The sequence below is a fragment of the Oryctolagus cuniculus genome, chromosome 14, assembly GCF_051225735.1.
Source record: "Oryctolagus cuniculus isolate XC-2025 breed Fujian yellow rabbit chromosome 14, ASM5122573v1, whole genome shotgun sequence".
In the NCBI taxonomy this organism is placed as follows: Eukaryota; Metazoa; Chordata; class Mammalia; order Lagomorpha; family Leporidae; genus Oryctolagus; species Oryctolagus cuniculus.
Window position 1 is genome coordinate 52,988,275 of NC_142880.1, and position 72,089 is coordinate 53,060,363.

Consider the following 72,089-nt stretch of genomic DNA (forward strand, 5'->3'; position numbering starts at 1 on the left):
CTTTTTGAGGTATGTGAGAATGGGAGTAGTTAAAAGAAATAGACAGGGCTCAACTTTCCATTGCACAGTAGTCTAACAGAATTGCCCTGGTTCCATGATGATATCCACATAATTTCAATACACTGCAGTGGATATGGTAGACTTAATTCAGATGGTTTGGTCTGTTGATCTGAGACACTGTAATATATTAACTATCATTTTCACAACTGTCAGGAGCTGGAACGAATATTAAGATCTCAGTCACATAAATTGTTGTTAGGGCACAAATCCAGTTCTGGTGTGAAAGCAGAACTCTGAATAAGGAATTTGACTGGAAGAAGATTTGCATGAGCCATAATCCATGAGGCCAAGCAGGGGTAGATTCCATGGCTATAACTGAGTAATTGACTGGAATGGCTTGTCTGAATAGATGTAAGCTGATTTGAAAAAAGGATGAAGAATTAAGTCCTGCTGGGAACCTATAGTAGGACCTGAATGAATGCAGGATTGATGCCAGAAATCAAGAATTAAACTTCCTGAAAACCAGGGATGTGTGACCATGTACTAGGAGTGAATCCAGAAGCAGAAGCCAAAACAAGTACAACGAGGAACAGCTGTCACTATGGTAAATGCAGGTAGAGGGAAAAAAAGGAGGAAGAAAACATAGTAAGGTTTGAGCTCAGAAACTCTAGAGGTCATATCGGGGACACACAAATATGTTCCATAAAATACTCAGGGATACTTGATAGACTTCTTTATTGATGTCCTTTCATTCAACCTGTGTGTGTGTGTGTGTGTGTGTGTGTGTGTTAATTGCCTTCTTAGAGTTAGTTTGGGCCAATATATCACTCCACTTGCAGTAAATTCTAGTAGAAATAATCTGACTCAGAAGCTCATATTCATCAAAATTGGTTTAGAAACTCAATTGGGTTTATCTTGCAGATTAATGTCATCTGGTTCCACATGGAGAGGTGAATGGGAAATCCAACAAATGAAAGAAGAAATAGAGAAAAAATCATTTTGAGATGAAGGTGTTATATTAGTATTTTCTTATCTTGAAATAAACTGGCAATGCTTTTGTGGCAAAAAAGATGCTTGGTTAAGACAGATGATATCCTTGTTTTTGCAAGTTTGAAATTTGTACGGGTCAACAAAAAACACATAATTGAAAACATTTCTACATATTTTCCTTTCTTAATTTGAATGAGAAAATTCTCTTTGTGCTGTAAATCACCCAGGCTACTGGATTCTCTTTCATTCTTCCATCAACTGTTCTTCTCCATCCTGGCAGCCAGATAAACTCCCTGACGGAAGCAATCTATCTCACAGCACTGAATTTAATCACACTTGAGTAAAGTGTCTTTTACAGGATGGAAATCTTTACTTCAAACTTCAAATAGGAAAAGCCAAAATCTTATAAGCAGTAAACCATAGATGATAATAATATGGTCTATGAACTTAAGACTTAAGACTACTGCTTTTGAAACCAACCATACCATTTACCCGGTGTGCAAGCCTCTGGCAAGTCATTTTGCTTTAGATTTTTATTATAAAGCTGGATATAATAATATCCACCATATGGGGTTTTAGTGAAATAATAAATATAGAATACTTGAGAAAAAACATGTTACATGTGAAATCAGCAAGAAATATTTGCCAACAGAAACAGTAACACAGTAGCTGCACTAGAAGTAGAGTTGCCAGATTTAATAAACAGAAACAAGATCTCCAATTAAGCCTATTTAATCTGAGCCACCAGTGTGGTGTACTGCTTGTGACAACAGCATCCCATATTGGATTGACAGTTCAAGTCCTGGCTACTCCACTTCTGATCCAGCTTCCTGTTAATGTGCCTAGAAAAACAGTGGAGATTGGCCCAAATGTGTAGACCCTTGCCTCTCAGGTGAGAGACTTAGATGTAGTTCCTGACTCCAGGTTTTGGTTCAGTCCTGGCTCCTGTGGCCATTCGAATACTGAAATAGCAGATGGAATATCTCTCTTTGTTTCTCCCTCTTTCTGTGTCATATACCTTTGAAATAAATAAATATCAAAAACTATACTTTTTAACTATTTTAAAGAGGTCTAAACAAAGTATTTGAGATATTGACAAATTGGTATTGTATATATTTAAGAAACACAACCTGATGTTATGACATATGTACACATGGTAAAATGATTCTCCTAATCATTGCTACTCGCATTTAATTTCAGATGAATAAGTAATTGTGGGGAGCAACTGGGAGCAACTCGGACTAGACTAAGTTACTGGAATTAAGACTTATTCTATGCATCTCCTCTCCCACAATATGGCGCTGGGAGAGGAGGAAATAGCTTCTATACAGCTGCCTCCAGTTCAACCAATAAACTGTAGGACCTGCTCCTGATTGGAGGAGAGCAGCGTACTCGGCGTGTGGGTAGCAGAGTTGGGATTGGTGGAAGAGGACTATAAAGGAGGAGAGAGACAACATGCACCAGGAACATCTGAAGGAACACTTGTGCAGCCCCCGAGAGAGCCGGCCGTTGGTGTGCCGCTCCCCCGCGGAAGTGGGGAAAGTGGCTAGGGGGAACCGCTCCGTGGAAGGGACGGTAGCCAACCCGGGAAGAACCAGCAGCAAACCCGGGGAGGGCCGAGCAGACAAAAGAACAGCGCAGGGTCCTGTGTCGTTCCTCCACGAAGACGGAGAGCGACAAGTAATAATTTTCTAGTAAAGAATACTGAAATATTGATGATTGGTTACAATATTTGATGCATACTTATATTTATTACAGGAATAAAGTGTTCTAAGAAAGTAAGAAGAGTCAACAAAAAGTTCACAGAAATTACATCTTATGAAAAACTATACATGGATTTTAAAATTTGCAACAAAAATCACTTTTAAAAATTTTTCATGCATTTCAGACCAAGAGAGACACAAAAAATGAAAGACAGAGAAAGAGAGAAGTAGAGACACAGAAAGTAAGCTCCCATCAACTATTTCACTCCTTCCAATGATACGAGCTGGCCAAATCAAAGCTGAGAGCTGAAAGCTCAACCCATGTCTCTCACACAAGTGGGAAGTAAACAGATTATTGAACCATCACCTGCATTCCTCCAAGATATGCAATCTTCGGAAGCTGGATTGGAAGTAGATTAGCTGGGACTTGTAATAGGTACTCCAAAATGGGAGGTATGTGTCCCTACTGACAGCCTAAACACTAAGCAGAATGCCTACTCCAGACATATTTTTTAATTCCATTTTCCCATTGATCTATTGATTCTCTGAAATTACAACTTATTGATGTCTCTTCTATTTTATCTGGTAATTAAGTATGTCTAGTCGCTTAATTTTGCTGATTCCCAAGATACCTAGATAACTCTTTTAAGTGAGTATTTTTTTATTTTTTAAGATTTATTTATTTACTTGAAAGCCAGGGTTACACAGAGAGAGGAGAGGCAGAGAGAGCGAGAGAGAGGTCTTCCATCTGCTGGTTCACTCCCCAGCTGGCCACAATAGCCAGATATGCGCTGATCTGAAGCCAGGAGCTTGGGGCTTCTTCTAGGTCTCCTACACGGGTGCAGGGGCCCAAGGACTTGGGCCATCCTCCACTGCTTTCCCATGCCACAACGCAGAGTTGGATCGGACTTGGAGCAACTGGGACACAAACCAGTGCCCATATAAGATGCTGGCAGTTCAGGCAGAGGTTTTACCCATTACGTCACAGTACCTCCGCCCCCCCACTTTTTTTTTGAACAGCAGAGTGGATAGTGAGAGAGAGAGACAGAGAGAAAGGTCTTCCTTTTCCGTTGGTTCACCCTCCAATGGCTGCTGTGGCCGGCACGCTGCAGCCGGAGCACCGCGCTGATCTGAAAGCAGGAGCCAGGTGCTTCTCCTGGTCTCCCATGTGGGTGCAGGGCCCAAGGACTTGGGCCATCCTCCACTACTCTCCCAGGCCACAGCAGAGAGCTGGCCTGGAAGAGGGGCAACTGGGACAGAATCTGGCGCCCTGACCTGGACTAGAACCCGGTGTGCCGGTGCTGCAGGCGGAGGATTAGTCTATTGAGCCATGGCACCGGCCCGCCGCCCCCCTTTTAACAATACAAGTTATATATAATTTCTAGAAAAATAGCAAACATATTTTATTATGCTGAAATATTCAGTTTGGGGGTAAGTGTTATGATACAACATGTTAAGAAACTGTTTTGGGTGACTGAATACCATTTGGGAGTCCTGGCTACTTGGTGCTTCTGATCCATCTTTCTACTAATGCACCTGGGAGGCAGAAAATGATGCCCATGTCCTTGGATTTCTGCCATGCATACTGGAGACTTGGGTAGAGTTATTAGCTCCTGGTTTTACCTGGCTCAACCTCGGCTATTGCAGGAATTTGAAAAATGAATCAGTCGGTGGAAGATCTCTGTCTTGGTGTCTCTTCCTTATGTCTCTTTGCCTTTGAAATAAATTTTTAAAAAACATTCAAATTATAATAACTGGTCAGTGAATTAATGCATTTTCCTAATATTGTATTTCATTTGTTTTCAATGATATTGTTTAACAGACATAAAGAGACTACTCAGGGTGCCTTCATTTAGGTTCAAGTAACAGTGAGGTTGCTTCCCTTTTTTTCATTATTGTTTGATATTATAATTTTTGCACCTTTTTGCATGATAGAATGGAAAAGTTGTTTGTAAATCATTGCTAAAATCGAGTATGTGTCCAGGCAGCTTGACAGTGGTAATGGTACATAGTGAGAAACCTGAAATGGAGTGATTTGTAGCTAGAGATGGGGGCCACCTTGGTGGAACCACCTTAGCATCTGTATTCTAATCTCTTGATAGAATTTGTCTATTATTAATTTCTAGCTCATGTTTTCCACATATGCCAGCATTATACTCTTATAGGTGATTTTTTATAGAACTGGTACAAACAGAAAGCCTGTATTTTCTGCTTCAAGACAACATTTGGGACATGGAAGTCTACCAAAGTAATTGACCATTTACCAATATGAGAATTTAAATCAATGACATTAAAATCAGAAACAGAGCAAGATCATGGTAAAAATGAGAAACAAATCTCTTGTTCAATTAAATTCTTCTCAAAAGATCTGCTGCTATAAGCTAATTTTTTTAGCAGACTCAATATGCTTTGTAGATACAATTCTAAGAATATAATGACTATAAGCTCAATTTCTTAAAATACTCCATGTGAATATCATGTATGTCTTTCTGTTCCTGGCTTATTTCACCTAATATAACATTCTACAGTTCTGTTCAGGTTTTCACAAACGATAGGATTTAATTATTTTAAGGGTGTGGGGGTATTAAATTGTGTATATATCACATTTTATGTAACTATTCATCTCACGGTGGACACATCAGTTGGTTCCATATTTTGTCTATTATGAACAAGGCAGCAATAAATATGGGACTGCAGATATCTCCTCAGCATGTTGCTTTCATTGCATCTATTCTGTCTATTTATATACTATCTGTATATAGCCATCTATCGATCTATATTTACATACAGCATCCATATATCTATAACTCATATAGTAATTCAAATTATAATGTATTCAGGAAAATTCACAGGAAATTTACATTTCTACCAACAATGAACATGAGTTCCATATCTTCAAATCCTTACTAACACTTGCTTTTACCTTTTTGATAATAGCTATTCTAGCAGATTTTAATTCTTATTTTATTATAGTTTTGATTTGCAATTCCCTAAGGATTACTGATACCGATTTTTTTTTCTTATACCTATTTATTGATCATTTATGTGTCTTTTTGGGGAAATGTGTATTCAGATGTTTTCCCATTTTTTAAAAAAATGATTTATTTATTTATTTGAAAGGCAGAATTACAGAAAAGCAGAGAGAGAGAGATACAGAGAGAGATACAGAGAGAGAGAACCATCCACAGATGGCCACAATGGCCAGAGCTGTGCCAATCTGAAGCCAGGAGCCAGGAGCTTCCTCTAAGTCTCCCATGCAGGTACAGGGGCCCAAGGACTTTGGCCATCTTCCCTGCTTTCCAAGGCCACAGCAGAGAGCTGGATCAGAAGTGGAGCAGCTGGGACTGCAGGCAGCAGCTTTACCCACTATGCCACAGTGCAGGCCCCCAGATATTTGCCCATTTTTTAAATGGGATTATTTACTTACTTTTTAAAAATATTTTATTTAAGGAATACTACTTCATGCATTTCATATACAGAAATTTAGGAAAATAGCATTTCTTCCTAGTCTACCATCCCTCCTGCCCACACTTCCACCCTTCTCACGCCTCACTCTCCTATTCCCTTTCTTAGTATTTTGCAAAAATCTATTTTCACTTGACTTTATACTCATAAGATTAACCCTCCACTAAGTAAAAGGTTCAACAAGTAGTATGAAAAAAAAAAAAAAAAAAAACACTCTTCCTCAACAGACAGGTTCTGTTCAAAATCAATGCATTCCAAAGTGTCAATTTCACCTTATAGATTACCTTTTAGCAACTCTATTAGTTACCACAGATCTGAGAGAACGTATGGTATTTGTCTTTATGGGACCAGCTTATTTCATTAAGTATAATGGTTTCCAGTTGCATCCATTTTCTTGCAAATGACAGGATTTCACATATATATATGTTTTACCATTGTGTAGTATTTCATAGTGAATATATACCATAATTTATTTATCCAGTCTTCAATTGATGGACATCTGGGTTGATTCCACATCTTAGCCATTGTGAATTTGAATTGAGCTACAATAAACATGGGGGTAAAGATCACTCTTTTATATGCTGTTTTCTTTTTGTTTGGGTAAATTCCCAGGAGTGGGATGGCTGGTCATACGGTAGGTCTTTTTCAGGTTTCTGAGTTGTCTCCCTACTGTCTAAAATGTGCATGAGAGAAACGTCAGATTACTTTTAGAGTATCTCCAATTATACTCACAGCTGACTTCTCATCAGAAATCCTACAGGCCAGGAGAGAATGGAGAAACATAGTTCAAGTCTTAAGAGAAAAATAAATAAAAAAAAAAAAAGACTGTCAACTCAGAATACTGTTTCCTGAAAGTTCTCATTTATGATGAAGGGATTATTTACTTTCATGAGAGTTGTTATGTAGTTAATATAGAATATAACAATGAATAGGAATGAAACGGACATCTTGAACCTTGATTGTTGTTTTTAGCCCTTTTTTATACTTTTGTGGAGCTGTGCTCTTTCTACTTTTTACTTATTGAATATTATGGTTGGTGGTGCATCAAGCCTGTGATTATTGGGTGCACTGAAATTATATTTTTGCAAAAATTAATGAAAGACAAAGGAAGAAAGAAAGGAAGGAGTGGGATTGAGGGAGGGAGAATAGAGAGGGAAGTATAGTTATCTTCTTAGAATTGTACCTATGAAATATATGACTATGTTCATTTATATTAATAAAAATTGAAAATAAAAGGAAAGTTGAAAATTATTACTTTGATGCACAATTTCTAAATATCTACCACCCCATTCTGAAGGTTATCTCTACGCTCCCATTGTTGGAATTTTGTTTATTTTTCATTATGTAAGTTATTTAATATTGGGCAACTCCATTTACCTAATTTTTTATTTTTTTTTCACTTTTGCTTTTGGGAACATATCCATAATCTTTGTTCAGATTAATACCATGAAGTTTCTCTTGTGTTTTCATCTGGTAGTTTCATAGTTTCAAGCTTAATCTCTAATCTCCTTTAAATTGATATTTGTATATGGTGAGCTATAAATGTCCATGTTCCTTTTTCTGACTATGAATATCCAATTTTCACAATTAGAATTATTGAAGAGATTTCCCTTTCCTTAATGTGTTTTCTTTACACCTTTTTAGAAAAGAAGTAGCAGCAAATTTATTATTTTATTTTTGGATTTATATTCTGTCCTTTGATCTATGGGTCTGCATACTAAGGTTGATCATCATTACTATTAAGTTTTTTTAATATTTATTTTATTTATTTGAAAAACAGAGTTAAAGAAAGAGTAGTAGAGACAAAGAGGTTTTCCATCCACTTCTTCACTCTTCAAATGGCCACAACGGCTGGAGCTGAGCCTTTCTGAAGCCAGGAGCCAGGAGCTTCTTCCAGGTCTCCCACATGGGTGCAGAGGCCCAAGGACTTTGGCCATCCTCTGCTGCCTTCTCAGGCACATTAACAGGGAGCTGGATCAGAAGTGAAGCAGCAGGGACTCAAATTGGCACCCATATGAGACACTGGCGCCACAGGCTGGAGCTTTAACTTACTGCACCACAGCGCTGGCCCCTAAAATCTCTTAATATCTTCATTGACTAAATTATTTCTCAAGACCATTTTGATTAATTCCCATATGATTTTAAACTTTCTGAAGTTCTGATTTCTAGTTTTAAAGCATTATGGACAAAAACGTTACTTGACTTGGGACCAGTGTTGTGGCCATCACCTGCAACACTGGCATCCCATAAGAGCACAGGTTCAAGTCATGGATGCTCTGCTTCTGAATCCAGATCTCTGTTAGTGTGCCTGGGAAGCCAGAAGAAGATGCACTAAATGCTTGGGTTCCTGTCACCATTTGGGAGAGCCAGATGCAGTTCTGGGCTCTTGGTTTAGACTGGCCCAGCCCCAGCCTTTGAGGCCTTTAGGGAGTGAAATAGTGGATCTCTCTGTTTCTCTCCCTTTCTTCAACTCTTTAAAGTAAACAAATCTTTTTTAAAAAATAAAATTTTCTTGACTTAATTTCAATCTATCCAACACAATGGTCCATGATCCGTTGAGAAAAATGTATGTCATAGCTTTGGAGCTTTGACTTTCACATTGCTAAATATACAGATTCTTGACATCAAGATTTCAGTTACTTTATTGGTAACATTTTAAATCATTATTGTTAAACAAAACATTTAATATATTTAATAATTAATATTCAATGTTGCATTCATGAATAAACAAAGAATATAAGTTAAAATCACCTGATAATATATACTGCAGTAGCTTGCTGTACATGTTTTTGTACCCTCTGAGATAGTTATTTTTATTTCTGTAAGTTAGTCTTCTTCTAACTTATGGTATTAAATATTTTAATAAAATATCACTTTTGATGTGTTCATAATATACAATTGTTCAGAGGATCCACGAAGTACCTACTTACTAACATTTTGATTGCTTCTATAATAATTTAGTTAATAAACTCATTTGTAAAATGAGTTTACAGATTCATAAGCTATATATGTCCTGAGTTGACAAGGAGAAAAGCGGATCACTCTGTAGCTTTTTAATTATAATTATCAGACAAATTACACAAGAAAGAAAAGGTAGAGGACTGTAGAAGATGACAATATAAATGCTAATGTGATATATTCCTGTATCAACAGGAAGAACTACTGACAAACAAGTACTTGGGTCCTTGACACTTTGTAGAATATTCAGATTAAGTATAGGTTCCTGGCTTTGGTATGTCCCAGCCATGACTTCCAGGAATTTGAGAAGTGAACCAGCAGATGGGAGTTGTTTGTGTGTGTGTGTGTGTCTGTCTGTCTGTCTAGCAGTCTTTTAATGAAACTAGATAAATAAGTATATAAATGAATTTAAGAACTTAGATACACACACAATTGTGTGTGCATTTATGAAAGCATTTTTACTGATGCAGAAACTGCAACAAAAGTATTTACAGTAATTTGCCAGATTTCACAAGTAAATGAGAGCCAGATCATGTGCTTTTTTAAATAAACTGTAAATGTAATTATTTTCATTACAACATTGAAAACATTATATTTTCCAAAGGATTTATGAATATCAAGTATTTTCATAATAATTATTTTATATTTTCTTTTTAGGACCTTGTTAAAAATTAATTTGAAGCTGCTTCTTGAGACATGTTGGACTTTTAAAGGTTAAAAAGGTATCTTCAGGAACAGCTTTCACTTCCTGATGGATACTAATAAACAAACAGCCACTGGGATGGAAGTCTTACAATCTGGTTCAGAGAGACTATTAGTAAAACAGAGGTTAACAAAAACTATAATGGAATTAATTCATTCAGCAAACATTAATTGAGTGAATATAACCTCTGGCAGGTTAAGACATTTTTTAACAAGAAAGCTTAAGATCTGCTGTGATTGCAAATTAGTTGATGCACCACGAAAGTAGAACTAGTACTTATTATATTGCACTATTGGGAATGAAGACACATTTTACAAAGGAATCATCTCAACTGTAAGTGAGTTTTCAAAAGACTAATACCCTAGGGATATTGAAAAATAAACCCAGAGAAATGATTATTATGCATACAACCCATGACTGCTGGTTTTAGTCCTAATGAAGAATGCTTCTGGAGAATTTTAATGAATACTGGAAGAACTTCATGTAACCATGTATCTTTTGTGTAAAAAGGTGAAAATCTGAGAAAATTCACAAGAAACATTCAGTATTTTCTTTCAAAGCTTTAAAATAAATCTGTGAAATCAGACAGCGTTAGATGACATTTCTACTTTTGAAATGATTCAGGGCAATATATTGATCTACATACTTTATTTAAAATGAAATTAGAACTGGGAAGAAAAGGTTATAATAAGTTAAACTCAAAGTGTAAAATGCTGTGTTTTGGACTGAAAGCTTTGAAGGCAAACAACAAACTAAAAAATTATTGTGAAATGTCGCTATGGATACTTCATTATTATAAGAAATATTCTAGAAGATCAAATTAAATATTTTCATTAATGTATGCCTTTTAGTTTTTATAATATATCTATATTAATGATAAATTATTAACTGTATTCAATATATTAATCAATCAGCTTTGTTTTTAAACCATATATATTTTTAAAAATTACTTAAATTTTTTGATAATTTCCATATATTTTTGTATATCTTAAAATTATTTTCAACACTATAGTTCCTACCCAGAATGTATATATGAGAATTTTTATCACAATGTAATATAAAATTATCAAATTATAAATATATATAATACTGAAACTTTTTGTTTTTAAATATATGTGGATCAAAAATTTCATCTAATTATAACTATACAGTTTATTCTCACAGGTATAAAGAAGTGTAACATGAAATAACTCTGAGTTAATTATATATCTTTTAAGCATACTTATGTCTTTCTGTCTTTACATGTTGCTTTGTAGCAGATGCTGAAAATCCCCTCAGTACATTTCCTTATTTGTAGTATTCAGTGCATGCTGCACTAACTTATAACTGTGAACATCTGGTCTCTTTGGCGAAGATTTCTTTGGCTTCAGTAGCCTCCTCTGACACCCAAAGTTAGACTGGAAGTGCCAGGGAAATACTTTCCCTGGGGAGCAGCCTTCAACTGAGGACTAGTGATGGAAGCTGTATAAAATACCCCAGTAGCTGTCCCTTGAGGCAGGGAGTAACTCTGAGATGTTTATGCTAAACCTACTATTAGAAGGTTCTCAATAAGTTTAAGCTACAGTGACCCACAGTAGTGCCTGTTCATAATGCTCCTTTGATTAGTCATTTATTTAACTGTCTTTCTCCTTCCCCTGTTAAAGTGTTATTTCCTTCTCCTTCCTAACAGACACATTTCACACAAACCTTTGTCTGAAACTTTGACACACTCCAGACTATATTCTGACATTCAATGTTACTGCTCTCAGCAGCAAAGGATAGCTCTTCCGAAGGAAACTCACAGGAATGTGACATTAACAAAATGGATATTTATTTATTTATGTATTTATTTGAATTTTAACACTTCCTATAACTCCTACATTCAAGTTTAATGTTATCATTACATAGTTTGTAAGAAAAAAATTTTGCTGTTCTTTAAGTTTTGTTAATTTATATTTATTTTTAAATTGATACTATCAAGCACATTTGTTCTAATTCACTAAACATCATTCTCATCTGAGCGTACGTTGTACTTGTAGTGGATTAAGCATAAGCATTCATTTTTTAACCACTCTTTTATCCTGGAAGAGGATCTATTCACTTCCCCCTTGAATCTGAACAGAGATTTTTATAATTTTGAACAACACAATATGGCAGAAATCATTCTATGCTCATTTGCAAGCTATGTTCTGTGTTTCTGGAGCCCAACCACCATGCTGTGAGAAAGCAGAGGACAAGCAAGCATTTGAGATCCGCACATGGAGAGGAACCCTGCCAATGTAATTCCGTGAGGAGTAAGGCAGCACAATATTGTTGTCATGCAGGATAGCAACCTTGAAGTAGAGCCTAATGCCCAGGAGAGCAGCCCTACTGACAGGAACTAGAATGAAGCTGCCCAGCAGAATTGAGCTGATAGCTAACAAACAAGGAGTAAAATAAAATACTTTTTTAAGCAACTAAGATATAAAATAGCTTCTTATACAACAATGTATAAGTATAAATATAGTATCCATGCCATGAATTACATGAGTAATTTACAAATATACCTCTGAAAGCAAATAATAAAATAATTACTGGATGTTATTAAAGATTATGACAATGTTTCCACATACAAACTCAAAATCAGTATAATCTCTTAAGTTTTTAATTTTTAAGGACTGAAGACACAAAATGTGAGGATTATTATGTGATGTTTCAATACATGCTTACACTGTGTGGCACTCATTTAGGGTAAATATTATCTATCTCCTCAAATGTTTAACATTTATTTGTGGTGACAACAATCCGGAAACTATATTTCAGATTTTTCATTGAGAAGATACAGAGTACATTAATATTACCTATGTATCATAGTCACCATACAATGCAATAGAATCCCTGGTCTCTTACTTTTATCTAACTATAACTTAGTACCCATTAATCCATCTTTCTTCATTCCTTCTTCCATGATTACCTCTTTAGCCTCTAGAAACCATCATTATATTATTATCTTCAATAAGATTACCTTTTATTTAATTTCAGATATAGGTGAGATCATGGGGTACTTATCGTGGCCTATTTCACTTAATATAATGACTTCCAGGTCCATTTATGCTGCTGTGTGTGGGGAAATTAGGCACACGAGGCAATTGAAAGATGGCACCCAAAGGAAGTAAGGTGGGCGGTACCCAAAGTTGTTTACCAACAAAGCTGATTGGCCGCACATCATCAGGGGAGGTGACGACAACTGATGATGAGTGTACAGACATATGGCTGGTCCTGTAACAAATCGCCCCATAAAATGATTGTTTAAGTAATTGGTTGGTCCTTATGCCCTGCCCCAATAATCCTGCGGTTTTATACTTTAAAAGGCTTTGCTACGCCCACAATAAAGGAGTTCTTGCTTGACTTGACTCCCCGCTGTGTCTGTCTCCAGGATCAGGAGGCTGGGAAATGGGCAAGCGGCTTTTCTTCAGACCCAGTCCATCCTCGTTTGGGTTGTCTAAGACCCTGCATCTGGCGCCCAACGTGGGGCTCCAACAGGGGCACGTCGGCCAAGGCTAAGCAGTCTCTCAGGTAAGTGAAACCCTCAGAATGGGAAATGTGGTTTTGTCCAAAAAGGACCCAGCCTTAAAGGCCTTACAGGACTTGGGAGAGCCTAGAGATGCAGAGGAAGATAATGGGGAAAGAGAATGGGCTAAGTTTGATCAGTAATGCAGAGACCCCGTGGAGGTGTGAACTATTGAAGTAAAAATGAAGGTAAAAATCACCCCCTCTAGCCCATCTGCCCCAGAAAGACTGGAACCCCCCTGTATCTCCCAGGGGCAGAGGCGGCCTCCCACTATGTGGAGCTGCAGAGGGAGCTGTGTGATCTGGACCCTTGGAATTTCCCGGAAGAAGGGAAGAGAAATGAGGTGACCTATGCGAAAGCTTATCCAGTAAACATAAAACAGCATAGGGAAGTGAACTCTGGGCCTAGGAACCTGCTGCCTCAGGCCTACCCTGTTAATTTAGCTCTGGGGGACAATGGACCTCTGGAGTGGTATCCCTGGGAAGCAAAGGACTTAAAGGAGCTTTGCAAAGCAGTGGTGGAAGATGGGCCAAACTCCCCCTGGGCCCAAACCCTGCTGCAAGACATAGCTTATCACCCATGCCTCCCCAAGGACGGTTTGGATGTGGCCAAGGCAGTCCTCATGAGTTCCAAGTTCATAAAATGGTGCACCTTCTTTAAGGAGGAGTGCCAAGTGAGGGCTGAAGCTAACTGAGCAGCCCAGCCAGTTATCCCTATTACATATGCTATGCTGGCTGGGACAAGGGAGGGATTCTCTACTGGGATCCAGCAAGCTGTGCTACCTGCTCCATACTGTGAACAAGTGAGGCAGGCAGGACTTAATGCTTGGTACAAGCTGGATGAGGGGTCCACTAAATCTCCCATCACAGGGGTGCGACAAAAACTGGGAGAGTCATTGCTGGATTTTATAGTCAGGGTCCAACACAGTCTCCATCATAAGTTGCTGGCTGGGGACCTTCGGGATCAGTTTGTTAAGAAGCTTGTTTGGGAAGGAATGAATGCTGATCATCAGACAGCCTGTGCTGGCCTGAGGGAGGCTCATAAATCCCCAGAGGCAGTTAAAACTAAGGTGGAGCCTTCAGGTGTGGCAGCACCCCTAAAGGCCCAGCACTGCCTCAACCCACCCCACCTCAAATTCTACCCATGTGGCCACCCCTTTATGGATATTGCCCTCTCTTGGATAGCCCACTTCCATCTTGTAAACAGCACACCTACCCAACCCCATGGCCAGTCCTGCTAGGCCCCAACGTGTGCAATCTTTCCTGTAAATGGGGGACCACAGTCTTTCTTTGTACTCTCTTCCAGTCAACGTAGCCTGCCACACACATGCAGACATGGCCAGATATCTCTAGGGAGAGTATTCCCTAGAGCTTCTTCTTTTTTTTTTTTTTTTTCCTCATTTTAGAGAAATGCCTCTGGCTACTGCTGGTCTTACCTAAGGTAGTGAGAATCTTAAACCATTAACTCTTTCCAACCTGATGGGTCTTTCTCTTTGCAGTTAATGAAACTTTTCCTCCAGCCCTACAGGAGTCTCTCATTCTCTGCTGCTTTGTTTCAAGATGTGTTTCCCTGTCCTAAGCAATGGGCTCCTACGCTGATGACCAGCCCTGAAACACCAATGACTCATCTTTAGAGTGGCCCCTCCATGGTAATATGTTTGGCCCTGAGGGATCCGCTCAAAGTCGGAGTAGTTTGACCCTGATAACATTCAAGAACTTTATCACTTCTTTGAGCCTTCAGGAAAATGGAAGGAGATCCCATATGCTCAAGCTTTTCTGTCTTTGATCTAAACTTTCTATGTGTACTGATCTCTGGTCAAGGTCGTATTGGCCTCCAAAGTTTAAGCAAAACCTCAGCCTTCCATGTTTGCAGCCCCAACTTCACTATCTCAGTTCACTATACCTCCCCTTCCTGCCTAGGAATTGGGACTTTATCTTAGAACCAGGCCTGGTCCAAAGTCTACTCTCCTTGTCTTATCAATGATCCTCTCCAAAACAAGTTTGGGAATGGCTGTCTCCATGGTTTCCAACTGGTCATTTGTCCCTCTCTTGTTCCAGTTTTACCATAAGAATAGCAAGGGAGTGGTAATCCCATCCTTTTGGGCTCCCTGCTTATTGAGAAACAAATTAGGTATCCCACCCTTCTGATGGCTCTTTTGTTTTATCTTGAGCAAAGAAGACTGGAAAATCAGGTTTGAGAACTATCAAAGCTGCCTGAACCTTTGCTTCAGAAGCAGCCCCACTTGGCTGATAGACTGTGATGTCATGGGGCCTAAGGTATTCTTAGGAAAAAAAAAAAAGGTAATTGTAACTAATTTTTCTTTGAATCTAGGAAGTTCACTACCCTTAAAAATATTGCTTTGTAACTTGCTGAACTTATTTTGCAATTTATTTAACAGGTTTTCGAGTAATCAGTACTCAATGAAACAGCAATGGGTAATTAGTACTTGTTTTAGATAAATGCAATTTTAATTTTAATCACCTTGTAACAATGATCAGACTTGGTCTATATTATGTCTATTTGCCTGTTTTCAATGTTTAAGTGATTACCTTAAATCTAATCAGATCTAGCCCACAGCCTTGGTTAAAATGTTCAGGTTAAACGTACTAATTGTTGGCTAAGCGGTTTGACTCTCTTACAGTTTAAATTCTAAATTGAGTCTTCCAACTTTGAGGCTTCCAGTCAGATCCCTGGAAATCTCAAAGGATGAGACTCTAAATTTGCCATATAAGGTGAGCATGGCCATTTGTAGCTGGTCCTATGGGGGTATGATTCCCCCTTTTTGTTTTATAAGTTGGTTTTTTAAAATTTTATTTTGTTTCTTTGATGATTGTTTGTCCTTATGGGTTGTGAGAAATTTTAGTAGAGTGTCGAATCATTTTATATCTTGGCAGCACTTTTAATCTAAACATCCTGATTGGTTATTATCTCTGCAAGATGAGAGATATATCTTTTGACATCTCCAGGGGCCCTTTGGAGATACCAAAAGTTTACAGAATTTAGAACTTTGATTTTCAGAATGTTTGTTAAAGGTGCCACTCTTCAAGAACCGGGTTATGTCACTCTTCAAGCGCCAGATTGGGAACCCTATGCATACAGCCACTGCCAAGATGTAGAGGTATAATACATAATACCATGAGTTGCTAAGGTGGTAGATCCCCTGGGGCAGCCCTTAATAGCTGGAGTAGTAGTCAAAGACGGGTAAGATCCCAAGAGGGGGACAACCTAAGACAGACATGCTCCCTAAAGGGCTGATCCCAGTCAGAGGGGACAACCTAAGACAGGCACACTCTCTGCTCAGTTCCTCTTTCTCTCTCTTTAATATAAAACAAAAAAGGGGAATCTGTGGGGAAGGAAATTAGGCACATGAAGCAATTCAAAGATGGCGCCCAAAGGAAGTAAGGTGGGCGGTACCCAAAGTTGTTTACCAACAAAGCTGATTGGCTGCACAGCATCGGGGAGGTGACGACAACTGATGATGAGTGTACAGACATATGGCGGGTCCTGTAAAAAATCGCCCCATAAAATGACCTTTTAAGTAATTGGTTGTTCCTTATGCCCTGCTCCAATAATCCTGGAGTCTTGTACTTTAAAAGGCTTTGCTACATGCGCAATAAACAAATTCTTGCTTGATTTGACTCCCCACCATGTCTGTCTCCAGGATTGGGAGGCTGGGAAACGAGTGAGCAGTACACTTACATTTCTCTGGACCCAGTCCATCCTCGTTCGGGTGGACTAAGACACTCCAGCTGTGAGTAAGATTTTACCCTTTAACGGTTGTCTAGTATTCTGTTTTATGTGTCCCACACTCCCTCCATATATTCATCAGTGGATTGACACTTAGCTTGTTTCCATTTCTCAACTAATGATATTGCTGCATTAACCTTGGAGAGTAGATCTCTTTTTGATAGAGTGATTTCATTTCTCCTGGATATATACCCAGTAGTGCAATTTCTGAATGATATGGTAGCTTTATGTTCAGTCTTTTCGAGGAGGGGCCACACTGTCTTCCACACAAGCTGTACTAATTGACATCTGTGTCAACAATAGGAAGGTGTTCCTCACCAAAATCTGTTATCTTTGGTGTTTTGATAATAGCCAACCTATTGCTTCTAGGCATTTTGTGTAAGATCAAGTGACAATATGAGTTAGGAAATTTTTTATAATTTTAAATTGATAAATTAATACAAAATAATGCAGCTTTGATTTCTATTAATTTAAAATTTTGAATAATTTCCTAATTCATAGCAAGGGAAACTAAATTTTGTGATGTGTCAATGTTATCAACTGGAAGATTCTGGGACCGCCACTGTGACGCAGGCAGTAATATTGCTCCCTGCATTGCCAGCATCCCATATGGGTGCTGTTTGTATCTGGCTGCTCCATTTCCAATCCACCTTCCTGCTAATGGGCCTGAAAAGTAGCGGAAGATGGTGCAAGTGCTTTTGGCCCCTGCATCCACGTGGGAGACATGGATGAAGTTCCTGGCTCCTGCCTTTAGACCAGCTCAGCCCTTGCAGACATTTGGGGAGTGAATCAGCAGATGGAAAATCTCTCTCTCTCTCTCTCTCTCTCTCTTTCTACCTCTCCCTCTTTAATTCTACCTTTCAAACAAATACATCTAAAAAAAGAATTTATTTAAGCACTTTCTTGTATTTACTATGTTGTATGTAAAACAATACTACAAGTTAAATGCATTTTTTACTTTATAATTTTATGGTACTCTAGTCATGTTCATGACATGTCATCCAATATACATGTTTCCACTCAAACAGAAGAGCTTAATATATTCTTTGGCTACTTTGTAAAATGTAGGCACACTGAAGAACAATGTGACATTTGAGTCATTACACTGTGGTTTAAATATCTATGTTAGGAATCACATTGATAAAATGTACTTAAACATTAAAACTATGAAATAAAAATTAATAAAAATGTAAGGAAATAAAATGAAATAGAGTCATAACAACTATGCAACATTTTCTTTTCATGTCGAAATACATACAAATGCCACATTGAGAAAATATCATTTTAAAACTTTTAAGAAATAATAAAAACAGCCAACAAATTTAAAATGACAATGAATAACTTGGATTTTACTTAAAATATATCTAGGTATCAAATCAAATTTACAAATATATACTGTTAATCTGAGAGTGAAATCTCAATTTGGTAATTTGCTTTAAGCCACAAAAGCATAAGTAAAACATATAACATTTTATTTGATGATCTTGTGCAGAATAATTTCCTTTGTTTCCTGTTATCTCTTTGTCTTCGTATATATATATATATATTTAACTTTTATTTAATGAATATAAATTTCCAAAGTACAGAATATTGATTACAATGGCTTCCCCCCCATAACGTCCCTCCCACCCGCAACCCTCCCCTTTCCCACTCCCTCTCCCCTTCCATTCACATCAAGATTCATTTTCCTTTCTCTTTATATGCAGAAGATCAGTTTAGCATACATTAAGTAAAGATTTCAACAGTTTGCTCCCACACAGAAACATAAAGTGAAAAATACTGTTTAGTACTAGTTATAGCATTAAATATCAATGTACAGCACACTAAGGACAAAGATCCTACATGAGGAGTAAGTGCACAGTGACTCCTGTTGTTGACTTAACAAATTGACACTCTTGTTTATGGCCTCAGTAATCACCCTAGGCTCTTGTCATGAGCTGCCAAGGCTATGGAAGCCCCCTGAGTTCACTGACTCTGATCATTTTTAGACAGGCCATGGTCAAAGTGGAAGTTCTCTCCTCCCTTCAGAGAAAGGTACCTCCTTTGATGACCCATTCTTTCCACTGGGATCTCACTCACAGAGATCTTTCATTTAGGTTTTTTTCCCCCCAGAGTGTCTTGGCTTTCCATGCCTGAAATACTCTCATGGGCATTTAAGCTGGATCCGCATGCCTTAAGGACTGATTCTGAGGCCAGAGTGCTGTTAGGACATTTGCCATTCTATGGGTCTGCTGTGTATCTCACTTCCCATGTTGGATCATTCTCTCTAACTGAGCACCAAAAGGAAACCTGTTAAAGTGAAATGAACACTATGAGAAACGGTGACTTGATCAGCCCTCACCCTGACTGTTGATGAGCAGCTTAATATGTTATCCCTCTTAGTATTTTTTTTTGTTTGTTCTACTTAATACTTTTGGTTGAATACTGTAATCAATACACAATTCTTCTTAAGTGCTGAAACTTAACTGAAAAGTGATCGCTGTTAAATATAAGAGTGGGAATAAGAGAGGGAAGAGATGTGCAATTCGGGACATGCTCAAGCTGACTTACCTCAAACAGTAGAGTTAGAAACATACCAGGGGATTTGAATTCAATCCCATCGAGGTGGCATGTACCAATGCCATCTCACTAGTCCCAGTGATCAATTTCTGTTCACAATTGATCATAATGATAGGACTAAGAACCAAAGGGATCACATAAACAAGAATAGTGTCTGCAAATACTAGCTGATAGAATCAAAAAGGGAGAGAATGTTTTTATATATATTTTGTGTGTGTATATATATATTTACATATAACGTTACTCTATATATGATGCATTTGTGGCTTTTTTTAATGAATACCATTCTTTCAGTAGGAAGTTTCATCTCTCAGGGTGATTTTTCTTATGTGTTTTCCCCACTTGATTGAATAGGTGTCTGGAAAAATTACAGTTGAATATATACAATATATTATGTAATGTGTATATATATATATATATATATTAGTATGTTACACAAATACACATGTATACATGTTTACCCCCTTCAAGATTTTCACTTTGCTTTTATGATGCAGGCCAAAAACTCCAAATGGTCTCAATAATCCAATCTGCCTCTCCCTTGTCACCACTTCCTCTATCCTCTACTTTACAAATTTGGGGGATTCTTTGTGTTTCCAGAATGGCAGTTCCTTTGGCTGGAATACTCTTCTCCTTGCTCAAATGCCCACTCTACATCATATTAGCTGCAAAGCCAACTGTGCAGGGAGCATTTCCTGAGCCACCAGACTTGATTGCATTCTGCCATGAGATACAATTCTTTTGCAATCTGTAGAGCACCTAGCCTGTCTGTTCACTCCATCCTGACATGGCAAGGCAAATAGCATAAAATTATTGCCAACCACAAGTCTAATAGCATCAATCCTAATAAAAAGTTCTATCAACTATGGATTCACTATATTCCAAAGTTGAACAGTTTGTAGAAATTCAAATTTTTGATAATCTTTAATTCAATAAAGGAATAACTATCACAGTTAGGCAGAGAAATGCCAGGTACACAGTGAACACAAGAGTTTGTTGAACATGTAAAGGAATTCACTTTCTTTCTCTTTTTTATCGAACATGAATATTTCATAATAAGAGGAACATTTATATTTCAAGACAAAATTTAACTAGATCAATGTTTTATTTGTGAACATTGCTTTCAGAAGCCTACCTGCTGAGACTTTGCCATTGGTTTATATTGATTAACGTCCTAGTTTTAATTTCACTGGTACTTATCCTCATAAACTGTTTCAAAATCTTCTCTCTCACTCAATCACACCAATGCACACCCCAACACAAACACACACCAACACACCCACACAAACTTCTAATTATTTTGAGGTATATCTAGGCACTCAATGTGTCTTGTTTGCTGTTATTTGAAGTCTTTCATGCTATTTTTTTTTTTTTTTGACAGGCATACTGGACAGTGAGAGAGAGAGACAGAGAGAAAGGTCTTCCTTATCTGTTGGTTCACCCCTCAAAGGCTGCTGCGGCCAGTACACTGCACTGATCTGAAGCCAGGAACCAGGTGCTTCTCCTGGTCTCCCATGCAGGTGCAGGGCCCAAGCACTTGGGCCATCCTCCACTGCCTTCCCAGGCCACAGCAGAGAGCTGGACTGGAAGAGGAGCAATTAGGACAGAATTCGGCACCCTGACCGGGACTAGAACCCAGTGTGCCAGCCCTGCAAGTGGAGGATTACCCTATTGAGCCATGGCGCCGGCCGCTATTTTTATTTTTGCAACACTCATAAAAACTTGGTTCTCATAGACAAATATCCAACTTGATAAAATTGAGGTCAGTGTAGGGTGCTAGCTTAAAAATGTTCCACACTTGCTTTGCTGTCACTGATATTTATTAAAACCTCAAGGCATAACTGGAATTCTCACATTTGGCACACAACAAGTATGTGAAGAATGATTTCCTGCACAGGTTTTGGTGGTAATATGCTATCTTGGGCAGAGTTGCTCATGTTCATTAAGCCTTATATGTGGAGGCTTCAGAACATTCATTGAAAATGTACATAATTTTTTAAGTTTGCTGTTCAACAACTTTTTGCAAGCCCTTCATGGTTACTAGAGGAGGTAGGTCCATAAATTAATTCCAAAACCTCATTCAGCACTTCAGTGAGCTGAACCAGGGCATCAGCACTAATTTAGACTATTCTCATAATACCTTCCTCCTTCAATGTAAACTTCATTTGTTCCTCTTCATTTGATGTTTTTATATATATATATATATATGTATATTAGGTGTGTTTGCAATATCTAGGTTATTAAAAATTGTAAAAACTTGGGGCTGGCGCCATGGTGCACTGAGTTAATCCTCCACCTGCAGCACCGGCATCCCGTGTAGGCACTGGTTCTAGTCCTGGTTGCTCCTCTTCCAGTCCAGCTCCCTGCTATGGCCTGGGATAGCAGTAGGGGATGGCACAAATGCTTGGCCCCTGCATCAGTGTGGGAGACCAGGAAGAATCACCTGGCTCCTGGCTTGGGATCGGTGCAGTTCTGGCCATTGCAGCCATTTGGGCAGTGAACCAATGGAAAGAAGACTTTTTTCACTGTCTCTCTCACTGTCTGTAACTCTACCTATCAAATAATAAATAAAATCTTTTTAAAAAATTGTAAAAACTCAAATTCAGTTTTCAAATTCAAGTAAATGTTTCAGACACTCTTATATGAAAATTACACATATAGAAATCACTATCTTTTTTCTCTTAAGTGGACCTCTTAATGTTTTTTTAATAAAACATTTTAATATAATAGACATCTTTTAATAGTTCATGATAATCAATATTAAGGGTAATAATTAGCAATCATTTTTCCATTGAAATTTATATTACATATAATGCTCATAACATTTAAACTTATAATAAAAGATATAGGAATAAAGGTTGCATCCACTGTGTGAATTATGTGAATGTATGTACAAATATGTGTATATGTGTGTCTGTGTGTAAAGCATGATTATGAAAATGTTTTAATATATACAATTCATTTCTACTTTCTTTTAGGAAAAGATATATTCTCAAAAATATTTCTATTTCTAGTCCACATTTTCCCAACCCCAACTTTCTTACCAAAGTTGGATATTTAACAACAATATAAAAGATGTTTACTTTGGAATACTCAGGGTGAGAGCTTTGGGCAATTGGGCACTAAAGATTTAAAACCATGAGTATTAGATAAAAATATTTTCTTTGATTTATTGTTTTTAATGTTTTTTTGAGAAGGTGTGTAATTTATTTTAAAAACTCGTTAATTTTAGGAGATATTATACCAACTTAGGTTTTAGCAAATGTTAGCACAAATTCATGACCTACATTTTTTATTATACTCTAACGTACTTTGATTTTCTTTCTTTCTTTCTTTCTTTCTTTCTTTCTTTCTTTCTTTCTTTCTTTCTTTCTTTCTTTCTTTCTTTCTTTCTTTCTTTTTTTACAGGCAGAGTGGACAGTGAGAGAGAGAGACACAGAGAAAGGTTTTCCTTTGCCATTGGTTCACCCTCCAATGGTCGCCGTGGCCGGCACGCTGCAGCTGGAGCACTGCGCTGATCCAAAGCCAGGAGCCAGGTGCTTCTCCTGGTCTCCCATGTGGTGCAGGGCCCAAGCACTTGGGCCATCCTCCACTGCCTTCCCAGGCCACAGCAGAGAGCTGGCCTGGAACAGGGGCAACCGCGACAGAATCCAGCGCCCCGACCGGGACCAGAACCCGGTTTGCTGGTGCCACAGGCAGAGGATTAGCCTATTGCGCTGCGGCACCGGCCGTACTTTGATTTTCTATATAACTGAGTAATCAAAATCAGATTCTTGATTCAATGCTACCATTATTTAAGGTCACTGTAATGCTATACCATTTAAATTATGCATTACTTAATAAAACAGTATCTTTTCAGAAACCTACACTAAATTGTGACCCTGACAAAAGATATGTACCCAATACTACAACATGCAAATAAATACTTCCTAGATTGTAATTCATTAAAAAGCAATGAGCCAGTAATTAAAAATTAAGCTCCTTTTTTGGATTATAATTTCAATTAGATTGTAGGAATGTATTATTTTATGAACTAAAATGTATTAAAGTGTATTAAATTTGATGCATTTTCAATGATTTACAATCAAGTCATCTGGTATGAAAATATGCTTTTTTTAGCTTAATATTTAATCCATATATTACTATGTTTTGTCAACAATGATAGCCTCCCAGTATCTCAAGTTCCAAATAGAATTGATAAATCTAGGAAATTGTATATCAATATTATTTATTCAAGGACAATAAATTAAAATAAAAAAATGGATTTGTGCTATGTACTATTTCTACACTCTAAGTCTAGTTAGTGATTGCCTATTTCAAGTAGCTAAAAAAAAATAAGAAATCAATTATTCCTCATCTTTATTTTTTTTGACAGGCAGAGTTAGACAGAGAGAGAGAGACAGAGAGAAAGGTCTTCCTTTTCCGTTAGTTCACCCCCCAAATGGCCATTATGGCTGTCGCACTGCACCGATCCAAAGCCAGGAGCCAGGTGCTTCTCCTGGTCTCCCATGCGGGTGCAGGGCCCAAGCACTTCGGCCATCCTCCACTGCACTCCCGGGCCACAGCAGAGAGCTGGCCTGGAAGAGGAGCGACCAGGACAGAATCCGGCACCCCAACTGGGACTAGAACCCAGGGTCTGGCGCCACAGGTGGAGGATTAGCCTAGTGAGCAGTGGCACCGGCCACTTATTATTCCCTTTCTTACATAAACCTCCATTCCTACCAACATGTTGCCTAAATGATTTATAGAATTTCAAGCTAAGCCTCTAGATCTTGCCTTAAAGGTTAGCTAAACTCAGGTTTTCATTCTTTACATGAAGACACCATAGGTCAGCAAAGAAAGGCCAGATGCATCATGCAGAACAGATATTGCTCTCTGGCTTTTTTATTAAGTGTTTTATTTCAGAATAACCAGGTAACAAGTGCAGATCTGAAGTCATACCGCTGTCTTCTAACTCCACATTTTATTGCTATTTTCATTCAATGGGACCAGAGTAGAAACATGTTATATGGATTCATATGGATTGTCTCCTTCTCTCTCTCTGTCTCACACCTACACACACACACACACACACACACACACTATTATCTGAGACATAAAGATAAAATAAAGAAAATCATCATACCATAAAGCCTATGTTACAAAAAAAAATAGGTAAGTATCATTGTCTGGATGATATTTCTTGCCTAGAAAAAGGATGGAAAAATTTTAGAACATTTTTAAATACTGAGTTCTAAATAGTTGAACTAAACAGTACCATTGCTTTCTCTATAAGTTTTTCTTTAATGATTAGTTTTGAAAATTTACAGTAGATATATTGTATCTGTCAATATAATAATACTTTTCATTTTTTTCTGTTTTCAGTGCTGTCAGTAGTCTAAAATGGAACGAAAATGCTAACACAGAACAACAATAAACATCACTTAAGGGTATATTAGCAGTAAAACAACCACAAGGTCCATTAAGAGACTCAACACTTCGAGAATATAGGGCAACTTAATAGGCTGTTCTTTTTTGCATTACTGTCCACAGCCTCCTTGATGTTCCTGTTCAGTCATTAAGATTCTGGAACAGGCTCAGTGACTGGAAGTACCTAAATGAACACATTGTTTTGTAAGTGGCAGTCACCTGAGTGTTTGTTAAATGAATCACAAGTTATGGATCTTATTCTATGGATGCTGTTGCAAGCATGGGAGCACATCAGTGATAATCCAGGAAGCTCATCCTTTTGGAAGAATGTTTTACCAGCAGTGAGCTCATGAAATTTAACTAGATCAAGTGTATCATAAGAGATCCAATTTTTTTATGTTTTACTAATGACAGCTTGTAGACCTCAGCTCTCCCAGTTCCCTTTTGAGCCATATTTGAGAAAGCTGATAAGAAAGCATGGATGCTTGTTGCACACAAGTGATACTTTCAAAACCACAATGCACTTGTTTTAGAGTAGGAAACCTCAATGCAGATATACATTGTAAAGACCAAGGCCAATTTCCTTTCTTCACATTCTCAAGTTTTTCAAGCCCAGCTTTGGAGCTTTGTTCAGCTATACTCAAAAGCTTTGTTAGGTGAGTGAAGAACTTTTGCACCTTCGTGGTTTGAAATGAATTTTGGTGAATCTGTTCTTTACTCTGTGTGCCACAACACAGCATAGACTGATACATTTGTGACTTACAACTTCATGTGACATTGGACTTGCCCCATTACATGTTTTCCCTAAGAAACGCTCAGTCAACTTTACCTTAATTCCCATCAACTGTAGGTGTTGTTTGAAAAGCATTCCTTTGTTTGCTAAGAAGAGTATTGTTAGTTATTTATTTGTTTATTTATTTATTTATTTTTCACTTAGGCAAAGCACCCTTAATTGTTATATATATAACTTGGTATTTGCTAATTCTATGTTTTCCAAAATTTTAAAGATTTATTTACTTACTTGAAAGGCAGAGTTACAGAGAGGCAGAGGCAAGGGGAGAGGGAGGGAGAGAGAAAGAGAGAATTTTCCATCTGATGGCTCACTCCCGTAATGGCCACAATGGCTGGAGCCAGGCCACTCTGAAGCCTGGAATCAGCAGCTTCTTCTGGGTCTCTCACACAGGTGCAAAACTCAGGGACCGGACCGTCTTCTACTGCTTTCCTAGGCCATAACAGAGGGCAGGATCGGAAATGGGGCAGCCAGGACTTGAAATGGTGCCCATATGGGATGCTGGCACTGCAGGCTGCTGCTTTACCTGCTATGCCACAGTGCCTGCCCTGTGTTTTCCATATTTTGACAGATTCATTAACTAGACTGTAATAAAAAAAAAAAAACTTATGCTAATATACCTAGTCTTAATTTTATCACTGAATAACTGTGATGGCTTATTTTTAATTGACAAACTGAATAGAATGAGAGTCCCCAGACAATTTGGACAAACACCACCTTGGGTGTATCTTTTCTGGGTGAGAGTAATATTTAAACTTGTAGACAGAGTCAAGCAGATGGTGCCTCTTGCCCCTTAGGTAGGTGAGAGCCTCATACCTTCAGCTGAGGCCTGAAGAGATGAAGAATTTACCCTCCTCTGAGTAAAAGGAACTGCTTCTGCATAACTACCTTTGAAGTGAAACATGGATTTTCACCTGCTTCGGGGCTCAAATTGGAATGTAGTTTGCTGAGTATTGAGCCTGCTGGTATTCAAACTGAATCTCCAACCTCAGGCTGGCCCTGCAGAGTTGGTTTTCTGAGTCTTCCATCTGCCAACTGCAGATCTTCAGACTTCATTGGCTCCTGGGGGCCAATGTCTTTTAAGAAAATTTTCTCTTACTCCGTCTCTCATACATACATTTTATCATTCTGTTTCTCTGAGAAGTCCAATTAATTCAACAATTTCCCTTACATATTTACTGTTGTTAGTAAATGCTTTTTCTATTTTCATGCTTATTATTTCTCATATTTTTGTTAACTTAAAATTCAGGTAATTAAACATTGATTTTTTTAATGTATAGCTACATATATTTACAGTTAAAATTTATGGAGCTGAAATCTAGGTGATCTGTTTCCAGAAATTCTATATTGCTACACTCTATACTTGATCTAGGAGTAAAATTTATGATATCTGAATTGGAATGAGACTTCACACTTGTATTATATTTTTAGGAGCTCAGTCTCTTAAAAATCTATTGTGCAAGTAACACATCAATAACTTGTAACTACTTTAGAAACATGAGCTCACTACATTTTGGTGTCTTGAAGGTTTAAATTTAGGTGTGTTTTCAAGTGATTTAGTGTTCAAAGGCTGCATAGATATTATTTCTGCCTTACTTGTGTATTAGTCTGTTAGCTTACAAATAATGCCATGTGTTTCTCTCACTATAGTGTGAATATTTGTGGCATCACAACACAAGCGCATTATAACTAACCTTCAATGTAATGATATTAAGAGGTGAGGGTATTAGTTTGAAGATGATGATAGAGCACTCATGAATGCCATATGGGCCTTTTCAAAAGAGTCCTAAGGAAGTTTGTCCCTTTTTGCCATGAGTGGACAGAGAGGAAGTAGAGAAATTATGTATTAAACATTTGCTGAATCTGCCTGGCAGTTTCATTTAAACTTTCTTGCTTCCGAAGTTGTGAGCGATAAATGGTTATTGTTTATAATTCATTCAGTGTGTAGTATTTTCCTGTAGTAACAGATGAACTTTGACATTCTATTCAGAAATTAAAACCCTATAATAAGCTAGACTAGAAGATAATCTAGCTATTCTAGTTGAAGTGTAAATATTTGAACTAGAATTTCTCTTGCCTTAGTTTTTACAATACTTCATGTCATATGCTGTCATTGTGTTATTGCAGCCATTCCAATGTTAAAAATTGACCTCAGTATTAGAATTTACTCTTTTTTTTATAGTACATATAATGACAAAGCCATAGAAATCATTATTTTAAGGTTTACACTTCCATCATTTTATCAATCAGTGTCAGTCATTTGCAATTTTGGGAATAGACTAGTAGATCCACACACATTATTGCTAGTCTTTATTTGTAACTATCAGAGTAATTTCTGTGTGCCACACTTATACTCAATGCTAATAAATTCATAAATTGAACATTTTCCTCATGTTAAATCAATTATAATATCGGCTACTATTTGGTTTTGAATACACTAGGAAAGATGCATTCATTCATTAAGAATAAATAATTTTAAAAGATAAAAAGAATATATGCATCTTACTGCTTGGTAAAGAAATGGATTGATAGAGAATGTAATAGTGAAATAAAAATTAAATAAAGATCTCTCTTTTGTCCAAAGCATCGTATTATCTTATGAAGCTATGTCCATGAGAATAAACTATTTTTATTTACCATTTCTTCCAAAACCTGTCAATCTCTGCACATTATCCTTTAACATATAGATATGCACACTAAAATGTACAAAAGGACATCTTGATTCTAATTTTCCATAATCAAATCTAGCCCATATATTCTTAGATATTGTCCTGAAGATTCACATTCTTTATGTGCCATCACAAGGTTTTAAAATCATGCTTTCCCTTTCCATACTGAAAATATAGATTAAGATGAAGTGTATATGGGCATTAAAATTGCAGAGCAGATTGACCACACAGATCCAGAATAGATATATACCTACAGAGTACTTGGGCTGTTTGTTAGGGCAACAAAACTGACCAATAGTGAATAGTACATCTCTGAGAGACAGAGGCAAAGAAATAGGTCTTCTATCTACTGGTTCACTCTCCAAATGGCTGCAACAGTTGGAGCTGAGCCAATCCGAAGCCGGGGCCAGGAACTTCTTCGGGGTCTCCCATGTGGGTGCAGGGGCCAAAGGACTTGGGTTGTCTTCTACTGATTTCCCAGGCCACAGCAGAGCGCTGGATCGGAAGTGGAGCAGCTGGAATTCAAACTGGTGCCCATATGGGATGCCGGCACTGCAGGCAATGGCCTTGCTCACTATTCCACAGTGCTGGCCCCTCTCTGGAGGATTTTTTAAACTGCTGTAACAGTCACTAAGGTAAACTCATTTTTTAATTTCACTTTCCACTTTATGAAATACCTTCATATACAAGCATTCATTTTTTTAAAAAATTTTATTTTAAAATTTATTCTATTACATATTTAATTTATTACATTATAATTATTATATATATTATATATTATAATTTATTCTATTACATAATTAATGTAATACAGCTATATCAGGAGGACAAAGTAGAGCTTACTCGAATGAGTAGAAGAATAGCAATATACATTCACAGAGAAAGAGATTTGAACTGGAAGCAAGAATGAATAGAATTTTTTAAAAGATTTTATTTATTTATCTGAGAAGTAGGGTGACATATATTGAAAGGAAGAAACAGAGAGAAATGTCTTCCATCTGCTGATTTGTTCCCAAAATGGCCACAATGGCCAGAGCTGTGCAGATCTGAATCCAGGAGCTTCTTCCTCGGCTCCCACACAGGTGAAGGGGCCCGAGGACTTGGGCCATCTTCTATTGCTTTCCCAGGCCACAGCAGAGAGCTGGAACAGAAGTGGAGCAGCTTGGACTGGAACAGGTACCCATATGGGATGCCAGCATTGCAGACCGAGGATTAACCTAATACACTACAGTGCCGGCCCCTTATCAATAGAATTTTATCAGATGACAAAGAACAAAAAATATTCCCAGGAATAACAACAAAACACTCGAAACTATCAAGAAAAATATATGCTCGGGTAGTAAAACAGATGTTAATGAGGAAAAAATGCATTATGTATTGGATCATATGATGGGACACAAATGTGGAAAATTATCCATTTTAGGTCGACATTTCCCTGCCATTCCAAAATTCATTGGGCATTTCTTACAACAAAGAATAATTCTAGAATTATACACAATTTGGATATTTAGTTGAAATTAAATTTCCTAGAATTGTCTATTTTATTGACTATTTTTGTGGTTTTCTTTTGTTGCTGATGCTGTTTTTAAAGCTTTATTTATTTATTTATTTTTTAAAGATTTATTTCATTTATTTGAAGACAGATTTACAGAAAGAGGTAGAGACAGAGATAAAGGTGTTCTGTCCTCTGGCTCACTCCCTAGATGGCACAACGGCCGTAGCCAGGAGCCAGGAGCTTCTTCTGGGTCTCCCATGTGGGTACACGGGCCCAAGATGTTGGACCATCTTCTGCTGCTTTCCAAGGCCATAGCAGAGAGCTAGATTGGAAGAGGAGCAGCAGGGACTAGAACCGGTGCCCATATGGGATGATGGCACTTTAGGTCAGGGCCTTAATCCTCTGTGCCGCGGTGCCGACCCCTAAAGCTTTATTTATTTGAAAGAGTTACACAGAGAAAGAAGGAGAGGCAGAGAGAAAGGTCGGTCTTCCATCTACTGGTTCACTCCCTAATTGGCTACAAAGGCCAGAGCTGCAGCCATCTGAAGTCAAGAGCCAGGAGCTTCTTCAGGGTCTCCCACATGCAGGGGCCTAAGTACTTGAGCCATATTATACTGCTTTCCAGGCAATAGCACAGAATTGGAACAGAAGTGGAGCAGTCGGGACTTGAACCATTGCCCATATGGGATGCAAGTACTGCAGGCGGCTTTTACCCGCTACCTAAGAGCACCAGCCCGCATATACATTACTTTTTAGTATTCTATAGATTAGTTACTACAAATCAGAGAAAACTTTTGTCTTTTTAATAATGGTTTATTTCACGAAGCATAATATTCTCCATCTGCATCAATTTTGTTGCAAAATACAGAACTTTGTTCATTTTTATGGCACAAGAGTATTCCATTATAAATTCCACATATTTTCTTATCTAGTCAACATTTGATGGACATGTAGATTGTAGTTATTGTGAATTGAGCTGTTATAAACATGAGGATATGGCCCTTTCAGTGGCTCATAGAAGCAGAATACAATCCACCCAGTTGACAGCTGCACAGCTGACATGACAAACAAATCTACATGTGTGGGGGAACAGTGGAGAGAGGATTCATAGGAAACAAAAATGTTCACTGATGAACACAAGTTAGTATCCGATGCACATTAATAAATCTCTCAGAAGATTAAATAGGTCAATCAAAAATTAACTAACGATCATAAATATTTGAACAAGTTCAATATGCATAGAGAAACCTATTCTTCTGAATAAGAAAATACAGACTTGAGGCTGGTGTTGTAGCATGATAGATTAAACTGCTGTTTGCATACCATATCAGAGTGCAAGCTCAAGTCTCGTCTGCTGCGCTTTGGGTCCAGCTTCTTAGTATTGCACCTGGGAAGGCAGCAGAACACGGCCCAAGTGCTTGGGCCCTGGCCACACATGTGTGAGACGCACGTGAGGCTCCAGGTTCCTGGCTTTGGCCTGGCCCAGCCTCGGCTATTGCAACCATTTCGGAAATTAACCAGCGGAAGGAAGATCTCTCCCTTTCTTCTTTCTATTAGTGATTTTCAAACAGATAAATAAATCTTTAAAACATCTTTAAAAAAAAAAAACAAGCTTCATATGTATTTAGAGATACTTAGAGATAATATTTTTCTAAGAAATTTGAGTTTTACCTAAAATTAAATACTTTATCCCAAATGTATAAAAATCACATTAAGTATTACAAAAGAGGGGAACATTTTAAAACCATTTTGTAAAACAGGCATCATGCTGATATCAAAAAATTACAATCTAGGAAATTTGCAGGCTGATCTTTCTTACAGTACATAATGAATACTGCTATATAACATAGTATCTAAATACATATGACATTATTTATGGAGAAATTCCAACCTATCCAATTGATTTTACCCAAGTGATGGAACTAAAAATTAGCAAACTAATTATGACAAAAATTAATACCAAAATGCATCTTCTACAACATAAAGTATACTAAAATGATTCAATGAATAAAGTTGAACAGCCAGGTTTAGGAAATGGGGGAGGGAACTCTGGGTATGGCAAGTAGTTCACAGACCAAGTAACTTCCCCCAAGAATATGGTCAAGAGCTTAAGTACATGGAGTACCATGTGCCAGGATTCAAAACATCTCAAAAAATCTAAAAAAATTAATAGTGTAGATGTCTTATAAGAAAATCTTCATTAAATATCCATATTATTAATAATTTATATTTTCATTGTTCTGAATTGCTTTATGTTAACACTTTATATCTTAACTTTTTAAAATTTATTTTTAAAATATTTTTATTTATTTACTTTAAGAGGTAAAGTTACAGAGAGAGGGAGAGATAGAGAGAAAGGTACTATATCTACTGGTTCACTCATCCAATGGCTGCAAGTGCCAGAGCTGGGCCCATCTGAAACCAGGAGTCAGGAGCCTCTTCCAGGCTTCCATGGTGGTGCAGGAGCATAAGCACTTGGGTCATCATCCATTGCTCTTCCAGCCATAGCAAAGAGCTGAACAGGAAAAGGAGAAGCCAGGACAGGAACCAGCGCCCACATAGGATGCAAGCATCACTGGCGAGGGCTTAGCCTTCTACGGCACAGCCCCTAAAATTTATTTGAAAGGGCAGAGAGACAAAGAGAAATAAAGACAGGAGCCACCAATTTAATGGATTTTCTAGCCTATTGCTCACTCCCTACATGTCCTCAATAGCCGGGGCAAATAAGCCAAACTGATGCCAGAACTCTTGATATGAGTGTTGGTTTCTCATGTATGTATTAAGGACACAATGAATTGAGCCATCATTTGATACTTTCCAGGTTTCACGACAGCAGGAAGATTGATTGGAATCCAAGAATCTGAAACTTGAATTACACACTCCAATAAGGGATGCAGGTACACCAAGAAGTTCTTAACTTTGAAGCAAATACCCACCATCACAGTTTAAATGAATGAGATAATAACTAGTATAAAATTGAACTTTTAAGAGTTAATAACAAATATACATTGTTTGTCAAATGTTCACATTTGAACTTTATGTATAGTTATTTATATAGGTGTCCATCAAATCCCCATTCATTAAAGCAATTCTATTTTTTAAAAGATTTTATTTATTTATTTGAGAAGTAGAGTTACAGACAGTGAGAGGGAGAGACAGAAAGAAAGATCTTCCGTCCGCTGGTTCACCACCACCCCCCCCCCCCCAAATGGCCGCAATGGCCGGAAATGCGCTGATCTGAAGCCAGGAGCCAGGAGCTGCTTCTGGGTCTCCCATGCGGGTGCAGAGGCCTAAGGACTTCGACCATCTTCTACTGCTTTCTCAGGCCATAGCAGCGAGCTGGATGGGAAGAGGAACAGCCAGAACTAGAATCGGCACCCATATGGGATGCGGGTGCCACAGCAGAGGATTAATCTACTGTACAACAACACTGGCCCCAGCAAATTTATTTCTTTATTATACAGAAGTCATTATTACAGCACATTATACTTTCTTGCTTGTCAATTTCCTCCATTATATGAATATTCCTACAGGTAAAATTAATAGATGAATATTTGGTTTTCAAACAGATAAATTGTTTATATAGTAGTTGCTTATAAAAGCTTATGGCATTATACCTTACATATAACATTCTAAGTCTTATTGCATGATTAATTTAGCACACCAGGGCAGCAATTTTTGAAACTGTATGTAGTGACTTCAAAGGAAAAAAAAACTAATGAATCTGTAAAATATTTTCCAACTGGTGAATCATGAATACTTGGAGGAACTGATCATGCGATTTTGGGGGCTTATGACAAGGTGAAGAGAGATGTCTTTATTTAGGGAAAATAGATTGAGACTATTGAAAAAATCCTTCTTCCTCTGAAAATCACTTCAGTGATTTCAAGTTACTTTAACACTTCTTTTAAAAATTGAAAGCATGTAAAATAAAATTAATGGAGTCACAGTATCAGAAATTCAAATACATTTTCTAAATGGACTCCATCAAATGTGACAAGCAGTTCTACATGATTTATTCTTAATGTATTAACTCTTACTTTAGTAACAGAGTGATGTATTATTAAATTAGTGACTTGCTCTAAATACTTCCATTGACTGCATGTCATTCTAAATGTTCAACATCTACACTTCATAAATGACCTTATGTTGTTCTTTATGGAACATCACGACAAGTGAAGAAATGGAGATGATCTTTGACAATTGAATGAAGCAATCAAACATATTTTTATGCTATACGATTGGTCTCAGTTCCAATAGCTTTCTTCCATTGAAATAGTAGTTGAACTTCTGGAACTCTGGGCAAGTAGTTCCATGTCACAGGTGTAGGATTTGATGTATGAAATTCTAAAGAGAAATGCCAGATAAGCTATCTGTTAAATAATTTGCTTTAAGAAAGTCATTAAAAATTTCAATTTGTTCACATTGATCACAAAATAGATGAAAATTACAACCATCTAATGTGGAAGCTGTACATAAGAAATAACACTCAGTGAAAATATTATTTTGAGTTAAGCATTCTAATGTATCATGTGAAGCTTGATATGTTGGAGTTGCTATAAGAACAGTAGTTGATATATTGGAAGCAATAGCAGCCATAAGTTGTAGACAGGTGCCACCAGGAAAAACAAATTAAGCATATGGAAAGTTATGGTATCATTATTTACCGTTTTTAAAAGATATCTTTTAGAATATTATAATAGTATTAACTGCTATTAATGTAAAAATTATGGGCACTAAAATTTTGAGTCCCCTTAAAGAATTATATGTTATTCCTAATTTATGTACTAGTCTGAGGATATGAGAAAAATTGAAATAGAATGTTCATGTTACCTAAATGTTCAAGAAGGTTTTCACCATATTTTGTGCTCTGGAAAATCATTAAACTCATTACATTTGAGATTTTTAAGAATGATATAGAGCTTTGAAATGTTAAAATATTTAGAGTTCCTCTTTAATTCAAATGAATTCAGGATAGTCAGTGTGATGATAGAAGGGAAGATTTATGAGAAACATAGAATTGAAATTCCAAATGCCTTATATATTTCCCACAGTGAATATTGTCTAGATTTATTTTCATGCTATCATTGTGATAAAATAATCCATGAGAATAAAGTATTCTTTTGGATTTCAAATTGCTTAAATATGGAGTTAGTGCTATTACATTTTCTGATTTCCTACCAGAATTTTTTATAAAAAGTTCCACATAGATGTCAGAATCTAGATTTATATGTGTGTTATTATTAGTAGGTCTGCAGAGACCTCTTGCTCTGCTCTGTGATTCATAAATCTTTAGGCAATTGAGTTCCTAAACCAAAAAAAAATAAGAAGTACATATTTATCTTCTCACAGAAAACAGACCTGAGAAATTACCACTTTGTTTCTTTCCATACCATAAAATATATTCATTTTCTTATTGAAATAATGAACAAGATTTTTATGTATACTTAATATATGATTTTAAATGCTATTTATTTCATTATGTTTTGTTACTAAATATTATTTACCATAATTATCACCATTAAACATAGCTCTAAAAAGAATATTTGCATTAAATCATAAAACTTTTCTGTCAGTTCAAACCTGTGGTAAACTGCCTATTCTCCCTAAACCCTGAATCTCAAGATTTAGTTATATATCCGAGAAGTTAAATACAATAAAAGATAATGATGTGGATTTCCAAAAATCCTTTCATGATGAATATGTGTCAAAAATAGAGCTTGTAACTCTCTGAGAAAATTTGATTTTGTCTCTCATGGCTTTACAATCAAATCCCTGCTATCAGTAGAAATTTTTAGTTTGTATAATCCATTTCATAAATTGAGAAAAGCAGTACCTCATGGGATTTAAGGCAGTAAATGATTGAAAATACTAAATTCTTCATAAGAAATGAACATCATAGATAATGATTTTTTTAGCCAACATGTATCAAAGATAATTTATTGTTGTGCCTTACCATTACATAACATCATGCTTAATTAATCTTAATATCTATGTCTGAGGAAATAAAAGAGAATGTCTCATAATTTTTAGGCATAGTTCTCTCTTTTTTAGTAATGTAGATAAAACCAGAGTCTTTCCAATTAATAGCAATGCCCATATACTCTAAATTAGGAAGAGAGCTCACTACACATCACTGGTAAACAGCTCTATGAATTCGGTTTAAGACTAATACAACCTGGGAATATTACATTATATTGAGCTCAAAAGAGAATAACATTGTTATTATAGAAAGGAGACTTGCATACACACACACACACACACACACTCACATAGAGCCACTGTGGTAATTTGAGTAATAACTACTTCTGATACTTCAGAATCAAAACTTTGTTTTTGATCACAACAATGAGACTTTGTCCTTTGAAATATGATTGTAAAATTATATTAAGAAAAGGAAATTGTGTAGGTCATTAATTTGTTAAAATTTTATACAGTATAAATAATTCAAATAGAGTTTATAAACATAAAAAGGGAAATCATGTATATATTTATAGTTATGGCCACTAGTGATTTGGTTGTATACTTTGAATTTATTTTCCTTCCAGGAAATGTATTTGCTTTGTGAAAATAGAATAAAAATAAAACAAATGTATATTATCAAGATAGGGAGTCTGGAAAAATGCACAGCTATTGCTTTTGGTTTAGGTCTTTTAAATATTCTATAATTTTAGATCTCTTTGTGAAAATAAACAAAAAATTGATCAGCTTTCATTTATTATCACAATAAATGTGTCAATGTCTGAAAATTTAGTTGAATTAAGCATGCCATATTAGTTTTTAAATTATTCATTTGCCCCTATACCTGTCTAACTTTAGAACTCCTCTGTATGTTGTAGAATTAGATAATTAAGAAAAATGAATCTGTGTAGAAACACTGGAGAGTTAGCAAAACATAGAACTGGACCAGATTCTGGTGTAGGGTGAAGGACCAGGAATTTGAGCCAGTATTCCCACCCACTGTTTCTTCTGAATAGAGACACCTGGAGATTTTACAGCATCTTTGGCATCCCTCTGCAAGTTGGAGAAACAAGAGGATTAAGGTATCATGTTTCCTAAAAGTGCTTCCAGTCAAGGTGAATAAAATCAACAAATTTTGTCATCAACAGTACAAAAAAGCACAATTAAACACAGTCAATGATGTGCCAGTCCTCTCAGAGAAACCAATAAAACGTCAATGAGTTAAATTAAAGAACATCTATACAAATTGATGACAGTATAGCTTAAAACACAGAAAGTAATTCTAAGATTTAAATCCTTTCCAAAAATATCACTAGGAAGCTTTCTTAAAAATTAAAAAAGAATGTTTTATATTATATAGAAATTCACCTTGAAAACTAAAATTTTATATATTTATATCAATTTGAAGACTCAATTCTCAATGATAAATTCATTATAAAGTTTGACATAACTGAGAGAGCTTTGACAGTGCAAGTGTAGAGATTAACATGATCTATAAAACAAGACATCCATCAACTTGCATTTCATCTTTAAAATCTTCGAGGATGTTGGCGCTGTGCAATAGCAGGTAACGTGGCTGCCTGAGACTCTGGCATCCCATAGGGGTGTCAGTTCGAGTTCTGGCTTCTCCATTTCCCATCAAGCTCCCTGTTAATGTTCCTGAAAGCAGCAAAAGTGGTCCAAGTCCTTGGGCCCTTGAATCCACTTGGGAGATCCAGAAGAAGCTCTGACTCCTGGCTTTCGTCTGGCCTAGTCCAGGGTATTGTGGCCATTTGGAAAGTGAAGCAGCAGATGGAATGTCTATCTCTCTGTCTCTACCTGTAACTCTGCTTTTCAAATAAATAATCTTTTAAAAATTAATTTTATTTTTTCTGATGATTTTATTTGAAGGTCTGTATAAATGAGCCCACTGCTTTAAGCTTTTGTGGATAATTGTTATGATGGCAATATTTTAATTCTGATGGTAGACACATAAAAATGCACATTTTTTCTAGCGATTATTTTTTCTATGTGATTTTTATTTCAAAATAACAAGTTTTTCAGATTATTTCAAATACCAATTTTGCAAAAACTTTTTAGTAGGACTCTTTATCTAGACTTTCTATTTCAGGATAGTGTTAAATTTGGAAAAAAATGTGAAATAGTACAGATAGTTTCCATATACCCAGCTTCCCATATTGTTAACATCTTATTTCAGTATGTTTTCAACAATGCATAAACCACACCTAGCTTTCACTTATTTTAACACAAATTCTTTCTACCCTCTAAATCAGAAGCTGTCATCTAACATAATTATTTTATGGAAATACTTAATGATTTGAATACTCTTTGTAACTGCCAGTGAATTCTTATATAGTCAATAAATTATCATTGGAGAAATCATCTATATTTTGTAAGAATGTTTAGGAGCTGGAATTTGGTGTAGCCAGTTAAATTGCTACATGCGATGTTGGAATCCCATATAAGCATTGGTTCATGTCCTAGCTGTTCCGCTTCTGATCCAGCCTCCTGCTAATGACCTGAGAAAAACAGCAGAAGATGGCCCAAGTGTTTGGGTCCCTACACCCATGTAGGAGAATCAAATGAAGTCCCTGGTTCCTGGCTTCAGCCTGTCTTAACACTCGCCATTTGGCCATCTGGGGAGTGAAGATCTCTCTCTCTCTCTCTCTCTCTCTCTCCCCCCCCCCCTCTTTTTCTCTCTCTGTGTGTGTGTGTGTGTATGTGTATTGTGTGTGTATCTCCCTCTCTCTGTAGTCCTGTCTTCCAGATAAATAAACAAGTCTTTTGTCGAAAAAATGTTTATATTACAATAATTAATATTCACTAGATATAGTTCCTGCTTCCTGGCTTCAGTCTGGCTAAGCCTTGGATGTTGTGGTTATTTGGGGAGTTAACCAGTGGATGGAAGCACTCTCTCTTATTCTCTCTCTTACTGTTCTTCTCTCTTTCATTCTGTCTTAAAAGTAAATAAATAAATGAGTCACTCCTTTAAAACAGAATAATTAAAAGATACTCAACAAAATACACGACAATATGGATAGACAATTAAAATGAAATTAGGAAATCAATGCACGATATGAATGAGAAATTTGGCAAAGAATCGATGTATGGAAAATGAACCAGAGAGAAATCTGAGAAATGAAGAATTCAATATGTCAAAAAATATACTTGAAAATCTCAACAACAAACTAGATCAAGAAGAATATGTAATATCTGAACATGAAGACAGTTCTTTTGATATATTGCACTCAGACCAAAAAAAAAAAAAAAAAGAGAGGAGAGAGAGAGAGAGAGAGAAACACATAACAAAAAGGATGAAGATAGTTTCTGAGACTTTTGGGCACCATTAAACAAATACTCAATTTATCAGAATTCCTTAGGTAGAGGAGCAGTGTAAAGATGTAGAAAACTATTCAACAAAATAATAGCTGAGAGCTTCTCCAATCTGGAGGTAGATATGAACATATAAATACAAGAAGCCCATAGATCCCAAACAAACATTATTAGATATTGTTCTCACTGCAACACACAGTCAAACTCTCAAAAGTACAACACAGAGAATTCTAAGTTCTGCAACAGAAAGATGGCAGGTCATTTTGAGGATAGGACAGGCTCCACTTATGAAGAATGGCTTTGAATATAAATAGTATAACTTACCAATCAGAAAGGTACACAGACTGGCTGAATGCATGAAAAAAGGCCAAACAATATTATATCTACAAGAAACTCACTTCATCTGAAAACCCACACAGATTGAGTCCAAAAATAAACAACGCATGTGAACAGAAACTAAAAGGAGGAAGGAGTACCTGTACTTCTATCAGACAAAATAGTTTTTAAGGCAATAACTGTAAAAGGCATAAGAAGATCACAACATAATGAACAAGGGATTAATTCTACAAGAAAATGCCACTATTTTAAATATATATGAATGCCGTATTAAAACAACCAATTTTGTAAGACAAACATTTCTAGAAATAAAGGGAGAAATCAGCTCCAACACAATAAAAGTGGGTGTTAAAGTTTGAGTACGATTAGTCTCCCCTCCCCCCTCAAATCATGGCAGTAAAAACTCCGATTTTTTTGCATGTGTCCATGTTCTGAGACTCTATGGGAGGTTGACCTTAGAGATGGAATATGCGGATAGAAATGGACTATATGAAGGAAATTTAAACAGAGCAAAATGTTGAGGTATCAACCTGGGTGTTATTGACTATTAGTTGTACATTGAGAATCAGGAACAAAAATGAGCTGACATTATTTTTTCTGTGTAGCCACATTCACTTAAAAGTAGAAACTAGAAACTTAAATCAGTTCTATCATCCCTTCCAGTACAGATTCAATTTCAGTGAATTTACTTTTTACCTTATATATCACTGTGATAACATCAGTATAAAAAAGATTATAAATTAACTTGAACCAGCAGTCCATTTGTGAAAGGTTAGCTTTTAAATTCAAAGAAACATGCCTGTCTTCTTAAATTGAGATATGTAAACAAATAAATACAGAACACTATTGCAATTTCTGCAGTGAATCTATGACCAATATTTTTCAACCCTTCTTTATATATTTATCAGAATTGCATTTGTCAAACTGTTACAAATTATGTTCATGACAATAACTAAATCATATTTTGGTTATTTATTTTTCCATCTAAACTTCATTATTACATTTGCATCTCTCAGCTGCAGAGTTTTATGTTATTTAAATGATTTCAGTAGAGTTTGTTTTACAGTTGTTTGTCTATAAATAATTTCCAATTTTATTAAGGCATATCTGTTAAGAGCCAGACTTGCATGTTATTTTATTCCTAACTTCACTTTTAGTTCTACATTATTAGCTACTTATAAATTAATTTAGCATTAATGAAAATTAAAAATTCTCTTAAAAGTATACATTATCCCTAATTTTATGTAAAGCACATGGGAGTGTATATTCTTATATAAAAGCATTTTATTTGAACATTTTCATCAATACTAGATTTTTAGAAAATAAAAATTGCAGTTATACTTCACAAGAAAAGGAAAACAATGAGGATATGCAGATTTCATACAACACTTACTATATATGTATTTATGTAGTAGGAAATCAGTTGTGTTAAATTTGACTTTAAAATCCATTTTTAAAAGATTTTCAGGGGCCGGCGCAGTGGTGCACTAGGTTATTCCTCCACCTGCAGCTCTGGCATCCCATATGGGTGCTGGGTTCTAGTCCCGGTTGCTCCTCTTCCAATCCAGCTCTCTGCTGTGGCCAGGGAGGGCAGTGGAGGATGGCCTAAGTGCTTGGGCCCCTGCACCCGCATGGGAGACCAGGAGGAAGCTCCTGGCTCCTGGCTTCGGATCAGCACAGCTCCGGCTGTTGCAACCATTTGGGGAGTGAACCAATGGAAGGAAGATCTTTCTCTCTGTCTCTCTCTCTCACTGTCTGGAACTCTACCTGTCAAATAAATAAATAAAAATCTTTAAAAAAATTAAAAAAAAAATTTCAAATATCGAGAAGGATGATCTCATTAATTATTGAGTGAAATAAATAAAATATTAACATATAAATATTATTACTTGAACACCCACATATGTAAATATTTTAAAAATAAGGAAGTGCAAAAAGGAGCCAGTGTTTTACACAGTGGATTTAGCTGATGCTTTCAATGCTGGTATCTCATATTGGAATGTCCGTTTGAATTTGGCCACCATACTTCTGGTCCAGCTTTCTGCTAATACCTGGGAAGGCAGCAGAAGATGGGCCATGTACCAAGGCTCCTGCCACCCCATTCTGGATCCTGGCTTCAATCTGGTACAATCCTGGTTGTTGCTGTCATTTGTGGAGTGAACTAGTGGATAGGTGATCTCTCTCCCTCTGTTCATGGAGGGAAGGTGGGTGGGAAGTATCATTATGGGCTTAAAATATTATTTATGAAATTATGGGCTTATATATTATGGGCTTAAAGTAGTATATATGAAATTTGTTATTTTTGTGTTAATTAATTAGTTTTAAAAGTACAAAGAAATTGAAATATGTAGAAAGAATATTTGTAATTTAGATGTTAATTTTGAAGATAACAATTACATGTATATCTGTATTCCTAATGACAGATTTCCAGCAATGCATGTGAGCTATTACAGGCTCATGAATTAAACTAAGTAATTAAAAACAACCAAATGGAACAGAACAAACTAGAAATTATCCAACTGCATCGACCAAATTAAGGTAAGGATATTATTGAGTGAAACATCTTTTTAATGTGCATGGAATAGATAATTCACAGGATGTTAACGAAATAAAATAAACGTATGTATTAGTGCATGGAACACACTGAGACTGTGCATGTGTGTATATATGTGTGTGTGGTGTTTTTACATGTATATATATATATATATATGTAAATGTCTGTCAATACGTATTTATATCCAGTGAGGGCTCTTTAAGCATTTCATGAAAAATGTATATTATGGCAAAATTATGCATTAATTTCAGAAATCTTTTAATAAAATAAACATCTTTCAGTTTCATTTTCTCACAAACTTTTTGGAGTATTCTCTTGTATATCTTATTTGTATGTTTATATGTGAACAGTTTCAATGTACACTTTAACATGATTATTTTCATATTAAATATTCTTATCATTTACTAAATTTTTGTATCTTTTGGAAACACCTAGCATAGCTTATGCTATTGTGATAAATAATTCATGTGTAGTTACATATGTTTATACATGATTTTTATGTAACTCCAGCTAAATATTGCCTTACAGATTTATATCCTTTATCATGTATTGTTGTGGTTTGGAGCTAGCAGCAGTATTATCTGAGTTATTAGAGATGTTTCTTCCATGCCCAAAGCTGAGTTGGAACAGGATGCATTCTACACTTGATCTTAGCCAAAAGGCCGAGAAGTGATAGGATGCTTTTCTAATAAGAAAATCATTTCTCCATCTTCCAGTATGAATGTTAGAACTACTGACCTTAGGCATGGTTTAAATGTTGCCTAGTCCCTTACTCTGTAGACACTGGAGGAGATAAAGCGAGAGCTGATTTGTAAATTTGGGATTGAGTCACTGGACGTGCTTACTTGGTTTTGAATTTCTCATGTTTCATAATTTGGATGAATTATATTTTATTTTTATATTACACAATAAATGAATTTTATTTATTGCTATCATGCATTCTCATTAAAGAATATCTGATGTATTTAGTTTCTATAAGTAATGAAATATAATTTTAAAAGAAAATAAAATAAGAGTTTGCATTCTTGAGTGCAGAATATTCTTGAATTTGATTCCCAAACATACTCTACTAAACACCTGTGATCTTTCCAGGTTAACTTTTTGAACTGAGTGTGGGTACTCTCCTCAAATGCATAGTAATTTGGATTAAAGGAATGACTTCATGAAGTTGGGGATAGTACTATCTTGTTAAAATACTCAACAACTCTGCTGGTGGACCGGAATTGTTGAAGTCTGGCCTAGTAATTTACAACAAAAAAGTATGCTAACAACAGAGAGAGAGGGACACAATTTCCCAGGAGCGAGCAGTTTCCATTAAAGGTTCAATAAGCCTTTCTCTCCAGCTGAAAACATTCTATTTTTTCTCCTCCTCTGAGAGTACATTCAGGGCCTTGGGGTTTTATTCACTTTGTCCTCTAAATACATCCTCTGACTCACTCCCTGTTATCACCATCAAACTCCTTGATCTAGTCCATTTGCATCCCCACAACATTCTATACTGCATTGAGTAAATCGTTAAAGAATCTGACTGCACATTGGATAAGACAATAAAATGACAATTAGTACATGTAAATAAAGCAAAATGATGAAATCTATAAGAGATTTTATATTGACATAAAAGAACAACATGTAGAAAATTCAGAGGTGAACACATTATCTATTTTTAACAATTTAAACAGATTACTCTGGTATAACTTTGTATCCATCGACTTCACTTATTTACTTCATTTACTTTTGGGGGTAGAAAGCACTACATTAAAAATTCCTTGTTTACATGAGTAGAATCATGATCAGGAAATGCTATGCCCTAGCTCTCAGAGTGCATATATTTTAGTAGAAGCAACAATAAGCAAATTAAAAAAATAAAATAATTGCAAATATAAACATATAAGGATAAGTTCCGTATGATTATTGATCAATGTAAAAGGGAGCAGGAAACGTGTGTCTTTGAGGGGGTGGTCTGGATGTGAGCAGCGGTGCAGAGTTCTGTGGGAAAAGACATGCAGCAGCTGGGAGCTGCTTTCCAGATTTCTGTGGCTGCCAGAAGTCTGCTGTGTGAAAGAAGCAGAAAATAGGCCAGTGATGCTGAATGATGGGAAAGAGGAGGGAGTGGCATGGAATCTAATTAGAGAGGTCTCTACAAAACGAGATTTATGAAACGAAAGCAGAAATCAAATCTAAGTTGGGAAGACAGTCAATGTAATGGAAAGATATAGGACATTCAGAGAATCAATAAGAATGCAGTCTCCAACTGGTGCTGTGGTGTAGCAATTGAAGCCGCTATCCTCAGTGCGGCAATCCCATATGGGCACCAGTTCCTGTGTGGGCTGCTCTACTTCCGATCCAGTTCCCTGCTAATGCACCTCTGAAAGCAGGGGAGAATGGCCCAAGTCCTTGTGCCCCTGTACCCATGGGGGAGAGTGGGTGAAGTCTCCTGGTTCCTGGCTTTGGCCTGTTCCATCCCAGGCTGATGTGGCCATTTGGAGAATGAACCAGTGGATGGATGATCTCTCTCTCTCTCTCTCTCTCTCTCTCATTTTCTCTCTCTCAATCTCTCTGCCTCTGCCTCTCTGTAACTCTTCCTTTCAAACAAATTAATCAATTAATCTTCAAAGAAACTAATTACAGATTTATGCATGTGTATCTAATCATAATAAGTAGTCTTTTCAAGCATCAAATTCTATTGGTATGTCAGACATTTGATACAGCTGTGACTAAGTCATTTAGAATACTGGTACTGCACGTTGGAGTACCTAAGTTCAAGTCCTAGCTCTGATTCTGTTTCCAACTTCCTGCTAATGCATACCTTGCAAGGCTTCCTATGATGGTTCAGTTACCTGGGTCCCTGCTATCTACATAGGCTTGAGTTCCAAGCTCTTGTTTCTATCTTGCTCAGCCCTGGCTGTTGCAAACAATTTGGTAATGAACCAAGTGATCTCTGTCTATCTTTTTCTTTCTGTCTCTATTCCTTTCATATAAATCTCTCTCTCTGTATCTCTACCTCTTTCTGTAACTTTGTCTTTCAAATAAATAAAACAAATCTTTAAAAAAATGCTAGATTTTTTTTTAAAAAATGCAAGTCTTCTATTTTAACTTTTTTCTTCCTGTCTTATTATTGCCTGTAGGAATTCACTTACGCATATTTATTTTTTCAGTTGTAACCTAGACAAGCTGACAAAATCCCTAAATAGCACACTTATTGAGATAAGTTTTAATTGAGGAACATCTTAGAATGACAATAGATTGAGTAAACTAAAACTTTGATTTGCTCTAATGTTAAACTCTGGCTATGCAATGCAACAACTGAATAAATATTTCATGTGTCAGGGTCCAGTCTACTATCTGGTATCTCCAAAAAAGTATCATTTCAATCAAAGTTTCATAGCCTCTCTTCCAGGTGTTCCAGGTAATAATATGGAGGAATATAGTCTTTATTATGGGAAACCATATTCTCAACTAAAAACCTATGTTAGGATATAAAAACTCATGTTTTCAGAATTTTCCTCTTTGGTCATCTAAACCTGTTTTTATATTTCTTTCACTTGTAGAATGTTCTTGCCACCAACTCCTAAGGGAGACAGCCAGAAGATTCCATTCAGTTAATAAATCCATCCCAATTCAAGGACTTCTCTTTGGTTTGAAATATAGTTAAAAGATCTAAATATTTCATCATGGTCATGTGATTTTAAAACTAAAAATAGAAAAAAGTTTGTTTTTATTGCTACCAAATAATTATTATTTTTTTTTTGACAGGCAGAGTGGACAGTGAGAGAGAGAGAGAGAGAGACAGAGAGAAAGGTCTTCTTTGCCATTGGTTCACCCTCCAATGCCCTCCGCGGCTGGCGCGCTGCGGCCGGCGCACCACGCTGATCCGATGGCAGGAGCCAGGTACTTATCCTGGTCTCCCATGGGGTGCAGGGCTCAAGCACTTGGACCATCCTCCACTGCATTCCCTGGCCACAGCAGAGAGCTGGCCTGGAAGAGGGGCAACTGGGACAGAATCCGGCGCCCCAATCGGGACTAGAACCCGGTGTGCCTGCGCCGCAAGGGGGAGGATTAGCCTAGTGAGCCGCGGCGCCAGCCACCAAATATTTATTTTATCAAAAAGATTTATTTATTTATTTATTTATTTACTTATTTATTTATTAGGAGGAGCAACATAGAAAGAAGGAAAGAGATTAAGAGCAAGAGAGATCTTAACACCCACTGGTTCACTCTCTAAATGGCTACAACAGCCGGATCAAGACCAGGCAGAAGGCAAGAGCTAGGAAGTCCTATCTCGGTCTCCCACACTTGTTGCTAGGGTCCAAGCACTTGGACCACCCTCTGCTGCCTTCCCAGGGGCAGTTGCAGGAAGCTGGGTTAGAAATGGAGCACCCAGGACTACACTGGCCATTCTGATATGGGATATTGGGGTCCCAAGTAGTACTCTACCTCATTGTGCCACGTTATCTGCTCCCTAAATAATTCTGATAATTGGAAATTTATTTAATAATCTGTACAATTTAACTAACAGTGTGTTAAGTCCTTTAGCATTATTACAGTGAAAACTTTCAATAAATCAGAGAAATGCCACCATTCATTTTAAATAAAAATGAAGCATAGAGACATTTTTAGTAGCTCACATCAAGTAAGTGCAGAATAATAATTTAAAGCAAAGTTTAAAGACCCACCTCATTTTTCTCTAGTTATCACACTTCTACACAAATAGTCATTATTTATTGATCAGAGTCTGAATTCATCTTACACACAAAATTCCTAGAGGGTCTTCCATTAAGCTATATATTTCTATAAGCTTGATATATCCTACTTGATACATAGCAGTTGCTTAATTGATATTTAATACATAAATCAATTATTGAATTTTATATACATAGAAATACTAATTAAAATTTAAAATTCTTAAAACAATATATACTTCCTAAGAAATTCATATATTCCTGTTCTGAAACTATATATAAAACAGTACAAACAAGATAGATACTTTAAGGTCACATTTAGAGAAGTGAATGGATGAATACAGTTATTACTCTCTATAACAACTGTGCAATCTCTCTCCAAAAACAGAATTTCCTTGGCTAGACCTTTTACACAAGTCTTGTTAAGCTGTCATGTAAGCAGATCTTTGTAGACACAGATAATGTTTTAGTCTAAATTTCTGTTACTTTTTCTGACTTATTTCCATACCTCTCTTATTTTGTCATCTACACTTCATACAATGCTAGTGACCCAGAAGCAATCTCTGTTAGCTTTTGCTCTCTATTTTAACAAATCAGCACAAGAGTGTTGATTTAAAACATAATCCATTTAATACTACAGGGTTCTGGAGGTCAGAACAGAAGCTCCTTCTCAAATTTCACAAAGTCAAAATCAAGGTGTTGACTTGGTGGGTTCTTGTCAAGAGATGTTGGGATGACTCTGTTTCCCTAGCTCACTCAGGTTTTTGTAAGAATCTAGTCCCAAGATGTACAAATAATAAGAATTTTGCGCCTCTGCTTGCTGAAAGCTGACACTACTCTTACCTGGTCTACCACTAGCTGAGGAAAAAAATGGTTTGGCTGGGAAACAGCCACTTCATCTCCATATCTGAAAGTGAATATGCAATTTGCAAAAGGACAGAGTCTTCTATTACTTAACTATAAAGAAAAAAGCATTATGCTTTTTTACTCTACAGTGCTCCAAATTTGAATGACCCTGGTGAGTAGTAGTCTGTCTCTTTTTCATGTGTGGACTAGCTCTTTTCAATATCTCTTTTTCATACCATTTTGCTGTGAACCCTGAGACATTGTCCACATACCATCACCCAAATATGCTATTTCACAAACCAGTGTCCAAATGGGATGGCAACACTGCAGGCAGTGGCATAACCTACTGCACCAGACGGTGGCCCTCAAAAAATTATTCCTTACATGTTATGCCAGTCAGAATTACAAAATAATTCCCTCAAAATCTCAGTTTTCCACATTGAAATATACATCTCAAATTATCCTGTAATTTTGAATTTAATGGATTTTACTCAAGACTAGATTATATTGTGTGGCACCTTAGAGAATTATTGGATTGGCCGGCGCCATGGTTCAATAGACTAATCCTCCGCCTAGCAGCGCCAGCACACCAGGTTCTAGTACAGGTCGGGCCATCGGATTCTGTCCTGGTTGTCCCTCTTCCAGACCAGGTCTCTGCTATGGCCCGGGAGTGCAGTGGAAGATGGCCCAAGTCCTTGGTCCCTGCACCCCATGGGAGACCAGGAGAAGCACCTGGCTCCTGGTTTCGGATCAGCGCCGTGTGCTGGCCGCAGCATGCTGGTCGCACGGGCATTGGAGGGTGAACCAACGGCAAAGGAAGACCTTTCTCTCTGTCTCTCTCTCTCTCTCTCTCTCTCACTGTCCACTCTGCCTGTGGAAAAAAAAAAAAAGAAAATTATTGGATTATTGTGGTGGACCCAACTGGAATACATGCACCCATTTGAAGTATATGGTATCATTAAATATTAGAAATTAAAGCACAGGAAGGATTTGTCATGCTGTTGCTGGCTTGAACTTGGAGGGTATCACCTATTAGGAGTGATCTAGCTTCTAGGAGCGGCATCCAAAAAGGCCATAGAAGTTTCAGGACTATCAATACACGCATTGAATAGTGTTAGCTAGTTGAATAAGCCTGGAAACTTATCTCCACCCAGTTTCTGAATGTGAAATTGGACTTAAGTTCAGATACGTGATACCCTAAATGCAGAACTCAAGCATATTTTACAAGATATTTGAGCTATAGAACTGTGAACTTATAAATTGATGATATTTTAAGCCATTACATTGAAAGTAGTTTATTACCTTACAGTAGAAAATCAAACTGCACATACATTTGATGCTGTTTTAAAATCTGCAGCAAGTGTATAACAAGGGTTCTTGCTATAGAGTCAGATAAGGTTAAATGTCTAGTCTGAGATTGCTCAAAATCCTTACCTGTTTTTTTTCTCTTTTAATGGCTAAATTCACATTAGTTCTGAGGCTAAAACCTAGTGATTCAAAGAATAGATTTTCATTCTACCTTCTGTTTTCTATCTGAATTGATTTCTCTAGTTTGATAAGCACAATTTATGATCTAATGAAGTTCAAGTTCATAATATCACATTCTTGTTCAGACTGACACCTCAATTTGGGATTCACTTATCTTTTATTTTGGATTCATTGATGGGTACTATCCACTGCAAAACTTACAGTTATACATGTTGAAGCCCATAAGAGCTATGCCCAGGGTCACAATCTAGCTTACTTCAAAAGTGACTTAATATGATTTGATGACTACAGAGAAGAAAGGTTCTACACTAGAACTGAGTTCTCAAGATTTCCTCCATAATGAAATAAAGAACTGAGATTGAGCAACAAAACTACCAAATGCCTACCTTCATGGACTCCTTGGCTTTGAAGATTACACATTCAGGATTTTCTCATATTCATAGCTTGAAAAAAAAACACTACCACACAATCTGTCAAAATATTTAACAACCAGTTGGGTATTGGCACTGGACAATGAGAAAGATACTATTTACAAACAGAGATGTGGTCATAAGGCATGCTGACAAAATATCAACAAGACAATTAAATCTCAACTGTTAGTGAAAAGTGTGTACATTCGTCATGGTTTTTTTCAGAGACTCATAAATAAGATTAATATCATCTGACCAAAACGACTGATGCACAGTGTAAGAACTGAAAATAAAATACTACAATAAAACTTTCTATTTGGAAAATTAAAAGTTGAGCAGTAGTTTTGTACCAAAATATGCCCCATTTTATAATGCACAGTTACTACAAGTACAAGCTGATGTTACAGTGAATTTATTTTCTTGATCAGACCAGTTGACAGCTCAGAGATTTGTTCTCAGATATCCTCCCTGGGTCATTCTATCCAACTGGTATTTGCCTTACATCTCCTATTTGCCCCTCATGATTCATTACACATTTGCCACTCCATTTCCTGTTGTACTGAGTTCAACATTACTATATTATCCACAGTGCCAATACACTTGTGTGTTATACAGTATCCCACCAAAAGATACACTGAAGTCCAAAATGTGACTTTGTTTTGAAATAGTATCTTTCTAAAGTAATCAGTTTAAAATGAGGTCATGTCCACAATAGGGTGGTCTTCAAATCAAATGACTTTTTAGAGAGGAAAATATATCTGAGGCCTTATAAGGAGTAAGATAATTCTGAGAAACAAAGGAGACAAAGTGAAAATAGTATGTGCTCACAGAAGTAGAGATTGGAGTGATGCAGCTATATGCCAAGCAATACGACAGATTTCAAGTAATTATCAGAAGGTAGGAGAGAGGCCTGAGAGGTTCTCTATTCAAGAGTGAAGAAGGAGTCAACCCTGCTGATACTTTTATTCATGTGTCTATGTTGCAGAACTGTCAGAGAATAATTTTTGCTTTAGGACATTTACTTGTGGTGAATTTCTATGGTGATCCTTGGAAACTAAAACAGCACACACAACTGGGGAAATATCCTATTATTTCTTCTGCTGAGGAGGAAATAGGATGTCTTTGATGAGGATACACCACTATTAAGGCTACATGGAAATCCTAAGACTGTTTCTGAAGTCTTCGTAGAAGAGAATTGCAGTTATTTACCAGATGACTGTGCACTGAAAAATAATATAAATGCTATATTTATATAGATTATAAATTGAAAATACTGTATACTTCTCTGAGATTTCACTGAAGTTCAAAATCCAAAATTTCATACTGGTCTACCAGTCAGAGTAGGTTCAGATGAGATGCTCGCCCAAAATCTTCTAACAGTGGGTCCAATGTGATGACTGACCGGTCCCTTAATTGATTGCTCTACCTGAGAAGAGGTAGGCAGATTACATAAAGCTAACAACATCCAGAAGCTTCACATTGGTGCAGTTACTTTTGTCGTGATGTTCCAGGAAGGAATATACAAGCTACCTAGAGCTATTAAACAATCCACATCACAGAAAGTGGGTAAGCAATACCAATATTGCAGTCTGAGTGGAATTGTACAGATTTCTGTTACCTTCAAAGCCTTACAGAGTTGATATTTACTACGTTATCTATATTTAAATCTTTGAATCAGTGCTGAATCTAGATGAGTCAAAGAGACTTACTGTGATATCATGATGCCATCCTTAGGTGGTAATGCCAATCATAACTCTCTTCCAGATGTGATGTCCTTATTGAAAGAATGCAATCTTGACACCTAGTATGAAGCTATTTTAAAAAATCCAATAGTAAAAAAATGATAACATGGAAGCTCAAATTGTATATGACATTCTGTCCCAGGTATACAGCAGTTTTCTTTAGCTTTGTCATAGTACATTGGAGAAAAAAGTTGATCACCCAGAACACCTGAATTCAAAGGTTGATATGCTGTCCATTTTAGATAAGTGACATCGTACACTATCTATGATAAAAAGTGATAAAAAATTGTGCTGTATTTCCTTGGATTCAGGATAATGTATACCAAATTTTGTTCTGCTACTTAACCCATTTATCAGGCAACCCATAAGGCTGCCAGTTTGAGTGGGTCTTAGCACAAAAGACATCTCTGTATCAGGCTCAAGCTGTGATGCAAGCTGTCCTGTTTTGTGATCCATCACATCAAAGGATATTAGAAGTGTCTGTGGTGTTGATAAATTCTGAACAAAGTCTCTAGTGAGCCCCATATGGAGAATCACAGCATAGACGAGTAGGGTTTGGAGAAATGCCAGGGCTTGCCTTGATAATAAGCCCTGGTAGAAACTAGACTCTTGACTCTGGACATCATGTGATTATGAATCTCTGATGACTTCTCATAAGCTTATTGTGTAAGACACACTAAACTAATTTGTATATTTAAATTTAAAGTCAAATAAAATATAGTCTATATTTTACTTTAAACATGACTTTGCCATTATAGGTCCTGAGAGCATGAAAAATATACATGAGAAGCTGGCTTAGACATCTCATGGTCCCTGCTCTGACTACTCTGCCACCTATCTCACAGCCCATATGTAAGGTCTTGTAGGGGGTCATCTATGTAAAAATCCTTCCAGTCAGTGAATATTTGGGTTAAATATTGTATCCACATTATGTGTAAGTATAGATGACCTCACATATGGATATACCCAAATATGGATAGTGTCTTATTAGATAGTGACCAGTTAGTTTTCCAGTTAGACTGGGGATAAAAACTTAAAATTGAAAAATTAATGTGGCAAGGAGATCTGAGGATATAAGTATATTGCTGGTATTCTCTGGGAATATTGTGTAGAGTTATTAATGCTCCATAAATATTCCTTCCTGGTGACAAGTAAAGTGAAAGACCATAAACTCAAGTACGTTGCCTTTTCACCATGCTTTATCTCGATGATAATACAGCTGAGTGCAAAAACTGCTAATATTAGAGGCTACTGATGTAATCCTGATATGAAACACTTACCAAGGAGCCACCAGTTGGCTGCCTAGTGGTAGGCTGATTAATTTTTTTATCTTTCATTGTATAGTGATTTTTTTCTCATAAGAATAGATACATATTATGGGTATAGATTTGTGGTCTTTGACTACAGCACTTCTACCAGCATGAGTAGTTAAGTTCTTGCAAAAAATCTTATGTGGTGCAATATTACATGATTTTGTAAAGTTTCCACTCTGGAGACACATCTTCAGCTTCAGAGATGCAGAACATGGGTCCAGTATTGTGGCATAGTAGGTAAAGTCAGGGCCTATATCACCAGCATCACATATTGGCACTTGTTTGTGTCCTGGCTGCTCCACTTTCAATCAAGCTCCCTGCTAATGGCTAGGGAAAGCAGAGGAAGACAGCCCAAATGTTTGAGGACACTGTGACCCAAGTGAAAGACAAAAGAAACTCCCCGCTCCTGGCTTTTGCCTGGCCCAGATTTAGTTGATGAGGCCATCTGGGGAGTGAACCAGCTGATTGAAGATCTCTCTCTCTATCTCTCCCTCTCTCTGTCTCTCTCTCTCTCTGTCTTTCCCTCTCTCTCTGTAACTTGACAAGAAAAAAAAGAAAGAAAGAAAGAAAGGGCGGAGCCAAGATGGCGGAATAGTGAGGGCGCGCACCGATAGTCTGGGAAAATTTAGTTTAATAAAAGCGGAGTTACGGTAGCCTCAGAAAAAGGTTCAGGAAAAAAAATTGCAGAGGAAACTCTTCCGGAGCTAGTGGCGGTGACTCAGAGGACCTACTGGGAGAGCAGGGTCGCCCACTGCGCAGAAGCCGAACCGCAGGAGCCGCAGAGTCTGAGTGCCAGTGCGGGAAGGGGAGTCGATGTGACACAGACACCAGAGGGGAGAGGAGGGACGCCCAGGGCTCCGAGTCCACACATCGGCACTGGAAGCGGAGGTGAGCTCAGTAACCGGAGACATTGGTGGGGAAATGGCAGACAGAATTTTAGAGGGAAGCAGGCTTTGAAGCTGGAAAGTTCAACAGACTACAGGAGAGAAGGGAAAAAATAAATAAATAAATAAAAAAAAGGTGAGGGCATACAGGTACAGACAAGTTCCTCTCTCCGCCAACCTTGCAAAGGCGAGCAAGAGACAAAGAGCTGGGATATACATAATAAAAGGGGAGAGTTAAGGCTACAATTCAGTAGCCTAGGCAACCCAGAGGGCGTCTGCAGGAGAAACCGAGCCTGCACAAACTCTTTGGGTAGAAGCCAGAGATCTGAGGCTAAATACCATCCATTCTGCTCAGCCTTGCAGTATTACTTACCTCCTGAATAAAAAATAAAATAAAATGAATGAATAAATAAATAAATAAATAAATAAATAGAGATTCACCACGCATAACCTTTGCACACCTGTAACCCTGAAGAACCAAGCATAGCTCTCAGGCCACACCCATCTCAAGCCTCCAAGGCTCCTCCAACAGCAGGCAGTCCACTTAACACAGACATAGTATATATATAAAAAAAACACCTCACAGTGAGGGAAAAAGAATTAACCATGCCAAGCAATAAACACAGAAATTGAAGGAACAAGATCAACGATGACACTATGACGAATCCAAATAAACAAAACACCCCAAGCCAAGATTATGAAGATGATGAGATAGAAGAAATGCAAGATACGGATTTCAAAAAATTTATGATAAGAACATTTAGAAGTTTTCAAAAGCAAATCCTTGAACTACAGAAATCCTTATTGGACAGGATTGAAAATCTCTCGTGAAAATGAAATTTTAAGGAAGAATCAAAATGAAACGCAGAAACTAGTAGGACAGGAAAGTGTGATAGTGAAGAGAAATCAAAATGAAATGAAGAGCTCAATAGATCAAATGACAAACACATTAGAGAGCCTTAAAAACAGAATGGGTGAAGCAGAAAAGAGAATATTGGACTTAGAAGACAGAGAACAGGAAAGGATACAGTCAAACCAAAGAAAAGAAGAGGAAATTAGAAATCTAAAAAATATTGTTGGGAATCTACAAGATACTATTAAAAAAACCAACATTCGAGTTCTAGGAGTTCCTGAAGGCATGGAGAGAGAGAAAGGATTAGAAGGCCTTTTTAGTGAGATACTAGCAGAGAACTTTCCGGGTTTGGAGAAGGACAGAGACATCCTAGTACAGGAAGCTCATAGAACCCCCAGTAAAAATGCCCAAAAGAGATCCTCACCACGACACGTTGTAATTAAACTCACCACAGTGAAACATAAAGAAAAGATCCTAAAATGTGCAAGAGAGAAACGTCAGATTACTCTCAGAGGATCTCCAATCAGACTCACAGCAGACTTCTCATCAGAAACCCTACAGGCTAGGAGGGAATGGCGAGACATAGCACAGGTGCTAAGAGAGAAAAATTGCCAGCCCAGAATATTATATCCTGCTAGGCTCTCATTTGTGAATGAAGGTGAAATAAAGACCTTTCATAGCAAACAGAAATTGAAAGACTTTGTGGCCACTCGTCCGGCCCTGCAAAAGATAATTAAAGATGTGCTACACTCAGAAACACAGAAACATTGCCATCAATATGAAAGAAGGTAAAGGAAGAACACCTACCAGTAAAAGAGCATGGGAAGCTCAAAGCATATATTAGAACTTATCTTTGGCAAATGGCAGGGCAAAGTCACTATGTATCAATAGTCACATTAAACGTGAATGGACTTAACTCTTCAATAAAAGACACCAATTGGCTGACTGGCTTAAGGAACAACACCCAACTATTTGTTGCCTACAAGAAATACATCTCTCTAACAAAGATGCATGCAGACTGAAAGTGAAAGGTTGGAAAAAGATATTCCATGCCAACAAAAACAAACAACAACAAAAAAAAAACAGGTGTAGCCATATTAATATCAGACAAAATAAACTTTAATACAAAAACTGTTAAGAGAGACAAAGAGGGGCACTATATAATGATTAAGGGTTCAATTCAACAGGAAGATGTAACTATTATAAATGTATATGCACCTAATTACAGGGCACCGGTCTATTTAAAAGATATGTTAAGGGACTTAAAGGGAGACTTAGATTCCAATACAATAGTACTGGGGGACTTCAATACTCCACTCTCAAAAATAGATAGATCATCCAGACAGAAGATCAACAAGGAAACAGCAGATTTAATCGACACTATTGCCCAAATGGATCTAACAGATATCTACAGAACTTTCAATCCTACATCTAAAGACTTTACATTCTTCTCAGCAGTGCATGGAACCTTCTCTAGGATTGATCACATACTAGGTCATAAAGCAAGTCTCAGCAAATTTCAAAGAATTAGAATCATACCATGCAGCTTCTCAAACCACAGCGGAATGAAGCTGGAAATTAGCAACTCAGGAAACCCCAGAAAGTATGCAAACACATGGAGACTGAACAACATGCTCCTGAATGAACACTGGGTCATTCAAGAAATCAAAAGAGAAATCAGAAACTTTCTGGAAGTAAATGAGGATAACAACACAACATATCAAAACTTATGGGATACAGCAAAAGCAGTATTGAGAGGCAAGTTTATAGCAATAGGGGCCTGTACCAAGAAATTGGAAAGACACCAAATAAATGAGCTTTCAGCGCATCTCAAGGACCTAGAAAAACTGCAGCAAACCAGACCCAAATCTAGTAGGAGAAGAGAAATAATTAAAATCAGAGAAGAAATTAACAGGATTGAATCCAAAAAAAAAAAAATTACAAAAAATCAGCCAAGCAAAGAGCTGGTTTTTTGAAAAAAATAAACAAAATTGACACCCCATTGGCCCAACTAACTAAAAAAAGAAGAGAAAAGACTCAAATCAATAAAATCAGAGATGAAAAAGGAAATGTAACAACAGACACCACAGAAATAAAAAGAATCATCAGAAATTACTACAAGGACTTGTATGCCAGCGAACAAGAACATCTATCAGAAATGGATAGATTCCTGGACACATGCAATCTACCTAAATTGAACCAGGAAGACATATAAAACCTAAATAGACCCATAACTGAGACAGAAATTGAAACAGTAATAAAGGCCCTCCCAACAAAGAAAAGCCCAGGACCAGATGGATTCACTGCTGAATTCTACCAGACATTTAAAGAAGAACTAATTCCATTTCTTCTCAAACTATTCCGAACAATCGAAAAAGAGGGAGTCCTCCCAAATTCTTTCTATGAAGCCAGCATCACCTTAATCCCTAAGCCAGAGAAAGATGCAGCACTGAAAGAAAATTATAGACCAATATCCCTGATGAACATAGATGCAAAAATCCTCAATAAAATTCTCACCAATAGAATACAACAACACATCAGGAAAATCATCCACCCAGACCAAGTGGGATTTATCCCTGGTATGCAGGGATGGTTCAACATTCGCAAATCAATCAATGTGATTCACCACATTAACAGACTGCAGAAGAAAAACCATATGATTACCTCAATAGATGCAGAGAAAGCATTCGATAAAATTCAACACCCTTTCATGATGAAAACTCTAAGCAAATTGGGTATAGAAGGAACATTCCTCAATATAATCAAAGCAATTTATGAAAAACCCACAGCCAGCATCCTATTGAATGGGGAAAAGTTGGAAGCATTTCCACTGAGATCTGGTACCAGACAGGGATGCCCACTATCACCACTGCTATTTAACATAGTTCTGGAAGTTTTAGCCAGAGCTATCAGACAAGAAAAAGAAATTAAAGGAATACAAATTGAGAAGGAAGAAGTCAAACTATCCCTCTTTGCAGACGATATGATTCTTTACCTAGAGGATCCAAAGAACTCTACTAAGAGACTATTAGAACTCATAGAGGAGTTTGGCAAAGTGGCAGGATATAAGATCAATGCACAAAAATCAACAGCCTTTGTATACACAAGCAATGCCATGGCTGAGAAAGAACTTCTAAGATCAATCCCATTCACAATAGCTACAAAAACAATCAAATACCTTGGAATAAACTTAACCAAGGATGTTAAAGATCTCTACGATGAGAATTACAAAATCTTAAAGAAAGAAATAGAAGAGGAACCAAAAAATTGAAAAATCTGCCATGCTCATGGATTGGAAGAATCAACATCATCAAAATGTCCATTCTCCCAAAAGCAATTTAGAGATTCAATGCAGTCCCAATCGAGAAGAATGTCTAAGAAGACATTCTTCTTAGATCTAGAAAAAATGATGCTGAAATTCATATGGAGGCACAAGAGACCTCGAATAGCTAAAGCAATCTTGTACAACAAAAACAAAGCCGGAGGCATCACAATACCAGATTTCAGGACATACTACAGGGCAGTTGTAATCAAAACAGCATGGTACTGGTACAAAAACAGATGGATAGACCAATGGAACAGAATTGAAACACCAGAAATCAACCCAAACATCTACAGCCAACTTATATTTGATCAAGGATCTAAAACCAACTCCTGGAGCAAGGACAGTCTATTCAATAAATGGTGCTGGGAAAACTGGATTTCCACGTGCAGAAGCATAAAGCAAGACCCCTACCTTACACCTTTCACAAAAATCCACTCAACATGGATTAAAGACCAAAAATCTATGACCTGACACCATCAAGTTATTAGAGAACATTGGAGAAACCCTTCAAGATATTGGCACAGGCAAAGAATTTCTGGAAAAGACCCAGGACGCACAGGCAGTCAAAGCCAAAATCAACTATTGGGATTGCATCAAATTGAGAAGTTTCTGTACTGCAAAAGAAACAGTCAGGAGAGTGAAGAGACAACCGACAGAATGGGAAAAAATATTTGCAAACTGCAACAGATAAAGGGTTGATAACCAGAATCTACAAAGAGATCAAGAAACTCCACAAAAACAAAACCAACAACCCACTTAAGAGATGGGCCAAGGACCTCAATAGACATTTTTCAAAAGAGGAAATCCAAATGGCCAACAGGCACATGAAAAAATGTTCAAGGTCACTAGCAATCAGGGAAATGCAAATCAAAACCACAATGAGGTTTCACCTCACCCCAGTTAGAATGGCTCACATACACAAATCTACCAACAACAGATGCTGGCTAGGATGTGGGGAAAAAGGGACACTAACCCACTGTTGGTGGGAATGCAAACTGGTCAAGCCACTGTGGAAGTCAGTTTGGAGATTCCTCAGAAACCTGAATATAACCCTACCGTTCGACCCAGCCATCCCACTCCTTGGAATTTACCCAAAGGAATTTAAATTGGCAAACAAAAAAGTGGTCTGCACCTTAATGTTTTTTGCAGCACAATGCACAATAGCCAAGACCTGGAACCAACCTAAATGCCCATCAACGGTAGACTGGATAAAGAAATTATGGGATATGCACTCTTTAGAATACTATACTGCAGTAAGAAACAACGAAATCCAGTCATTTGCAACAAAATGGAGGAATCTGGAACACATCATGCTGAGTGAAATAAGCCAGTCCCAAAGGGACAAATACCATATGTTCTCCGAGATCAGCAACAACTGACTGAACACCAAAAAGGAAACCTGTTGAAGTGAAATGGACACTATGAGAAACGGTGACTTGATCAGCATAGCCCTGACTGTTAATGAGCAACTTAATTCATTATCCCTCTTAGTAGTTTTTTTTTGTCTGTTCTACTTAATATGACTGGTTTAATTCTGTAATTAATACACAGTTATTCCTAAGTGTTGAAATTTAACTGAAATGTGATCCCTGTTAAACATAAGAGTGGGAAAAAGAGAGGGAAGGGATGTACAATTTGGGACATGCTCAATCTGACTTTCCCCAAATGGCAGAGTTAGAAACATACCAGGGGACTCCAATCCAATCCCATCAAGGTTGCATGTACCAATGCCATCTCAGTAGTCCAAGTGATCAATTTCAGTTCACAATTGATCATAATGAAAGGACTAAGAGTCAAAGGGAGCACATAAACAAGTCTAGTACCTGCTAACACCAACCGATAGAATAAATAAAGGGGAGAGTGATCCAACATGGGAAGTGAGATACTCAGCAGACTCATAGAATGGCAGATGTCCTAAATAGCACTCTGGCCTCAGAATCAGCCCTAAAGGCATTCCGATCTGGCTGAAAAGCCCATGAGAGTATTTCAGGCATGGAAAGCCAAGACACTCTAGCAAAAAAAAACACCTAAATGAAAGATCTCTGTGAGTGAGATCCCAGTGGAAAGAACAGGTCTTCAAAGAAAGAGGTACCTTTCTCTGAAGGGAGGAGAGAACCTCCACTTTGACTATGACCTTGTCTAAATAAGATAAGAGTCGGAGAACTCAAGGGGCTTCCACAGCCTTGGAAACTCATGACTGGTGCATAGGGAGATTACTGATGCCATAAACAGGAGTGTCAATTTGTAAAGTCAACAACAGGAGTCACTGTGCACTTACTCCTCATGTAGGATCTCTATCCTTAATGTGCTGTACATTGAGAATGCTATAACGAGTACTCACACATTATATTTCACTTTGTGTTTCTATGGGGGTGCAAACTGTTGAAATCTTTACTTAATGTATACTAAACTGATCTTCTGTAAAAAAAAAAAAAAAGAAGAAGAAATAATCAATTCCCAACTTGACTCTCACTGGGATTAAACATAACAATAGGTCTGATCTGATTTCATCATCATTTAAAAAATCATCTATTATTTTTCACTTTATGTTTCTGTGTGGGAGCAAACTGTTGAAATCTTTACTTAATGTATGCTAAACTGATCTTCTGTATATAAAGAGAATCGAAAATGAAAAAAGAAAGAAAGAAAGAAAGAGAAATGCAGAACTTTTACTTCTGATCAGGATAGTGCAAGAGACTAGATTTATCCTCCAACCTGAAATAAATAAGCAAAAAATTAAAATTAAGATGGAAAAAGGCAGAGGAGTCATTGCCTGATGAGCATGGGACAGAAGAGACATGAGGAAGGGATTTCACCAAAATGTGAAAACAGAGTTGGCCACAATTGGGCATATTCACTACCTTGATTGTGGAGATGCTTGTGGGTGTATACATATACACAAGTTATCAAAAATGTATCTTAGATATGTGCAGTTTATTGTGTAACGATCATACGTCAGTAAAGGCATTTTCAAAAGAAATCCAAAAATGCCTAAGTCCACTGAATTTGTGGATCATGGTTTCAAAGAGTACCACATGAGTTTTTATTTGTCTACTTATTTTTATTTAAGGAGATATAAAGATGGAGAGAGAGAGAGATAAGGATTAGACAGAGTTCTCATCTGCTTATTCATTCTCCAAATGCCTGGACAGACCAGAGCTAGGCCAGGGTGAAGCCAAATGCCAGAAACTCAATCTAGTTCTCTCACGCAGATGCAAGGGACCCAAATGCTTGAGCCATCATTTGCTGCCTCCCAGAGTACTCATCAGCAAGAAGCTACAATAGGCTGCCAAACTGGGACTCAGTTCTAGGCACTCGGGTTGAGTTGGAGTGTCAACTGTTAGGTCAAATGCCCATCCCAAATTTACTAATATTAATACATCCCCAGTGAACAAGAACAGTAACTTGACAGAAAAATGAAATGTCCCGTTGACAGCTAACATGATATGAATTGGGAGATGTGATCCGACAAATGGAACATCTACATCCCATGGTATATTAAGAGGCCTAGATATGAGAACATGGAATAGAATTGCTTGACGTCTCACCGTCTGTGATCTTAATGACATAGAAAATATGTTTTATCTCAGTTCTGAGAAGGATTGGAGAACCAAGTTACTAAGGAATGAAGGCATCCATCAGGAAAAGCACAAACTGACATTACATGGAATTGAAACTGCCCTCTAGCTAAAAGCTGAGTGGGTAATTAATCTATTTAAAGGCAAATCAACCAGTTAATGGCAACACAAATGAGAACTCATATCCAATAAGAAGAAGAATCCATATTTTCCCACCAAGAACCTAGATCAGTTGGATCACTAGAATAGAACTCAAAATAGAACTCAAAAGAGAAAATGTACTTGATGCCTGTTGAATCTGATATCAACTAGCCTTATTAATAATTCTGGTGGGGTCTTGCCATCTATTCAGATAAGAGTTCTGAATATTGGCTCAAATGAACCAGGTGACATGGTAAGTTTTAAGGTTTTATTCAGTGAGAGAAATGCACAGGAAAGCGAGGGCTTTTTTTTTTCTCTCCCTAAAGAGGAGAAAGAAACACAAGCAGGGTCCATACCAGGTAGAAAGCTGGCCTGGTGCCACATGGAGCAAGCATGCAGGCAGGAAAGCAGGGGCAGAGCGGAGGCCAAAAGGCCTTGCCCTAGAAGGCACACAGCAACAAACGGAGGGGCCCACCTTGTTCCAGGCCTTTTATTTACTCCCAAAAGGGAGTGGTTACATAATCTGATTGGCAGGTGGGTATACAGGTGGGGTCAAGTAGAGGCATGAGATAATAGAGGGGGCATGGTATTCCAGCTCACAAATCTAATCGATTAAATCCTATCTGCCTGCCTATATCAAATGCAGCTAAAATTTCCAGTTTAAGTTCAAGGTCAGCTGCAAAGGGACTGATTATTGCAGTTCTGACTTATAGGTTATAATTGTTTCTAAGCTTCTCTCTCATGTCCGCTCTATGTAGCATGAAAATACTTAAGAAAATATAAGATAGTGGCTATCATTGAGTTTTAAAGAGGAACTAATATTACCTGGTGAAAAATAACAAGTAATGGACTTCAAGTGCCCCTTATATTGAAATCATCACATCCCCAATTCATATTTTTTATTTCCCAATCACAACTTGGAGACCATCCTTTTAAACCATTTATAAGAAAGCCTATATATAATATAGCATAAATATCAATATAGATAATCTTTTTATAGATCTGTGTATCTGCTATTATTAATATATATTAGATTAATGATTGGTATATGATTTGTGTGTGTATATGTATATATGTTTAGACACAGAGTTAGTATTATGATCAAGTCAAATGAAATTAATAGCCATTTAAATTATGAATGTACATTTCCATTTATTACCAATTTACTTTATTGTTTTTAATGATATGTCAAAAAAAATCTATTTTCTTTCTATCTAATAAAGTTATCCTGTTGATTGAATTAGTGCAGCTGGTAAGAGATGGCTAATTCAATCTACATGCATTTCGTACTAATTTTGATTTTTTTGAACAGCTGCTAATTTGACATTTTGTAGAAAGAAATATAAGTGAATCATATAGAAAAGCATTTGATAATTATTTTAAGAAATCCACTCATCATGCCAGTATTTATTTAAAAGTAAATAAGCATATATGTGAAATGTTAAATGTATTACAGAAGCATACATTTCAATAATACCTCTCAATGTTTTTATTAACCCCCTGTATTAACATTGAGATACATGGAGAAATACTGCTTGCCTTCATTGCAAATCTTATCATGCATTCATCCCCTAAAGACTGTGAAGCTTGATTAACAAAGGAAGCTTTGTGCTGTCAGTCCTTTATCATACAATACATGATCATGTCCATCTTTACTGTTAACAGTAGAAAGACTAATCCTGCCTTGGTGCATCAAAGCATTCCAATTTGGTTTCGAAATGATAAGTGGCCTTGAACAAAGAAAGGTATCTAAGCCTTCTTATATATTCTGCAAAAATAAAAACTGTGATTTAATTGGAACCAGCTGCATAAAAATGGGGCTCCTGGTTGAGGAGATTAAGGTGTGATTTATCATATTTGTGAGAGTCAGATTCTTGCCAAACTTGATCTAGCATGTCAAATGTCACTAGTCCATTCAAATTTCACATTTTTAAAATAAGATCTTCCACATTGATATTAATATAGAACATCCATGACATATTTTGAAGATTTAAGTTAAATAAAAATATTTAAATATTTCTTATGTTTTTCTATAATGCTTAGTTATTTATTTATTAGCAACCAGCAGTTTATTACTTGAAATACAATCTTCTTTAGATAATTTTTGTTTTCTTTTGCTGTTGGAACGCATTGAAACTCAGTGTTTTTATCTTGATTTAAAATGTGACCTCATTCCTCAGGGAAAATACAAATAAATCCCCAAACTATAGCCTTCTTGCGCTTGGCATTTCAGAAAAAGCTGCCCAATAGCCCAGCTGTCCGGAATTGTGATTTGTATCTGCTTTGAGTCACTAGGGTCAACAAATATACCTGAAAAGGATTATAAATGGACACCCTCTTCCTTGTTACCACTTAGCTTGACAAACACTCTATTATCTTTGAAATTGTATAAGGACTTCTCTTGGCAAGTGTCATCCTAAAATAGATTTGCTATATTAGATTCTTAAAGAAAAATATTCACAAAGCATAAGAGATGCCTTATTGAAAATCAGGAGGAAAACATAGAAATAAGGTAAGTGGGAGGGGGAAATATCTATATTTCCTTTACTTATCTTGCCCCAATAGAAGAAAATTAAATCTACCATAAAAAGAGAATTAGCTGTAAAATATAATTATAAGAAATGATATAAAGTATAATATGAATTAGCTTCAATATTGTTTTCAAAAAATCTTGGAAACACCATCATATAGAGAGTTCAATTTTCAAGTAATTTTAGTCTTGTCTGTGTAAACTGTGTAGGCATATTTATTTACAAATTTTTTTAGTAAAGTTTATAAAGTATGATAGAGAATTCCTGTCATATTTCCTATGAAGCAAAGTAAAATGAAATTCATTCACACAATTTTAATGAAAAATTTATGCTTTCACTTGTGTCAGCTTAATTGTAAAGATTTAGAATTTTCAGAAAAGTCATAAAACCAATGTGGTATGAAGGTTCTTAAATGTTGAAGCTAATGGTGAGGTCATTTTCAGTGCATTGTACATTAAAGGCACAGTGATTATATTAGAATCATTTATATGGTTGCATTGCTAGTTGTCTCAAAATTAGAAATGAAACATAATCAATGTCTCATGACATTCTTAAAGTTTCAGAGCAGGGGCCTGCACTGTGGCTCAGTAGGTTAATCCTCAGCCTGAGACGCTGGCATCCCATATGGACGCTGGTTCTAATCCCGGCTGCTCCTCTTCTAATCCAGCTCTCTGCTGTGGCCTGGGAAAGTAGTAGAAGATGGCCCAAGTGCTTGGGGCCCCTGCACTCACATGGGAAACCAGAAAGAAGCACTTGGCTCCTGTCTTTGGATCAGCGCAGCTCCAGCCTTTGTGGCCATTTGGGGAGTGAACCAATGGAAGGAAGATCTTTCTCTCTGTCTCTCCCTCTCACTGTTTGTAACTCTACTTCTAAAATAAGTAAATAAAATCTTCAAAAAAAAGTTTAAGAGCAAATATGAGTAAAATATGAAGGCATCTAGCAATGAAGTGAGAAGGTTAAGGTAGCATTGATCACAATTTATATGACACAGTTTTGAGTCAACCCATATAATTTTTCTCCCTAGAATATTTCATTTATAAAGAATTGTTTAAAGCACTTAGAAAGTTTGCTGCCTTTATAAAACTCTTTCTAAAACAGCACTAGGAACTTCAAAGTCAAGCCAAGTTTGGCAACAACTATTATTAATGATTATTTTCTGTCTTTAATAAAAGAAACCAAGAACAAGTTTATGTTCTCTGTCATGATAGTTCTCCAGGTTTGCTCATTAACACCAACTTTGGTCTTCCTGTTCAATATACATTGGAGTGCAATGTATTTGTACATATGCCTACCAGTGTTGTGTTATTGGATGTAAAATATCAATTGATAAGTGTTTCCTCAAATATATACTAATTTAAATTATGTGACTTCCAACATATGCTTTGCATAAATGCTGTCAATGTATTCAGATCATTCTCTTGTAATGAAATGTATAGCTCTGATAATGTTAAACGTTTTTTACTATCTAATATTATAGACATAAATTCTAATATATGTAAAAATTAATATTGAAGTAAAATAAATAAGATGATAGAGCTGGTTTAATTTAATTGAAGTTATGAAGTTAAAGAATCTTTATTATCACAGCTTACTCTCTCTTGTGATCTAACTCTACAATGATGATATTTAAGCATCCTTTAAACAAAGGAGTTTTCTTTTAAATGAATTAAACCACATAATACATTCACAATGCTACTGTTGGTTTCTTAATGTATAATTCAATGTATTGGTGATATATATGAGAGAGCATTTAACAATTTAGCTAAATATTTTGTGGTCACATCCATCTAATGGGACTCCACAAAGTTAAAAATTAAACAACTTTACGAAATTAGTGGCTTCTTAACCTATAAGGCTCATTAAATGTTAACTATCCAAAAAATGATTAAAGCTTATATTAATAAAGATTTAATTTTTTCTAATATATAATATTAGATATAATATAGATATAATATAAAATATAGATATAATATATAATATAATATAGATGTAATAAATATAATGTATAATCTCAAGTCTATACTATCATTCACCTTTCATATATAACACGTTTTCAACACAGAGAATTTCAATGATATGACTACAGTGAAACAGGTCAGTCTCTGTTTTAGACTGTGTACTTAAGGTGTATGCTGCAAGCACAAGAAAACTTAAGAAATTTGGAACTTGAATTTGGTTTACGTGGCATTACATTATCCTATGTTTTCTGCAGCTTGTGAAATTCTGGCACATTGTAAGCAGACTGATGAATTTTAGAATTGACTTTAATTATTCAGCCTCTAAATTCTCCCTGTTGTTAAATAACATTTTTCAAATTGACCAATAGCAATAAATTTATTTTTAAAAATAATGAATAATGAAATATTGATTGTAAATCCATTTAAAATAATGAAAACACTAATTTGTTGACTGTATATTTATTGCCAGGCAACTTATTAGCTAGTTTAGAAAAATAACACAGTTTAGAGATAAGGAGTTAAAGCTACTATAAACAAACTTTCTAAAACTGATCCTTTCCAAATTATGTCATCCTCTTTACCTATATAAATTTCCTTAAAGTAAAGAACAAAGTTTTCTGAAATGCTATTTCATTCTATAATTCTTGTCATTAGCCTATGTAAATCTTTACAAAATAATGTCGATAACTAACTCAATTCATTTTTACTTTTTTCATTATTAAATTGCGTGACTTGTGTACACCAACTCAGAAGTAATCTCTAGAAGCGTTTTTCCTGAGGAACATTTAAGTTGCCCTTTAACAGAGCTATTCCATGATCATAAGATTTTTTGAACAATGTTTGGATTTGCTACTTAGAGAGCAACTTAAATCTGCCCAATACTCTAATGGACACATGAATATCTACCTATCTGTCCATCTTATATCTATCTGTCTGTCTACCTATCTATAGATGAAAATAATGAAACAGAATAACAGATTTAAGCATCTATATTGCTTGAGATTCTCTGATTCACAGGGAAATTCTTGAATTTATTCTTTTTAAAAAATACATCTTAAAATGTATTTAAAATGGCTTCAGGCTTTTTTAGATTTAATTTTTGTAGTTTATTTGTTTGAAAGTCAGCATGACACAGCGAGAGCAAAAGACAGACAGAAACAGATCTTTCGTTCACTGGTTCACTCCCCAAATAGCCAGAAAAATCAGGACTGGGCATAGCAGAAGCCAAGTGTCAGGAACTCTATCTGAATATTCCACATGGGTGGCAGGGGCCCAGGAACTTGGGCGATCTTCCACTGCCTTCCCAGTTTTGTGAGAAGGAAGCTGGATCAGAAGCAGAGTTGCTGGGAATCAAACTTACACTCCCAGATTCGATGACTGTTCCCCAACTGGCGGCTTATCCAGCTGCCTCACAACATTGATGCAATCAGAACATTATTACTCCTCTGCACAGCTCTATTATTTGGTATTTGTTATTAAATTTATTAATAGGCTATAAATTGAGTTATAGCATACTGCATGCATAACTATCACATTTCAAAAGATCTTCATTTTTGCAAACCACATCTCATTGCCATTTGATATTTTAGATTCTTTAATACTACAAATCTCAATGGAGACTATGATTTAACTTGAAATGGAATATGTTAGGAATCATTTTATTAACCCCTCTACATCTCAGTAAATCAAGAGGTAGAGGCATTGTGATGGTTAACACTCCATTAGTGTCTGTAGTTGGAGTAATCCCCTATCAGGCTCATAAAAGCTCTGATGTGTTCCATCTTTAATCATAATCCTCCTCATCAAACAGCATTTTGCAACTGCTTACTTTTTTTCTCTCATCTGCAGGGACAAGGATCATATTACTGCTAAGAGCTTCCTAAGTCATTCTTCATTTTTCTTAATAACAATGCAATCTCAGGATTGTGACAATTGTCATTCACTGGTTATCTCCTGGTAATGTAATGAACTAAAGGTGGCTTCTGTCACATAGTCATTCCATCAGGAATTGCATTTATTCTATCTGACAACTACATAGATTTCTAATTTCTGAGAACAATTTCTATCTGGTTCATTCTAATCACAAAGGATTCTTTCATTTTATAAAGGGAAAAAACCTGTTTTGAGCAATTTCAAGCATTTTTATGAAAAGCAAGCCCAATATTTTATTTTCATTACAGTTTCAAAATACTTTTTCCACACTGATTGAACATGTGGATTTCTGAAAATCATACAATATTAAACATTACTTTGGACTCTGCTACATTGCTTCTATATTACAAAGGAATTTTTAAAATTTTGTTTAAATTATACGTTTCATGTATTTCATATGTACAGATTCAGAAACATAGTGATACTTCCACCCTACCTCCCTCCTGACCACACTCCCATTTGCTTCCTCCTTCCTCTCCCATTCCCACTCAGTTTTTACAAAGATCTATTTTTGCTTTACTTAATGATCGATCATAAAAAGTTCAATACAGAGTTTGAAGAAAAAAAAACAGTGTTCCTCAACAGAAGAGACAAGGACTGTAAAGAGTCATTGATTCTTAAAACGTCCATTTCACTCCAATACATTATATTTTAGGTACCATTATACATAGTGAAGTAAGCTAGTCCCAAAAAGACAGATATAATACGTTTTCCCTGATCTAGAATAAATAATAGAAAGAAATTTTAAAAGTTCACAATAAAAATTAAAACATGTCTATTGGGATCAAAAAATTTAAATTCACAAATGAATGTTTTAAAGAACCCCCTTAAATGTGGGTCTCAAAAACTTTTGTGCCAAAGTAAACATATTTAATTCCATTTTTCCATTAACGTTTTGAAGGACTCCTGCATTCTATTGCATACACTTTATATACTCTGTTAAAAATGCACAATCTTTCATCAGGTCAGTTTTCAATAAAGTATATATAACACTATCTCATTTAACTTTTAATATTTATTTCATAATTGAAGTAAACAATGTTTGTACACAAATTACCTAAGCAGCATTTAAAACTCCATATTTAGGGAGCAAGCATTTGGCCTAACTGTTAAAATGCCATTTGGTATATTTAGGTTACGTATGGGAGTGCACTCGAGCTCTGATTACTATTCCAGATTCCTACTAATTTACAACCTTGGATGTAGCAGGTGATGACATAAGTGGTTGAGTCCTTGCCACTAACATGGGAGACCTGTAGGTTATCCGGGCTCTGACTTCAGCCTGGCCCACCCCTGACTGTTGTAGCATTTGGGGAGTGAATCAACAAGAAGTTTTCTTTGTCTCTTTCTCTGCCTGTGTCTCTCTGTCTCTCTGCCCTTCAAATAAAGGTGTAAATACAACACACCAAGAAAAACCACATAAAATTATTTTCCAAAAATTACTAGTTGAGTCAAATGCAGAGCCTAGTTTAAAAAATGTTAGTGTTGCATTTGAGAATAAAGTTAAGAATAAACATTCAGATTGTGGAAGCTCATTCCAGTGTCATTGTTATTATGAAAGAAATAAATTACAGACATCAAATTTTAAGAACTAAGAAAACACAAATAATAGATTCTAACAAGTCAAATGGCACAGGATATAAGTGACATTTTCCTTTATTGAAAGGCACACTTGAAAATATTTTTGTCATATATATAGTGAGACCTGACCTATTTGAGATCCTGGAGCAACAAAAAAAAGTGAGAGTAAACTAAATACACATTCAGACAAAGAAAAGCTGAGATAATTTATGCCTACAATCAGCATTCATGCAACATCTTTATCTTTCATATATCTTTTATGGAACAAATTGTTCAGTGCTGTTTTCTTTTCCAGTTCAGCGATTTCGGTTGATAAATCAAATTGTTCATTCTATTTACATTTAAGGCAATTACTATCAAAAGACTTGTCTGTCATCTTGCTGCATGTGTCTCATTTGCCTTTTCTATTTTTCTATTCGTCTCTTACTGCTTTCCTTACTTTCTTTATTCCTTTGTGTGTGTGTATGTATGTATGCATGTGTGTGTATGTATTAGTTTTCAATTTCAATGTATTCACTTGGTATTTAGCTCAGCTTCCTTTTTAATTTTGCACATAGGTGTTCTAGGGTTAACAGTATGCAATTGTTACTTTTTTTATTTATTTATTGAGGCCAGAGTAGGGGAACAGTTGTTTAAGCTGCCGGTGCTCTTCAGCTTCTGATCCAGCTTCTTCTAATGTGCCTGGAAAGACAATGGAGGGTGGTCAAAGTGCCTGGGTCTCTACTACCCATGTGGGAAATAGCATGGAGTTCCTGAATCCTTTGGCCTGACCTTGCCCTGGCTGTTGCAGCTGTTAGGGAAAGAACCAGACTGGTGATTTGCAGGCTATCTTTGACATTCCTTGGCTCATGGTTGCCTCACTTCAGTCTCTACCTTGGTGTGCAGCATGCATTCTTCCTGTGTTACGTCTCCAAATTTCTCCTTTTTATATAGGACCAGGGCCTATCCAAATGACTTCATTCTCACTGGTATATTTTTTGTATTTATATCATTGGAATATGTAATATGGAATGCATTCTAAGTATCTATATTAAATATTTATATAACAGAAAAAAATCCATCATCACTAATAAATTGAAGGTTCAGGGCTTAACTCAAATATCACTACTCAGGGCTTGTGTGGTGCAGTGGACTAAGCCTCCACCTGTGAAGTCAGAATCCCATATGAGCACAAATTGGAGTCACAGCTGCTCCACTTCTGATCCAATTCCCTGCTAACGTGATTGGGAAAGCTGCAGAGCATGGCCCTAGTCTTGGGACCCTGCACCTATAGATTTCTCTCTCTCTCTCTCTCTCTCTCTCTCAACTCTGCCTTTCAAATAAATAGGTAAGTGAATATTTTTTTAAAAAAATCAGTATCCAGTAGATAAACTGACTAAACTGTGAACACTGAATAACTGAAAATAATCTATTTTATACAAATTATCCTTCTTTTATACAAATTATCCTTCCATAAAATGACCACAGATCCAGTACTGAATATGCCACTTCTTGAGAGACATGCTTGAATAGTCACTTATGAAACCTGGACAGCACAAGTTGAAATCGCCCAATAAACCATAAAATGAAGAAGAGGAAAAAAGGACAAAGTAATTATATTTTCAGGTAGAAGGCCCAGTTTCAGTAAGGTGTTAATCAGTTGTATACTTTTTAAAAAATCCTCAATGATATAATTCATTCTATGTATTTATCTTTTTCAACTATTTGTTTTCATGTTTAAGTAATAAAATGAAAAAATGCAATAAAATTCTATGAGAAAAAATAAGTAATGCCTATTTACTTTTCCATAAGTTAAAATTTTAAAGTGTTCCACTTGTGAGTCAAATATAAAACTATTTTATTTTGCTATTACTTTCAAGAAAATGACTCCCCTTTATATAACTTCCTTATATTGAAAGTTGCTATTTCTTTTTTAATAGAAAAGCCTACTACAGAAAACTCGAAATTTAATTTACTACCCTAGGCTTATGTAAGTACATATATTTAATATTTGTGTAGCACCATGTTTTAAACTATTTCCATCTTTGCATGATTTTTATGTAGGTTACAATTCAGAATGTTTATTATCATTTATATTTTCTTTCCTTCAGTATTTGATCTTTAAAATTAGTCATATATACATTTTAAATGCTACCTTAAATATATTGGTTAATTTTAGTGTTTTCTGTGAAAGACATTGTCCTATTCAATGATTCTTAAATGAGTAATTTATATTACTTCCAGCACATTAAATGCCAACACCACCTGGGAAGTAAAATTTTCTGGAGAGTTGGTTTTCATTTCTTTCTAAATGTCTGATTGATGAAATTAAGCATGTAAACATTTAAGAAGCTGAATTAAGAGGTTCATGAATAGAAGAAATATTCTTTTACTGCGTCCCTTTAGATTTGTTGCAAGATGAAGCATAAAATTTAAAATAAACATTTATAAGTGCTCAATTCTTAGATTAAAATGCAAGTACTCTACAAGAATGGATATACATACTTATTTTCTAAATTCATTTATTTAAGTAAATTGAAAGATTGTATTTAACTTGTGGAGAAACTGAAATTTATAATGGTTAAAGTTTTTGCTCAGGTTGACGAAGATAGATAAAGACAACTTTATTACCGCTCAGTGTTTCTGAC

At 36.4% G+C, this 72,089-nt stretch overlaps 1 long non-coding RNA gene across 9 annotated transcripts; it reads left to right on the plus strand.

The window, feature by feature from the left end:
* Positions 1-13,020: 13,020 nt before the first annotated feature.
* LOC149122327 (uncharacterized) lies at positions 13,021-42,255 on the plus strand. 9 transcript variants are annotated; one of them, XR_016220664.1, is made up of 6 exons: positions 13,021-13,353; positions 17,010-17,099; positions 25,019-25,719; positions 29,004-29,157; positions 32,839-32,914; positions 42,071-42,255. It is a non-coding gene; the product is annotated as an uncharacterized LOC149122327 (long non-coding RNA). The 9 variants fall into 9 exon arrangements; XR_016220663.1 differs by lacking the exon at positions 42,071-42,255 and having other exon boundaries at positions 13,022-13,353; positions 32,839-33,007; XR_016220669.1 differs by lacking the exons at positions 29,004-29,157; positions 32,839-32,914; positions 42,071-42,255 and adding an exon at positions 15,524-15,648 and having other exon boundaries at positions 13,033-13,353; positions 25,019-28,291.
* Positions 42,256-72,089: the final 29,834 nt, after the last annotated feature.